This window comes from Benincasa hispida, chromosome 10, assembly GCF_009727055.1.
Source record: "Benincasa hispida cultivar B227 chromosome 10, ASM972705v1, whole genome shotgun sequence".
NCBI lineage: Eukaryota > Viridiplantae > Streptophyta > Magnoliopsida > Cucurbitales > Cucurbitaceae > Benincasa > Benincasa hispida.
This window is the reverse complement of record NC_052358.1, coordinates 6949921-7010868: the sequence shown is the minus strand read 5'-3', so window position 1 is coordinate 7010868 and position 60948 is coordinate 6949921. Positions and strand designations below refer to the sequence as shown.

Sequence of the window (60948 nt, the reverse complement as noted above, 5' to 3'; positions counted from 1 at the left end):
CACTCCGGATTAAGGTCATGTTACCTATGGTCATCCCAGTGAAGTGAAGTCTCTGTCATGAACGATGTTATATAACGAGACATTAACACTTCATGGTCAGGTCTTATACAAACTCTTTGTATATGACGCCCCCGCTCGTATGTCCCTACATGAATGATCAGGATCAGACCATCTGTGATAAGTCACAGCACTTGTAACCATTCCACAAAACAGGCCGCATCTGTAACATTACCAGGATAAGGATTCCCTCCTATATCCATATACTACAAACCATTTTGGTTATCACTTAAGACATGATCTACTTGTATGTCACCACATGCATGCTTAAGTTACATAATGACAATCAGGGATTTTAGTTTATTGGTCTGTGGTAAAGCAAATAAAACATCCAATATGCAAAGTCAAGAAGTGAAGTAAATATCACATATTATACATCACAAACATAGAACACGAGACTTTAGGGCATCATCCCCAACATCCTCTTCTTTTTTGACCTTTTTTTACTTCTTCTTTATCCATCTTTAGAAGTGGTGTGGTGAATTTTTCTTTAAAAAATATGATGTCTCCGATCATCAGATTTTTTTAGCATTCTGAAAATGGTGATTCACCTTTCTTGCGTCGAGAAGGAGGAACATAACTTAGGATAGGAAGGTTTGAGACCTTTTTTATGGGCTAATCTTCTTTTCGTTCTTTAACACCTTAAATTTCATTTCGGTGGTCAGTTCGTCATTTCCTTGGTTTCTAAAAGCATTTACTTCATTCGACTTTGTTGTTGTGATCACTTGTTGTTTGGGCTTATAAGTGTCTTTAGCCATAGGAACCTCTTTCGTTATAACTTCACAATACCATTACTTTTTAGATAAAACTTTGCATCAGCAAAGTGAGATTCAGCCTTTGAAATGGCTTCGAGTCAACGCCATCTTTCTTGATACCTTGTTGATAGAATTTAAAATATTGGTGGAGCGTGGAGGTTACTACTTCATTTTTGTGAATCCAGGGACACCCTAGCAACAATCGGTAGGTGGTTCTTGCATCGATCACGTGAAATATGGTGCTTTCTTGCAAATCCCCTATGGTGATTTCGAGACGAATTGTGCCTATCCCTCTGATTGAAGCCCTGAATCACCTGTTTACTACCCAATAACTCCTCCATCGAAATGCCCAGTTGATTCATGGTTGATTTTGGCAGTTTGTTGATAGCCAAGCCATTATCGATGAGGATTCGACTGAGTTTCTGCTCTCGGATATATCCCAACACAAATAAGGATCTATTATGGAGCTTTGACCCAAGTAGCAAATCTTCGTCGGTGAATGATATCGATATATAACATGAAACACATGTATTTGTTTGGGTTACAAAAGTAGTGGGAATTTTATTACCTTTTAATATTTTGACAAGTGCAACCTTGGTCTCCTGTGGGAATGACAGCAAATCATTTATGCTGAAAGAAGGTAATTTCTCTAGCTTGGTCGTCGCTTCTGCAGAATTTGAAAGGGTGTCGTCATCTTCAGTCATACTAATGACATGGAATGAAACAGTTTCGACTGGAAAGCTTTTTGGAAAGAAGTCTTTCAAGGTTATTGGTTGTCGAGGTCGAGAAATCTCTTTGCTTTCTTCGATAACTAATTGAAGTTTTCTCGTATTCTTCTTTGCTTTTTTTCCTTTGAGACTTACTCTTCCTCTTATAGTTTTGATACACATGAGATTCTTTCTAAACAAATTTTTGTTGGCGCCTCTTCCGACGAGTTACTAATGTCCATCCTTCATTTGCATCTTCCACTTTTTCCTCTCTCTCCCAAAAGTTAACTCTCTGGAAATCGGTCTTTTGTAAGGGCTTCGGTGAAGAATATATAATAATAGGCTCAAGAGATCCAAAGTGATCAAACTCCCTGTCGTAGGTAGTCAAATATCAAGATGAATCATTACTGTGACGTGATTTGTTTGCGCTCGAGGTCCAATTTAGTTTTTTTCTTTTGAACTAACTTCAAAATTAACTCCTTCAGTACAATGTTGGGATTGGTGCCCTAATTCTCCCGGAGTCTCATTGTTTTGTAAAGATACATATTATTAAATGAATAAAATAAGTGTTATTTAACTTTGACATTTACTCATATCCAATAAACAAAGCTCCTTGGTTATCTTATGTGAACTTAAGCATGTATATGTGATATACAAGTGGATCATATCTTAAGTGATAACCTAAATCGGTCTATAGTATAAGGATTAAGGTGTGATACCTGACCTTGGTGACACTACGGATACGACCTGCTTTGTAGAGGTTTGCAAGTGTTGTAAATTGCTACAGATGGTAGATCCTGACCATTCATGTGGAGACGTGGAGTGAGGGTGTCCTATACAAAGAGTTTGTATAAGACCTGGACCACGAGATGACTAGACTTTGTATATAACGTTGTTGATATTAGAGATTTGCATCTCACTTAAACGACCATAGGTGACATGACCTCAATCCTGAGTGTTTTGTGAACTCTTACCTTTGAAGGCGGTCCTTTGATTAGTATAGGTGAGACTGGCCAAATTGCCAACTCAACATGACTACCTTTTTGGGGACTTGTCTGATCTGAAAGCTGGGAACCCAATTCACAATATGGAATTCACTCCTTTCCCGAAGCAGGGATAAGTAGAGAGATTGCTCCCCTAAGGGCTGATTCCGGGACTTGAACATAGTGGTCACAACTTCTCTTTGGAAAAGACACTCAGTCATAGTAGGATTATAACTTATGTTCATTTGAGGGATCAGTGGTACTTAAGGAGACAGATGTAACTACAGGGGCATAACGTTTATTGGCCCAACTATACTTACGAGTAATCTGTGAAGGGTTGTCGCATTGCGTGATTAGTTAAGATGGACACATAATATATATGTAGTGGGGAGAGTTCAGTTGTCAGTCTTTAGTGAAGTGCCTGGTAGTTAACGGATAGTGGATCTCGTGACTAAAGAGTTTAATCAGTTATTCACGTACCATTGGAGCTTCGGATCTACAGGTCCATGAGATCCCCTTAGTAGCTTGGATTTTGTTGAGGATCAGTTATTGATGTTGATTTAAAATGTTCAAATTGACAAGAGGTATTTTGATTATATGTAATATAATCGGTGTGATGTATGAGATACATCTAGTGGATGATTGATGTAAATGAGATTTACATTAAGTACCATGGAATAGAAAAAGAACTAAATGGTTTATATGTTTCATGAGATGAAATATTAAAACTATAGGTTATAAATATAATATGATAAGTTGGTTATCATTTATATTTATAATAATATTAATTATTAGATAATAATATTTTTTCTTTTAAATAACCAAATGTAGTGGGTGGTTATTGGATCGTGGTAACTGTGAGTATAAAGAAAAATGGTTTCCCATTTTTGAAAAAGAAGTTTTTCACAAAATGTTTGAAAAGATTTTGAGTTTTCTTTTCGGCAAAAAGAAACTCACGAAAATCGTCAAGTAAATACAGATTTACTAAACGACGGTTGGGCGAGTTAAACGATCATGCAGTGTTTACTAAACGATCGTATAATTTTGCTAGACGATTGCTAGCCCAAGGTAAATGATCGTGTAGAGTCTGTACGCGACAGATCGGGCTAGATGATAGAGCTAAACGATCACATAGTTTTATCTAACCGATCGGGCATCGACCTATACGATAGGTCTCCGACTTCTCCCACTTGCCGAGTCGTGTACGCGATCGTTGTTTCCTTCGTTCGTCTACCTCACACTAAGTTCGAACAGAGCCCACCCTCTGGATTCTCACACCGAGAATACCAAGGTCGCCTTGTTGGTGGTATCAGACTCAACTCGACACCGTCGAGGTTTTTCGGAGGCCGTTGGTGGTGTTGCGGAGGTCGTTTGTTGTTGCGGAGGAGTTCGTGACCGAGGAGATCATTGAGGACGAGTGTGAAGTTTTCATGCGGTGTTGCGGTCATGTTGATCAAGCGCTCGCGGTTGCTATTGTTCGATCAAAGTGTGCATCGGAGCGTGGAGATGCTTCTGTCATTGTTAGTACAGTTTTTCCCTCTGTACATTTGTTGTTTCATGCTATAATTTCTCTGTAAATTGTATAACTGCTTGTATTGAAGTCGACTGTAAATGATTTGTTGATTTATGATTGTAATTTAGAATGGTCTTGTTCCACTGCTCATGGAAATCTCGATTCCGATTTCCTTCATACAAAACACTTTTCTACTTGATGACTGACAACTCGATGATACTTGCAGTAATTGGGATCATTTATTCTCCCCATTTCTACAGGTCGTTTACACTCGGGAAGTTCAATGAGTTGTTTCTCTAGTAGTTACTCTAATATATCAAGCAAACCGGAGTCTGGAAAAGGGTAAACTTTTTCTTGTCTTTCTTTCAATGTCGGACGTCTTTTCTCACCCCCATTTTGGCCTTTTTCAATCTCTTTCTCCTTGGAAATGAACTTCCAAGGGGTCATATTGACGACCATGGCTTTTTTACTGGCACCCTTCAATACCTTCTGAATGCTCTTCACTTATTTCTTTTCTTTCTTTACTTCTAGGACCAGTAAATTGTTGCTTCCTCTATTAGCAATGCTTAGCTTCATATCATGAGCTCAGGTCACCAAGTCTTTAAAGGTTCGGGGTTTTATCCCTTGTAAGATATACAGAAGTCTCTAGTGAAGGGAACCAATGAAAGTCCCTATGCGAAAGCGGGGACCGTTCCCAATTTTATTGTTCACTGAATTGTAAAATTACATAACATAAACAAAAAAAATATGCACTATCAATCTAAAATTACAACATGCTTTTATAGGAAGAAGAATAGGGGAAGAAGTAACACTTACCCTTGAAGCCAATCTTCTATGTCGTCCCTCGATCCACGATCACAATCTGATTTCCAAACCAGGACACCACCACTTGAGAACCTTCTGTATTATCTTGGGATGAGAAATGGGCAGGAGTGGTAGGCTCTACACAATTTTTGGAAGAGGGAAGAGAGGATGAGAGGGAAGATCTTTTTCTTTTTCTTAGAAATAATTTCTCTGTAATCCAGAATAAGATGGAAAACACTAAAAAAAACCCCACACTGCACGTCTGTTTTGAGAGAAATTAGGAGAAAGGAGTTGTAACTCCCCCTCTTTAATTAAATTAAAAATAAAAATAATTTAACAAAATCAATAATAATAATAACAATAATAACTACCTTATTATATATACACACTATATATTATATCAAATATAACACATAACCTATAGTTTTATATTGTATCAAATACAATATAACCTATAGTTTTATTTTCTCTCAACAATGCATGACATTTAATATAAATCATGTTTATACTAAATTCAATTATATGAATCTCATCCATATAATTAATATTTGAATCATATTCAAATATTTAATTCCTCTAAACTATTTATGGTATTTAGCATAAGTCATATTTATATTAAATTTAATTATATAAATCTCATTTATATAATTAGTATTTGAATCATATTCAAATTCCTCTCAAAATACTTTATATTATAATGTATCTAATATATTATATCAATTATATACATAGAGTTAATTTAAATAATTATATCATATATAATTAATTTTTCTCAATTTATTTGAACAATTCAAATTAATCCAAAATTAATTCTCAATTAAATCCCCGTTCAGCTACAAAGAGGACCTTATGGACCGGTAGATTGAAGCTTCAATGGTACTTGGATAATTAATTAAACTCTTTAATTAAATTACCCAACTTCCATTAATTGTCGGTCATTTCACTAAAGACCGATAGCTGCACTCTTCACACCACATATATATTTATGTGTCCATTGGATCTAACCAGTCAACAGTGCAATGACCCTTCATAAATTGCTTGTAAGGACAGCTGGGCCAAAATTACCATTTTGTCCCTATAATTACATCTATCTCCTTAAGTACCATTGATTCCTCTAATGAACAATAAGTTATAGTCCAACTATGACCAAGTTCCTCTTGGGCCAAGATAGAGTGTGGCCGCTCAAGGTCCGGAATCAACCCTTAAGAGAGCAATTTATCTACTTACCCCGACATCAGGGAATGAGTGAATTCTATCTTGTGTAGCTGTGTTCCCAACTCTCCAATCAGACGAATCCCCAAAATGGTAGACATATTGAGTTAGCAATCTGACCACTCTCACCCATACAAATCAAAGGACCGCCTTCATGAGCAAAAGTTCACAACTCACTCAAGATTAAGGTCACATCACCTATGGTCATCCTGGTGAAATGTAAGTCTCTCTTATTAACGGTGTTATATAATGAAACTAACCATTTCATGGTTCAGCCTTATACAAACTCTTTGTATAGGACATTCCTGCTCACATGTCTCCACATGAATGATTAGGATTAGATCATTTGTAGTACTTTACAACACTTGTAACATTTACAAAGTGGGTCGTATCCGTAGTGTCACCAGGATAAAGTACCTAGCCTTATCCATCTAATACAAACCGTTTAGGTTATTATTTAAACAAGATCTACTTGTATGTCTCTACATACTTGTTTAAATTACATAAAATAACCTAGGATCTTAGTTTATTGGATTGAGTGTATGCTTATAAAAAAAATTATTTTGTTAATAACAATTTGTTTATACAATGTTTACAAACTACGAGAACACAAGAGAGATTTAGGACAAAATCCCAACATCCAGTGCATTCCTCGAGCCACTGCTGACAATTTAGTTAATCGATCTTTGCAATCAAGGCTCAATGCTCTCCAGTGATTGATGTAGTCAATGACCAACTCGTATTTTTCGTTGTTTGGTGGTCGTGAGCTTTATCATGTCAATGATACACCTCATGTTATAAAAGCGGTTAAGGAATTCTCTTTCAAGCTGCTCCCAACTATCAATAGTTTCAGGTTCAAAGTTGGTATACCAGTCGAAGGCATTTCCTTTTAGAATTAAAACGAACTGTTTGACCTTCAAATCTCCTTGCATACCAGCATTCTCACATGTTTCGATGAAATGAGCAACATGTCGCTTTGGGTCGCCCTTCCCATTAAACTATTGGAATTTGGGTGGCTAGTATACACTTGGCATTATTAAATTGTCAATCCTCTTTGTATATGGCTTAGAATATAAGAGGGAAGTCTGAGTAGGTCCACCATACAGAGCCTTGATGGAGTTGGTAATCATCTCTTGTAATTGTTGAACAGACAACAAAGCAATTGACGTTGAATTTTGTGGTTGACCTTTTAACACAATAGTCTTCCCCTTGTCATCATTCCTGGCTATAGGTGTATGACTTGATTTAGCAACGTCACGAATCTCGATGTGATTCTTGAGGGATGTAATTTCATAATCCCTTTCTTCGACAATCTTCATCAGCATGTTAACTTTCTTTTTTAGTCTGGCCATCCTTTCTTGACTTGTTCCCACGTCGGCCATCATGACTGACATTATATTTGGGTTGATGGAATATATTAACATGCAGTGGAGAAAATCAGGATCAATAAGCACTCTAATTATACTTAATTTGAGTTTAAAACATGCTTCAAAGTAACTATTACAACAGAGGGTTTACTGAACACAATACCTTTGATGAAACCTCTTCAACACCAGTTGAGTTCTACGTAAATGTGCTTCAATCTACAAGTAGACCACCAAGAACATCTTCTCTACTATTCTCTTGCTAGGATTGTGTGATGGAAACATTAAATTGATCTGGATTTGATGAAGATATGAAGATGTTTCGAATTATGCAGAGTTCTGGAAAGCTTAAAAAACATATTCAACCCAAAACTTTAATTTATAAAACTTTCATCATGCAAATTCAAAGCATGCATGAATGTCAGCTCCTTTTTCATGGAGAGAGTGGAATTGGATGAATAAGGTGCTTTGCACCATAGTGGAGATTTCCAATTTTTCTTTGAGTTTTCAAAATTGGTTTTAAAAATTGATTTCTAAATAAACAAATTTATTTGTTTTATTAGTTTTATAAAAAAAAATTATTTCAATTAATTAATTTAATAAATAATTAATTAAACCTTTTAATTAATTTTGTTAATTTAATATCTAATATTAAATTAATAAAATACCAATTTCACTATAATGAATTTAATTTCATATAATTAATATTTAAATCATAATTTAAATATTAATTTATTCTCCAATTTCGTTTAGTTTTGATAAAATTAAATATTTTAATTGTATTAAATACAATTAATAGAAACCCTAATTGAATTTGAACATTTCAAATTCTAAACCCTAATTTCAAATCTCATCAAGATTACTCAATTTACTAATCTAAATTACGAGCTAGTAGAGGGACCTTATGGACCTACAAATCATGAGCTCCAATGTTTTGTAATTAATTGGCTAAACTCTTTAAACCGAATTAATCACTATTTGTTAACTACTAAGACATTACACTGTAGCTCGATAGTTGCACTTTCCTCACTGTAGATATATTTTTGTCCATTTTAACCATAATCGGTAAGTCACTCCTTCACAGGTTGTTCGTATTTACAGCTGGGTCAAAGATTACCATTTTACCCATGTAAATACATCTTCCTTAAGCTCCCACTAACCTTGAATAATTTATTTATAGTCCAACTTATAAATTATAACCCTCTCTTCCATGAGAGGTCGGGGGCCCGTTGTTCGAGATAAGGTATCAACGCTTAAGAGAACAACCTATCTGCTAACTCTAAATCGGGTAGGAGTGAATTCCATATTGCAAAGCTATGTCCCCAACTATCTGTATGGTCTTATCCCCAAAATGGGAGGCTTATTAAGCAGTGTTGTTGAACTACTCTCACTTATGCAGATCAAAGAATAATCCCGAATAAATAGGAGTTTCATAGTTAGCTCAGGATTAAGATCGAGTTACCCTAGGTCATTGAGTTTGAGATAGTCAATTTTAACAGTAAGCGGTTGTTATAAAGAAAAGTGATTATTTCAAGGTTTGGTCTTATGCAAACTCATTACACAGGATACCCCCACTCGCATGTCTCTACATGAATGATTTTTGGATCACATCATTTGTATCAATATACAAAATGGGTCGCATCAAATAGTATCACCAGGATAAGGTACCCAACATCATCTGTATACTTACAGATCATTTTGGCTACATACTAAAACTTGATCCATTTTTATGTCACCACATAAAGTTAAAGTATTCATGTTATAACTATGAATTCGTTTATTGGATTTTCATAAAAGGATGCGATACCAATAGTAATTTATTGAATAAAAAACTCAACAACATCTTTATTGATAAATAGAATATGTTAACAACATTTACGAACTGCAAGTTTAGGACATTCCCAACATGGGTGTGATGCTTCTTCACTTGATTGTTCAAAAGGTGGAGTACGCATGTTAACTGCAAAGCTTTCTTTAATGACAATTCCACCTCGCGGTTGTTTTGAAATTTGTTCCCATATATTCCTTGTGATCTCAAAGGGTGGCAACTCTTCAGATTGTTGAATCCTCTTAGAGCGGCTGCAAGTAATTGGTCTGTTGTAGACATTGCTTGAAGTTTTTGGAGCGTTGTTTTTGGATGTCATGACTTCTTTAGGTAGATTGTGTTGTAGGGAAAGAGATGAAAGGTAGAGATGGTTCACTGGGCATGCCGAACTATTCGACAAGTTACCTAGAGAAATTTAATTCATTGAATTCGAACTTTGTATTTGTATTAATTTGTGGTATGTAAAGGTATAATCTCTAATATATATTCATTTGATTCTTTCTATCAAACGTTACAATAAGTTTAAGTCTTCCAGATCTTCTTACAAGTTTAGTTCGGAAGCCTTCAAAAGATTTGAGCCTTAGTCTTCCAAGTCTTCGATCTACAGATCTTTAGGGCTTGGGAGCTTTAGTTTTCAAAGCTTGAGAGCTTAAGAGCTTTGGTATTTTGAGCTTGAGAACTTTGGAGCTTCAATCTTTTGGAGCATGAGAATTTGGGAGCTTCGAATTTGGAACTTGAGAACTTGGGAGCTTGAGATATTTGGAGCTTTAGTCATTTGGAGCTTGAGAACTTAGGAGCTTCAGACGTTAATTCTGCAGAATTTCAATCTTCAGAGCTTCCAATCTATAGAACTTTTTCCTCCCCCCAAATGAGAGGGCAAAACCTCTATTTATAGAAGATTTCTATGGGTTTTAGGTGGGCTTGGGTCCCATTTTCCTTTGGGCTTTTGGGCTTGGGCCCAACTACTTTCTAGGTTTGAACTAAAGTTGGGCTTGACCCGATCTCTTTTCTTCGGCCCAAATTTTTCACTGTGGGCTTGAATTGGGTCGAATTTTGGACCTGAGCAATTTTAAATACTCGGTCCGATCCAATTTATGATTTAAAGCTCAATCGGTCATCCATCCAAATTTATCAATCGTGGTTTAGGTTTTACCACCTTTATAGTTGATAAGCCCATTATTGTGATCAAATGACCAGATGGACAACACATGGAATTTTGTGATTGGCCGAAATTTCTTCTCCAAAGATTACCAAATAATATAAAGCTTATGAATATTTTAAGGTGAAATGATGTGAAAATTATGAAAGTTTTGGATGGTTAAAGTGTTGGGTTTTATGTCATAAAACTTGTGGTGTGTAAACAATAAACTTATTCTGTTAATCAATATAAATGTTATTGAAGTTTGGTTCAATAAAGTTGTTATTGAATGTTTGAATTGCTCATTTTGTTTTTAGAAATAACCTAAATCCAATAAACTAAGATCCATGACTATTTCATGGGTATTTGAACTTTATATGGAGACATAAGAGTGGATCAAGTTCGAGTAAATAGCCAAAATGGTCTATAGTATACGAATAAAGCTAAGTACCTTATTATGAGGACACTATCGGATGCGGTCCATTTTGTAGATGTTACAGTTGTTGTAAAATGCTACAAACGAAGTGATCCTGATTCGTTCATGTGGAGACATGCGAGTGGAGGCGTCCTATGCAAAGAGTTTGTATAAGATTAGACCAAAAAATAAAGTCACTCTTGTTTTATAATACTGTTTATTATTTAAGACTAACTATTTCAAAGCGATAACCTAGGTAACTTGATCTTAATCCTGAGTTAACTATGAACTTCTGTTTATTTAGGATTATCCTTAGATTTGCATGAGTGAGGGTTGACTCAATAGCGCCAGCTCAATAAGCCTCCCATTTCAGAGGTAAGACCGAGTAGATAGCTAGGAGCACAGTGTGCAAGATGGAATTCACTCCTACCCGCTTTTATGGATAGTAGAGAGGTTGTTCCCTTAGTGCTGACTCCAGGTCTTAGTCCCACCCTCTCATTGGCTCGAGGGAGACTCGGTTTAATAATTGGATCACAAACCAATTGTTTATTAGAGGATCAGTGGGAATTAAGGAACAATATGTAATCTCGGGGGGAAAAAAGCTTGACCCAACCATTATTATGAACAATCTGTGAATGTTGACTTACTGATTATAGTTATATCGGGTGGACACAATTATATCTACAGTGAGGGGAGTGCAACTACTGGGCTTTAATAGAGTGACTCGGTAGTTAACGAATGTTGGTTAATTAGGTTAAAGAGTTTAGCCAGTTAATCTCGGATCGTTGAAGCTCATGATCTATAGGTCCATTAGATCCCCTACTAGCTCACAAATAGATTAAACCTTAGAACAAAGTGATGGGTAAATTTGAAGCGTTCAAATTCGAATTGAGGGAATTAGTAATTATATACGATATAATTACACGTTTAGTTAACAAATTAAACGAAATTGGAGAATAAAATAGTATGTAAATATGATTTAAATATTAAAATTACCTGAATGGGGATTCATGTTTGTGAAAGTAGTGGTGTAAATAATTTAATATTGGATATTAAATTATTTTAATTAATTAAATTATTTAAATTATTTATATTTAAAATCAATTATTTGAATTAATTTTATTTAAAATTAGAATTTTGAATTTTATATCAAATTCATTTTTTTGTCTTAATTTAACTGAAATTTCAATTAAATAAAATTGATTTTTTGATATTAAAATTGAAAAATAGGAAATGGGTTTTTCCAACCTTTTCCACTCACAATTCCATGATTGAGCTACTTGGTGTCAATATATTATGCAATTAGATTGCATGAAAGTTTTGGATAAAAAACTAAGTGATTTTTAGCTGAGAAAGTGTGCATTCTGAATTTTTGCTAAAAATCAATTGAAGAAAGGGTTTTTCAATACAACACACCAAACACCAGTTTTTCCCTAAAAATTCCATCAAATTTCAACTCATTTTGAATCCCACAATTCAACCTAAGATCCAGTGGTGGTCTACAAGCTTTTGGAGTCAAGATTGAAGCTGATTTCGTGGATTGAAGAAGGTCTTCAAAGGTAACTTCTCAAAACCCTATTTTTTGTGATGAACATGTTTTCTTAATTACTAAAATTGATGAATTAGAGTGCTTAATGATTTTGTTTACTTCCGTTTATTGCTTGCTAACTCCAACCTAAAGAAAAAATTCATATCAATTTTAGGATGAAATGGTGTCAAAATTTAATGGAAAAAAAAAGTTTAAATGAGTTTAAAAATAAATATATATTATTTTTGTAGTTTTTTCAAATTCAATTTTCTTAGAAATAAAAGTTTTTGATTGAAAATAAAGCTAAAATTTGAGAAAAGTTGAAAATTAGAAAAATTAACACATAAAAAATGTTTAATCATTTTTTAAAATAACATTGGCATGTGAAACTATAGAATTGTATTTAATTAGTATCATAAATTTAAAAAACTTGAACTAAGCTAACTTAATTAATTAAAAAATATCTAAATTCTCTTGAAATAAATTTCTCGAAATCTTCAAAATTTTATCAAAATGAATCATAATATTCTCAAAATTCCTTCGAAATTGAGGAAACAAAAATTTTTCCGGATCAAATTTGGATGGAAATTTCAAACAGGATAAAAACGCGAGTTTTAGAAAATCTCATTAATACCCTTGATAAATGGAAAAAAACAGAAGTTTTAGAAAATCTCATTAATACCCTTGATAAATGGAAAAAAACAAGAGTTTTAAAAAATCTCATTAATACCCTTGATGAATTGAAATGACAGAAGTACCCTAACTTGGTAGAAGAGAGGAACCATGAAAAAGACAAAAAAAAAAAAAAAAAAAAAAGGTTAAAGGTTAAAGGTTTAAAGCAAATTCGAAAAAGCTACGTACTTATCTACTTGGATGCACCTTAAAGGCAAAATTTTAATTCTTTAATAATATATGATATTTAGGTGCACCATAAGATTATAGATAAAATGTGAGGAAATATGTTTCTTAAATAAATGTGAGGAAGTTTATTCCAAGAAAAAATTTGTTGGAATATATTAGGAAAAGAGAACACAATAGCAACTAGAGTCACACTTTAATATTGAGTGTGGAATGGTTATTCAACTATTTGAATTATCTTTAATAGTACTCTAGCTATAAAATATATTTGTGAAGATTGATTTTTTTAGATAAAAAAAGAAACTCTAATAACTTGGAACAAAGTCAAAAGGTTTACAGACATCACCATCTGGATCTAAAATGTTCACTAATCATTTGGGAAAATTTCCCCAAAATATAATTATCCCTTCAAGGTCTTTCAAAATTATATATATATATATATAGATTGGGCTTCCATTGTTTTATTGTTTAACTTAATCACCAATCTTAGTAGTTATAAATTGAGTGGCAATATGAAGCTTCATCGTTACTAATCCCGCAAAGCCTAAAGTTGTCGAATCATAATTTAGTACAACAGAGATCTTGAGGACCATGAGTGATTATAAAATGAGATGTTGTAACCAATAATACATAAACCTTAAGAATGTTCTTCTAGGATAAGTCGGTTTATAGAAGCACTACAAAAAAAAAGTCTTTTGATGACATGAAAAATCGTCGACAGAAACTTAAATCAATGTCGGGAGAAGATCTGTTGACGACCTTCATGCAAGTCGAGAGTTTAGTCAAGAGTACCCTGTTGAGAGAAAACTATACTGTCGGGAGTTAATCACACCGTAGGCGGTTCGTATCTCCTGATGCGTAGTATACTCCGTTTGCGGAGAGGCTTTCTCCCAACTACTTAGTTGATCTATCGGAAAATATCCACAAATACACAAATTTTTGATCTTGTATAATCTCCCAATGTCGCATATGGAGATAATATATCTCCAGACAGTTTTATTGTAATTTTTTTTTTTGAATTATGGTCTTCATAACCTAATATTATTGATTTTATAAAGCAAAAATTTGGAGATAACATTGAAATCGACCATTTAGTTCATAGTAATGTACTTTCATAATATTGTAAGGTGTATCATTTAAGTATTCCATAAATGCATAATTTTTCAAAAAAAAAAAAGAAAGAGATATAAATCATCCTTACAATATATAGCCTAAGTATTCCATAAAAGCATAACATTTCCAAAAAAAGACGTAACATTGGAATCACCCTAACTACTATAGTTACTCCATAAAAATACATAAATAGTTGTTCACTTGAGTCACAAGTTGTGTTCGCATGATTATCGGGTTGAGATTTTAAAAGTACTTAGAATTCTCCAACATTATTTAAAATGACATTAATTTCGACCCTGAATTAGCACTATTATTTATTAAAATTTCTAATAATTATGTTAACAAAACAAATAAAAAAAATTCAACCAACACTCAAAAGTATAATATCAAACAAAACTTAAACAAAGCACGTGACAAATTTTTACCAAAACTATATCTTAAACAAAAATGGAACTTGACAAAAAGTACACAAATAAAGTCAATTTCACAATGTTACCAAAGCCTTATCTTAAACAAAAACGAGCAAATATGTTCTACCTAAACTAAATAAAAAAACTTTGGCAAACACAATCATTATTCATTAATTACATATCCAAAGGTTTAAAGAACCAAACAAAACAATAAAACAACCATTATAACATCATTTTAGACTAAAGTTACCTAAGTGTAAAAATTTCCTGAACACCCCTCCCCCACCCAAATATAAACTAAATTAAGGAAATATCCTTAACCAAAACATAAAAAGGAACTTGACAAAACGTACACAAATAAAGCCAATTTCACAAATGTTACCAAAAACCTATCTTAAACAAAAATGAGCAAATATACTCTACTTAAATTAAATAATAAATCTTGGCAAACACAATCATTATATATCCAATGATTTAAAGAACTTGACAAAGCAATAAAACAACCATCATAACATCACTTTAATCTAAAGTTACCTAACGTGTAACAATTTCCTAAACATCCCCCCTCCCAATATGAACTAAATTAAGGAAATATCCTTAACCAAAACATAAAAAGGAACTTGACAAAAAATACACAAATAAAGTCAACTTCACAAATGTAATCAAAACCCTATCTTAAACAAAAATGAGCAAATATACTCTACTTAAACTAAATAAAACACCTTGGCAAACACAATCATTATACATTTATTGCATATCCAACGGTTTAAAGAACTTGACAAAATAATAAAACAACCATTATAACATCATGTTAATCTAAAGTTACCTAACGTGTAACAATTTCCTAAACACCCATTTGTTAACATAATTACTTTAAATCTATATAGAGTAGATATAATCCTAGAATTATTCATGTTAAATTTTCAAGGATAACATATTGAATTCCATTGCAAAATTGACAACAATTATAAAGTGGCTATTTTCTTCATCAACCAAAATTTTTAATGCCCTAAGTGAGATCTTTTTCTAGATGAGATTAAAGAGAGACTAAGTGCATAATGTTTTGGTATATTGGGGACTATAGCTCTAAGGTCTCTTAGTTCTTATTGTTCTTGGACCTTTCTTATAGTTATCTGCCTTGCCACTCAATCCTCTTTGTAGTCCAAGTAACGTCTTCTCCCATAGCACGTTTCCCTAATCCATGGAATTAAAGTAATTCAGATCCTCTACATCAATTAATAATGTATTGTCAACATTGGCCCTCGTCTTATCCCTCCCCATCATATCCAATTTAGTATTATAGACCAACATCATCTTCACAACATCCATGTCGTTATCAAACTCCATCTCCTTGTACACTGTCTCTGAGGTACCAATGTGAATGTCCCCCACAAAATCATTCTTGAAGTACCTACAACGCAGTGATCCAAGTACTTTACCCCTCCTCACAACTGTTGGTTTAGGTGACTGCTACAATCCCGTCATCAATAGGAAGTATTCTTTGGAGAACGTAACAGCCGTACCATTCAAATCGAAGGTCATTGCATCTTTCCTATCGTCTACAACCTCCCTTAATAGAATGTAGTGGACCAATGGACTATTGAAGATAATGTCCATGCCCACACGAATCGCTCAAATACCGTCTTCTTGAAGAGGGCAAGATGAGTGGGAGTAAGCTTTTCTTTCACAATCTTGTTAGCTGCCCCAATGTGAGAGGATAGGCTGGTTACTTGGCCTAGGAAACGATCATGGGGAGAAATCTTGAATTGTTTAGCCATACTGCACAGAATAACAAAGAACACCAGAAATCAAGCATTCTGTTCAATACTTGATATACGATGTACGATACTCAATGCATGATGCACGATACTCGATACACGATATATGATATATGATACACGATTGCTCGATAGCAGATACATGATACATAGTGTCCCTTACTCGATACATGCTACATAGTGTCCCTTACACAATACATGATATACGATGGCTCAGTTTGATTTTTCACCTTTACGACTTATCCTACTTAAACCCTAAACTCTAGATGGTCTGAAATACCAAAAATGTGAAAATTAAAACCAAAAAATTCGAGCTCTAGCCAAACATGTAAGATATGAAACCGAAATGAAAACAATATCGGTCGAGTATCAAGGAATATGCAAGTGCATGTCGAGGAACATGATGCCAAAATATAACAAATAAAGAGATGAATGATGCTAAAATATAAACAAAGAGAAGAATGTTACCTGATGTAGAGAGAATTGAGAATGTTTTGAGTGTAGAGGTACAGTCATCGAGAGATATAAAATCGGAAGACGAGAGAGAATAGTTTGAGAAACAAGTTGAAGTGGTGAAATAATGGACTTCAAACGAGTTAAGAATTCAAAAAGTTCAAAATGATTGAGTATACATTAATCGAGTATCGAGTATGACGTGGCTATGATCGAGTATATATGTATCGATTGCACACGTATCGAGTGACTGTGCATCGAGGATCATGTGATGAGTAATCGAGGATCGAGTGATGGGTAATCGAGGATCGGGTTCCTTGGTAGGCCTAGACGCGTGGGGTGCATTTTAAGGGTGAAGCGGTAAAATCATACTCAGAAAGTCACTTTCCATTATTTTTTTTACATGTGGCCATTTTTCATTTGTCCTCTAGACGTTGCCATATGTAAAAAAAGAAAAAAAAAAAAAAACTTCCTCGCATACGTCGACCCCGTACACCAGTCGGTCAATTGGTCTTCTCTTTACCTTTAAATCTCTAAGAACAAAAGCGGAAGAATCTTCCTGGGAGCAATCTTCGTCTAAGGTCATTGAGAGGTGGGTCGTGGAGGAGTTAATTTCGTCTACATAGTTTTTTTTCTTGAATTCATTTATTCACTACCTTGGTCCAAGTTACAAATTTAATTTCTTCCAGCAATTCCGAATGGTTAACCTGGTTGTAAGGATAATTTTTCCTATATTCTACGCAAAGGCTATCTAGTTTTTTGGTATTTGGTACAGGTTAGTGAAATCCGGTTTTCCGAGATTCTCAGGATGCACTTTATTTGTGGACTAAGAAAGTGGAGTGCAGTGAAGGAACATGGAGACTGGCTTTTCGTTTAAACTGGTACAATGGTAGTCGTTGATGCCAAATCTGTAACTATTACTTGTTACGATTCGATCAAGTTTAATGAAGTAGTGTTCCAATTCTTACTCGTAAGTCGAATCTCAGTTTTCTTTTCTCTGCAACAACAAAATTCAGGGTTTCTAGGATTTAGAGGTAATGAAAATGGATAGTTCAGGTTTGGGAGGTGGATTTCTGTCAGGAAATGGGGGGTTAATAGATCTGGAGTCTCCTATTCGAAGACCTCAAAAAACCCAATTGGTCAATCCCTCATTGACACACCGCCATCATTTGAACATGATGAGTACTTTTGAAGGCGATCACTGGTCCCTTGGGACTGTGGACACTAAAAGCTTGGGACAGAAGGATTTACTGATGGCGTTCAATAAAGGGAAAGCTATTGCCTCTGGTGGCATCACAAACAACAACTACACGAGTGAAGAAGACGAGCCAAGTTTTACTGAGGATGGTGAGTGCCCTGAGTTTTTGAAGGGCAAAAAGGGCTCTCCATGGCAGAGAATGAAGTGGACAGATGAGATTGTGAGGCTTCTCATAGCAGTGGTTGCTTGTGTGGGTGATGACGGCGAGGCTGGAACGGGTTCGAAGAGAAAATCTGGGATTTTGCAAAAGAAGGGAAAATGGAAAACAATATCAAAGATTATGCTAAGTAAGGGCTGTCATGTTTCTCCACAGCAGTGTGAGGACAAATTTAATGACTTGAACAAACGATACAAGAGATTGAACGATATTATTGGGAAGGGAACCAGTTGTAGAGTTGTGGAGAACCCTGCACTCATGGACTCAATGCCTCACCTCTCAAGTAAAGCCAAGGATGATGTTCGAAAAATATTAAGCTCAAAACACTTGTTTTATAAGGAAATGTGTGCTTACCATAATGGACAAACGATTCCTGGTTGCCAGGATGTTGATTTCCAAGGTAAAATTTTGCCTGTTGCAAATTTCTCCAAAGGAAATAATGAGTCAGACGAGGCTGAGGACAGTGACAGTGACAGTGACAGTGGTGAATCAGATAATGAAGATGATCACTCTCCTGTGGAAAATAGATTATGGCCATCTGAATCTCGTGGCAGGGATAAAGTGAGTGCAGATGATGGTCCTCTTTGGTCAAACTCTGTTGCAAAGAATGAATTTGAAGGTCGAATTGATGTTTTTCTTTCAGATCCGACAAAGTCCCAATGGGAGCGCAGAGATTGGGTTGAAAAACAGATGCTACAACTTCAGGAGCAATGTAACAACTTCCAGGCTCAATCTGTTGAACTTGAGAAACAACGTTTCAAATGGTTAAGATATTGCAGTAAGAAAAATAGGGATTTGGAGAGAGCGAGGCTTGAAAATGAGAGGATGAAACTAGATAATGAGCGGAGAGTATTGCAACTGAAGCAGAAGGAAATGGAACTAGAATTAAAAAGGTGTGACTCATCCTTCGGGCCAACCCTTGGCATTGATAGAATTCAAGGGAGAGAGCAACTTGATTTAGGTAGACATTGAAAGCACACCAATAACTGAGAAAGCCATCTATGTTTCAGATGTCACGTTTGCACAAGATTTTGCTGATCATCGTGGAACAAATCCTTTAAGCCAAGTGCATGTTATCATGCTAAACTTGTAAGCATGTGTATACTCTTATTTTATTGTAGGATGGCCCTTTTCTTCTCTTTGGCCCTTGGAACTTTCTGTTGTAAAGTTCAATGATTAATGTTTAAGTGGCTTAGTTTCCATTTAAGTATTTTGTCTAGAAATTTATCATTTTCTTTTTCAAGGATATAAAATTGTGTCATATGGATGTGTATGTTAACATGCTAGTCTGGTGAATTACTTGTTCTGAGAACAATGTCGAATCTCTTACTCCCTTTCTGGATCATCCTAGATTCTCAGTTTTGGAGTTAATCAATGATAAATGTTAATATAAATTTGTTGTTTTCTCAACTTTCTGCATTTTGGCTTTCCGCGTTTTTGCTTCTGAAATTGGAGAAAGTGAACGTTTCTTGCATCTCTATCTTGATCATCCCATCCTCGATAAAGAAAATGTTTCAAGAACATTATGTCCCTGTTTTCCTGTGCGTGCTGCAAAACAGCATTGATTCAATTCCTCAAGGTTTATAGATTAATTAAATCCCGCTACTTGGATTATATGTTAATTGTATTTGTGGAAGAAGATATGGGGGCTGGCTGTATGTGATTGTCTTCACTATTGTTTCCCTCCCTTGTTGGTTGGGCACATCTTTGTCATCATCTTTAGAATTTCAACCTATCTTTCATTCTTTCGCTGGACACGTTAGTCGTTTTTTGGCATGCATCTCTAGTTCTATATTAGACTAGTGGTACTTGTATTTCCCTTTTGTTTCTCTCTTTGGTGAAGCGTGCTCGCAAAATGCTTAGAACCCAAACTAGAAGTACGGTTTCTAATATGTTCCTCTTTTCTTTGTCATCATATCTGGATTGAAGCTGTAACTCATCGAATCATTCTCATGAATTTGCAGCCTCCCTACTTTTCACCAAAATATTTCTGGACTAATTTGTTTGATTTCTTATTGGCTTGATGTTAGTTTGCCACATATTTACATTGTACTCGGGGGCAGTAACCCAAATGCCTTCCTGTTGTATAGGATGATTACAATTTAGAACTGAGCCATTCTTTTGGTCCTGACCGAGATTGGGTTTAAGACATAACATTGAGCATGAGAATAAGAACACGAAAAAATGGAATGACGAAAGTTGTAACCGTCGTCTTATAATTACATGCTACAGTACTCAATACTCGAAATTTGAAAACAAATTAGATCGACTCATGTTATATGGGTAGGGTGTAGTGCAGTAATCCCAAATCAAGAAGATTTGTTCTGATTAAAACCACGCCTACCAACTTGAAAACATTGACATTTGAATTGAAAATAAAAGTAATATTATGAAACATTGACTATTTACTGCAGAGAGTTGGGTAGGCTATAATGGCTTAACGTGGTGTTTATTGTTGTAACTTTTGCAGACAGATAAGAAGAATGGAGAATATGATTCACAGTTTCTTTCCTTGCACGCCATGTTTTCTAGTTCTATGTTCTCTTACTCATGTTTTGTTACTTTTGGCTATTTTGTGGACAGATCACAGACCTTAATAAAGTTATCAACGAGAGAAGACTCCCTTTTAAAAGTGATTGGACGACAAAATCATGGCCATGGATGAACTCTCCATTCTTCTTACAATGTCAGTAGCTCAGTTTTGCTGAGAAAACCAGTTTCTTCTTGAGTGCTCATCTGCTTTGTTATGAGAGAAAAACTCTCACATTATGAGCTCTTAAGTCTTATTAACTTTTGACCTGAATTTCCGAATATATGCCATTCTAAAAAACACCATTGAGCTGAATTTAATTGGAATTTTCTTAAATTTTGAGGTGAATTGTGATTTTTAAGGGACCCGTTTCATTTATTTGCTGATTTTTATATGAAAGACGCTAACTTTGATGCGCAGCCGAAAAGATTCAAGGCATGTCAGTTTCACACACTCCCTCAACCACTTTCTTTTCAGATTTAAGAGTGGTTTTGGTAGCTAAAACAACCAAATTCCTTGCGAAATTTGTTTACCTTTTGTTCAATAATGATTTTATTGTAATTTATAGATTTTTTTTAATTGAACTTGTTTATCCGTTTTTATTTATTTTTTTTAGTTCAACGAGGATTTCAACTTCAGTCTTGGTTGAAGACATATGTCAAAATTTAAAATTTAAAAATATAAATTTTTTTTTTAGTTAAATTACAAAATTTCCCCTATAATTACGAGAAGGTTAGAATTTAGTCCTTGTGGTTTAAAAGTTAGACTTTAATTCTTATGGTTTTATAAAATCTCATAAATAGTATCAATTGTAGAAACCATTTCAGAGGATTGTATCAAATCATAGGGATTGAATTTTATTTATATATTATAAGGATTAAATTCTAACTTTCTCAAATCTCTACTCTAGGGACCACATTTGAAATTTTGTATTTAAAAGATACAAAAGAAAATTAGAATTTTGTGGCTTTAAAAGCTAGAATTTAGTCGGATGTGTTGATAAAACTTCATAAATAGTTACCAAGGATTGTATCAAATTATAGGGACTAAATTCTAACATTCTCCAACTTATAAAGACCAAAATTTTAATTTAATCATGATTTTTAGACGTTATTTTTGGAATCTACCTATGATTTAATACTATTTGAAAAACAGTATTAAGAGATAAACTTTGTTACAATAATATGGTGGAGGGTCGAACAATCAATATGGTTATAGATGCTTTGTGGCATAGGATTAAAAATTTAAGGTGGCTTAATTGATGGACATTAATATTTCACTTTAAAGTTCATATTTTAAAATATTTTTATAATTAGCTGAAAATTAATCATATATTAAAATGTTAAAATGAGGAAATTGTGGCAATGTGGGTGGTGATGCAGGTGATCCAAAAAGTACCAAACTCCAACATTGCCTTTTGAGCCACGTCATTGCACATGCTCTTGATTAAAGGTTTCGATGACAGACAGCTTGTTAGAGAGAGAGAGAGAGCGTTTTCAGTTATAAGCAGCCAAACTTCTTCCTCATCGCCTTCCATTTTCACTCATAGACAGAACCAGTAACCACAAAGAGGAAAGTAGAACTGTTCAGCCTCTTCGCTAAACCCGCCATTGCCGGTTTCTTTCTTTCTTTCACTGATCTCTTCACACTTTCAATGCATTCTTTCTATATCGTTTTCTTTAATCTCTTTTCTTAATTGTGTTTGATCAGTGATCTGCTCTCACTCTAAATTTGGCTGCGAGATCACGGAAACTTTGTAATCTCCGCCTTGCTAGTGAGAAATGGTGGAGAGATAATGCTTCAATCAGAAAACTAGGTACTACAATGGAATAGTCCTTTTTTGTATTGTTTATTACTCGAGCTTAAATTTATGGATGAAATGAAGAGTAGGAACGAATTGTTTAATTTTACGTGAAAGAACCGGCTGAAGTATGAATACCTAGGCTCAATTTGTTAAATCTGACGTAGATTTATCTAAATTCATGCTTTCTGTGGATCTCTACTTGGAGGCGATGAGTTGTAGCACATTCGATTTTCTCTTTCTCCTGGAGCTAAATGAAATGATGTTATGTATCAAATGTCGACATTGGATGATAATATGCTTCTGGCGAATATGGCTCTTTTTGTGTAACGTAACAGCTTCAGTAATAGTTTCTCATAGATTGGTACCCCAAGAATAAGATCAAAAGATGTATCTCCTCATGCTTATTCCGTATTTACTTGTTTCTGTGGAATATGACATAATGTATCCTTCTCCGTCACCCTCTACATAAGACAGTCCTGTGATTTAATTACCATCTCAATTGCTTTCTTTTTCTTGTTAATATATACAGGAGTGGCTCAAGGGCAGGTACTTTGCTAGGGACTAGGAATAAATTCATTGCTTGAAGTTATGTCAAGAATGGGTCTGCAGAAATTTCAGGACGATTAGGTTTGTTTCTACTGGCAAATTTTCCTTTTGATTTTTTACCTTTGGAATATTACTTGTGCTTGAAGCAAATACTTATTGAAACAGAGTTATCTAAAATGAGCTGGAACTCAAACATCGAGGTTCATTGCATGAATAACGGTTATCCTTACAGTACGGCTTCTTTTATGGAATACTTTGAAGGTTTAACGTACGATCATGTGAATTTCATTTTTTCCGGTGCCTCACATTCTCAGGTACTATACATCTTTTTGATTTTGGATGCCTTCCATGGATCTCTTGTCTGTAAACTAGATTGAAAGAACTCATGGTATTTCGATGCTGCTTTGTTTGTACCTTATATTGAAAATGCATCTATTGTTTCTTTGCTCTGTTGATTGTTCTTTTTGGATAATCTCTCTATCTCTTCCAAACTTGCTTCTTTCATATTTAGATTTGTTGACAATTGTCCCAAGTAGAAAAAGTGAAAGCAAACAACATTTCATCTTCCAAGTACTTTTGGCTTCTGAACTATGGCCTTTTCATTTTGTTTTAACTTCCTGATCCATGATTGATTGGACATTCATTCTCAAGATCAGATGGTCTTTATGCCTGATTCCAAATGCATAAAATGATTTTCCCATCATGGAAGTATAATATCTTCATTTCATTCAGGAGACTATTTATCCATTAACTAATTCAAGTTACTACAAGTTTGGGCATTCTGATTCTTGGAGCACTTCACACTTTGATGCTCAATCATTTGAGATTCAAGGGCATGAATCCACTATTGATGAACACAGGAGGCTGCTCTCGACAGCCCCAAATGAACAGAGTTTAGGAAATAGAGTGTGGGAAGAAAATGCCAATCCTAATATGTCCAGTAACAACATGGAATGTAAGGATCGAAATCTGTTTCATTTCAAGTTTTTGAATGATCACTCTAGTATATTTGTTTGTTAAATAGAAGTTTCCAAGTTAAGGTAATAGAACGGGAATTCAGATATTGAATGTTAACGTTTCTATAAAATTGCATGCTACAAAGAAGATAATTAATGACTCTTTATTTTGATTTTTAGTCTATTATTTTCTCTCAGTTCATGAATTGAGGTATTAGTGAGAAAAAGCAGTTGATGTCTTCAATTTTGGTTAATTGACAAACTTCATCTTTGGGCTGTCTATTATTTTTCTCAGTTCATAAACGATAATGCAATATGGGTGTATGCTACGAGTAGAAAAATTGGCTTTAGGCATATTAATCATGTTGTAAGATGGGTAAACTTATTCAATGTGACAAATCGAATTTAGGGTGATTCAACGGATATTTTGTAAATGAGATACAATCACCCCAGCCTATACACAGATCTTCTGTCGTATCTCAACGTTAACCTGTAATTACTTGGTGCATCTTATCTTTACCAAATACTATCCTGATGCAGTATTAACTATGCTGCTAGGTAGAGTATCAAATATATATGTAAAATCTAACAAAATCATAAAACAGAAAGAAAAACTATTTTATATCATTTTAATATTCATGATTGTTCGCCTCTATGCTTTTTCTGATTCAATTGAAATGTTTATGGAAATTTAAATACCAGTTCGTACACTCAAGTTTTTATTTTTATTTTTATTGCTTTTTCAGGCCCTCGGAGGCATTCAAATTATCATGAGTATCAGGTCTGCTGCTTTTCAATTCATAAAAATTTAATGCCATTACAGTTGTAGTGCTACTGTAAGGTTGTTGCCAATGGAGTACCTCACTTTTGGCTTAGTGTCTCTGTATTTTGTGGGTGTTCATGATTGCAATCAGTCATATGCTTGAGTTAATACGTATAATAAAATTGTTCTTGTAAGATATAACACTGGTTCATCTGAAATTACGGAAAAATGGAAAAGGTAGAGAATATTAGAATACGAATTCATTTCTAACCCAAATGATGACAACTTTGGTGGTGGTTCAACTTCCTTAACACCTATGATTCCATATTTTTTATTCAATGCCAAATAGACCTGGAATTTACTTCCAACGCTCTTCAGAAGACTTCTATATAAATGCATTCCTAATCTGGTTGATTTTGAAATGTGCAGACTATTTGGCAAGATATTGTTGATCCTGATAACATGACTTACGAGGTTAGAGCAGCGGATTTTCTTTCCTATTTACTTTTGCATGTTACTGAACAAAATGTTTCTTCTCCTGTGAATTTATGTGTTCTTATTGAAGCTATGTTTTTTTTCATTGCCAATTTATTATATGAATATTGCTAATTGAACTGTTATGTTACGGCTGGTTACTAAGAAGTCTTGCTGCTGTATAAGATAATGGCAAAACCAGTAGACATTGCAACTACTAAGCTGAAATTTGGCAGTAGGCTAGGTGTTGGACCATTTCTTGCTAATGTAGAAAGGAAAGGAAAGATGACACAGCTTAACCTAATTGTTTATTCTGCATTCTGGTCGCTGGTACACTTCGACCTAGTTTTCTATCCTTGAACTTGCTTCCTTGGAGGGCCTTATATGTATGTGTGTGTATATATATATCAATAGAAAGCTTGCTCCTTTGGAGGGCTATGCCTGTTAACGCTGCTTTTTAAGGAATCAACTGTAAATCCACTCAATACATTCTGAAACCAAGTTATATGTTTAATAAGCGTAAAATTTGTCTTGCTAACTTCTATTATTATTATTATTATTTTAATTTAAGAAACTGTTATGTATAAAGCCAAGTGTATGCCTCCTGAATTACGTCGATTACTCCTTTCAATAGAGTGATGGTTTAAAGAAACTTATTTCAGGAATTAGTAGATTTAGGCGAGACAGTAGGAACTCAAAGTAGAGGCCTCTCGCAAGAACTGATTTCATTGCTTCCAGTATCGAAGTATAAATGTGGATTTTTCTTAAGGAATAAATCACGAAATGAAAGGTAACACTAGATTGATTGATTGTCTTATCTCGTATTGTTTTTTAAACTATTCTTATTTTTCTACTGTTTTTGAGGATTGTTCTAGCTATCAAGATGAATCGGAACTCCAAAATTCTCCCAATTCACTTTTGAAATGTTAAGGTTCTCTAGAAATCTTTGGGCATGCTACAAAGGTTTTTGTTTTTGTTTTTGTTTTTTGGGTTTAGAATCATCGAACTGTTTTAGTGTAGCCGAATCCCCATATCTTATGGATATACGTTGAATAAGGAAATATGCTGCCAGCCTGACTTAGATGTCCTATTTATGCCATCAGCTAACTAAAAGTTCAAGCTGACTGAAATTGGTAAATTATATGTGATCTTACCGAGTCAATTGACTTTTTTTTTTGTTGAGATGGTTACATGTTAGATATTTGTGCCAAACTAGGTGAGATGTTACATGATAGATATTTGTGCCAAACTAAGGGCCATATAAAAATTAAATTACATGTGCCATTTTCTTAGGAAGCTGTCAGCTGTCTACGTAGACGATGGAGAAGAAAGCAATATGTAGTAATACTTACCAATGCCCTTACACCTACTAATCTTTTATATATATATATATATATATGAGTATAACAAGTGAGATAGGAGTGGTGGTTTGAACTCTAACCTCAAGGGAGATAATATATGTTGATTAGTGTTGATGCTCACTTTGACTTATAAATATGGCCAAATAGGTTATAAGCTAGTAATGATGTCCATAAATTCTTATATTTTCATTTTCATTATTAATGTTAAGATTAATCTATAATAATGCCGTACGATCTTTCTCAAAACTATCTCATTAAAGAAAGAAACACTTCACAGTGGTTTGGCCGAGTAGCCCATGTCTCCTATTCGCAACAGACCTTTTATACATTAAGGAGGAAGAAAATGATCATTAGACCCAATTGGCATACAAGCCTTGCTCAAATCACTTTTTTGAGTCATTATCGATTGACAATAATATATTTCTTGCATTGATTTTTTTCCTTTTTAAATTTGTATATACGGAGATACATCTTGATTTGTATATAGGTGTGTGATATGCCAAATGGAATACAAACGTGGAGATCAAAGAATTACTCTACCGTGCAAACATAGGTACCATACCAGTTGCGGGACCAAATGGCTTAGTATCAACAAGGTGATGTTCTGATATCTTTTATCCTTGATCTTCTGCGCATACTTTTAGTAACAAACCATCAATAATTTTATTCAATACATTACACAATCTCTCTGTTCCAGGCATGCCCCATTTGCTACACTGAGGTTTTTGGTGACAGTTCAAAACGATAAAAGAAAGGCTATGATTGCCATGAGAAAGGGAACCCTTAAAAAGGTTTGGAGTCTTCCATTTTGCAGATACTTATTCCATTTCATTTCTCATTTTGTACTTTGTACAATCATACAACGTTAGAAAAATGGGAGAAGTACTTGATTTCCATACAGAGGATGAAGAGCAGAGAGTAGAATTTGATTGATTTCAAGATCGATTTGTTATTTCTTTTTGTCAACTTGGCTCATATTAAACCATGACGACTTGGTTTCTGCCTTTACCAAGTATAAATATTTCTTATTAGTTGGAGGGCATAACTGATGGACAAAGATGGTCAAAATTCAAAATTCAAAAACTCAAATCCAGTTCATTTACCTCATCGTGCATCCTAGTTGAAGCTATGGAACTAGTCCTTTTTTTTCTTTGTTTTCCCCCCTTTAGATAAGCAAGTTGAGTTAGTACCATAGCCTGTGATTACTAATTATATAGAAAATCATCATTTCACACGTTGAAGAAAAAAATTAACAACATATCGATTAAAATGAGATTGAAATGGTTGAAAGAAATTGAACCAATCTTTGCTAGAATCCTGAGAGTTGATTTTTAAATGATCTTGTAGAAACAATATTGATGAATCGATGATGTTTATTTCTCAAAAACCAACCATAGATTTGAAATAAATTTCATAACTACAAATATCCAGAATGTGCCGTGACATTTTTTAAATGCATAGATATAAGATATTCTACAAATATGTAATAGATAGATCTTGGCTTTTGGTCCTCTCAGAATATGCAGCGACATTTCTTTCGAATTTTAATTTTATGTGCAACCAATGAAGCATCTAACGTGTGGTACGTCGGGACCCTTCATAGTTGACTTTATTATTTATTTGGAAGATTAAAATTACAGACTAATAAAGTAATATAGTCTTCATAATTTCGGAAAGATGTGATCAATTAACAAAAATGCGATTGGAATACAATATTCATTTTTTTTTTATTATAATGTAATAATGAGATTTAGAAAATTTGATACAACAATCTTGTAATTCATATCAAGAAGAGGCAGAATATCTCTCAACTTACCGACACAATCTGAGTATTTTCTTTGATTGAACTTTGTGATGGATAAGCAGAAAAAACAATTTAAAAAATTAAAAGAAAGCAATAAATTTGAGATTATGTGAAAACTTCAAATCAAAGAAGATTATGTGAAAAATTATTAAAATTATACCGAAATCTCTCTCCAATAAACTATTATACCATTCACACAATTGAGTTAGTATATCTTACTTAATCATTTGAAACAAAAATTTTAAGATCTTTTATAGTGTTTAGAGTTTGTCACTTAAACTTTTTTTGATTCGATAGAAGAATTGATATTCAACAAATCTATTTATTTGCTTATAGCGATGTTAATTTGCTGTTTTTATGTTTTTCCCTTCGCTAATTTTGAATTGCTTGTTTGATATAACCACTATTTTAGCAAACGATGAATTTTTGACTGACAAAAATAAAATAAAAGTTCCAAACCCGCATTGAAACTTATTTAATAATCTAGTGGGAGAATTGTATTTTTCTTTAATTGTTTATTGTCCATTTATATAAGTTTTGGAATCTGTAAATGGGAATGCAAAACTTTAGGAACGGTGTATTAATCATAATATTGAGAAATTAGATATATTATTAATAGTTTGACTCGAATTTTATTTTGTATTTTGAAACTCATATAACAGAAGAGGAATAAAATATAATGGAAAATATCCTTTGGATTTTTTTTTAAAATTTTTTATTAATATTATTATTGTTATTATTTTAAGAGTAACCACTAGGTCGAATCACCAATATAGCAATCATGTTACTAATTTTTGGGTCCACCATTTTTATAGAATTATGCTATAGAAAAATCCACGTTACTATTCAGCATCACATCATATAATTCAGGATTGATTTTACTATTTTGTATAAATAGTTTTCTTACTTTTCTATTTTTAAAAATTATTCTTAATTTTTAATTGCCAAGCTAACTTCGTTTACTTAGTTTTGTTTATCTTCTTCAATATAACAAAAAGAAGATGCAAAGATTTAAATTTTTAATCTAGATAATACATGTCAATTATCGTTGAACTATGCTCGTTTTAACTATAAATTTGATTACGAAACTTTCATATTTATATTTAATAAGTAATAATAAATTCACGAACTTTCAACTTTTATGTCTAATAGATTCTTAAACTTTAAATATTAAATAGATTTTTAAAATTTGAGATTCTTAGTTTAAAATGTCTACGAAGTTTTTTAAGTTTAAGGAATATTTTATCATAAAATTAATTTTTTTGTTTAATAGGACATGAATTTTTTAATTCTTATACTAAGTTTGTGAGGTTAAAAAATATCAAATAGGTGAATGATTTATTAGATTGAAAATTGAAACCTCTAGAATTTATAAACACGATATAGAATATTTACTGACTTTCACTTCTCAAAATTTAGAAACTTATTAAATGCAAAAGCTTCTTTTTTTTTGAAAGATAAGATATTGACTAGCAGTCTAACCTATTTCATACAAAGTTAAGTTTTTGGATTGAAATTGTAATTTAATCTTAATCATAAATTCAAATGAATAAATGCTAATCACTAAGCAAGATGATTAATTTTATCTCAATTCGAACATAACTGAGTGAATGAAGACATCATTTACAATTCTAAAAGTTAATAGTTTGATCCTCTAGCTCGCAATGGTAAAACTAAAAGAAATGGGGCAGTTAATTTCCTAGTTTTTGGGTCAACTTAAGATGTACATTATAAGAATTATTTTTTTAAGCGTGTTACTATTAAGCATAATGTTACCAATATTATGAGCATAGTTCAACTAACATACACTTGTACTATCAATCTTGAGGTCTGAGGTTCAGTTTTCCTACCCCTCATATTATTAAAAATCATTTTGTTAAATTCTCCTTTAAAAAACACGTAATGTTAAATTTAGTGAATTTAAATTATATCAAATGTGCTTGAATTTTCAACTATACTTTGAAATTTTGAAAGTTTCATCTTAACTCCTAAAATTTAAATTGATTTTGAGACAATTATCCTATCAATTTTTTTGTTAAAATGAAGGGAAAAAACATATAATATGGTAGATAGTTTCCTAATGATATGCATGACTTAGATGATAGGTTTCATTTTGAACTCTTGAATTTTAGGTATGTTTCAATTACACTTTGCTTTGAAACTTCAATTTGAACGATGATGTGTTTTTTAAAAAAATGGACCGCGTTGAGGAAATCATTGAAATTTGACCTTTTGCTTACGTCAACTGCATGTGAAATTACCCAATTGCGCTCGATTGGCCCCTCGACATCCCAACCTCGATTCCCAATCCCATTCCTCGTTCTCTTCCATCGATCCCCGATCCCGATCAACGGTTAAACTCCAGGCTTCCCGATCTCATTCCCAATTTTCGTTCCTGTTCCTGATACTCCTTCTCATCTACGATCCTCGCCAGAAAACCTAACTATTTTAAATGAATTTGAAAAGTGATGGTATATATACCGAAAGTCGTGTCTCTGAAGCTTCTCACTCTTAGCTCATAATCATCCTCACACTATTCTTTTATAATCGTTTCTTTGGACCAACATTCCCACAATCCTTGTGCATCTAACGACTTATAAAATCTCATATTTTGTTCATCACGTCACTCAACTTGAAAGGTAAAATCTCTGTTTATCATTTTCGTTTTCTTATTCCGTTCATTGCCATTTTGCATGCACTACTTTGGATTAGGGTTTTTGTGCATACGCTTCTTTCATTGTTTGTTGTTAGGGTTAGAGTTTAGGTTTAGGAAGAATGTTGCTTGTGGGGATGAATGATATGATAGATGTAGGATTTTTAGGGAGAGGATATTGAGAACCGAGAAGGAAAACCAAGCATGAGAATTGTTTGAGAGAAGCGTTAGTGAAAATCGAATGAGAGAATCGAGCATAAGAATCGTTTGAGAGAAGCTTAGTGAAAAATGAGTGAGAGAATCGAGCAGGAGAATTGTTTGAGAGAATCAAACACTATGATCGAGTATAGAGATCGAGACCGAGTAAGAGAATTGAGAGAGCTAATCGAGAAAATTACATAGAGCTTTCTTTTAGCTGGATGTGTTATTTTATTTTTCTATTATCTAAATCTGTTGTTTACTTGCAGTATTTGATGGCTATGTTCAAGAAAGATGTTGAAGACCGTTTTTCCAACTAAGTTACAAGATTTTCATCTCATATTGGAGTTGTCAACTGAAAAATCAAGGAGAAGTTTACTGATACACAACTTCACTTGTTTAGGAGGATTGTATTTGGAAGGCTTGTGGATATGGATATAGTCTTTAACAGTCTACTAGTCCACCATATTTTACTGATGGAGGTGGATGAGGATATGGGTGATGAGTCCATGAGTTTTAGATTGAATGGACACATTGTTAATTTTTTGAAGGATGAATTCCTATTGGTGACAAGACGTGGTGATCACTTGTGCATGTTGAGGAGAATGTTGAAGTGATGGAGTCATTGTGGATGAAGTATTTCCGCAATCTACAAGTGATGAAGATCTATCTGACCACCTTAAAAAAAGCTCTATAAGGAGATACGATTTTTAAACGGCCTAGATGCAGTGAAGATTGTATATATGTTTGAAATGGGTTTGTCAGGCAAGGAAAAGACAAAAAGTAGCATTGACAAGTACTTGCTCGATAGGGTGCAACACTTGGAACATTTCAATAGTCAGGATTGGGGGACGATTTTATGGGAGAGGACCATTGGTGGCCCTCAGAGAAACTTGAGGGACAAGGATGGTGCATACAAGCATAAGGCACGGTTGAATAAGAATTATATATTCAAGTATAATCTTCCTGACTTTCCTCATGCATTCCCAGGTAACTAAAAAGCTTGTGCTACATACACAACCTATAAGATTGTGTTGACTTATAATGACAACTAACTAAAACTCTTTATTAAGTGTGGGCATATGGGACAATATCCACAATAATTAATGACTTGGATCATGTATTAACAGTCAATCCCCGATCAATGTAGAGGATAAGGTTTCATGGGAACAATTATTTATTTCTATTTTAGCTCGTCTTTTTTTCTTTAAAAGAAAAAAGCGAGGAAGTGAGGGGAGAAATGACAAGAAGATATTGAAACATTAATTTGGAAGAGATGATGGAATCCAAAGTTCATTTTGGTCATGGTACTAGAAAATGGAAACCTAGAATGATACCTTATATCTCTACAAAATGTAAAGGTATTCATATTATAAATCTTACTAAAACAACTTGTTTTTTTTTTACTAGAAAATGGTGATTTAGTTTTTGATGCAGCAAGTAGGGGCAAACAATTCTTAATTGTTGGTACCAAAAATAAAGCAGCGGATTCAGTATCCCAGGCTGCAATAAGGCTCGGTGTCATTATGTTAATAAAAGTGCCTCGATTCTTGCATTGGGCGTGTTCATACTTGCTACCGAACAGAATATGACAAAGAGATGTATTCAACTTTTTTAATAGTGTGTTCTGTTATTCAATTATTTTCATCAATCGAAACCTAAATTTTAAGCAAGATCGATCCTTCACTATCACTACTACCACCATCGACCCTGACAACACTACCACTACCATCAATCTAGACACCATCATCGCCATAAATCCCGACACTACCACCACTACCACTACTACCCCCATCGATTCTGATACCATCACCACCACTACCACTACCACCGCCATCGACCCCAACACCATTATCACCACTACCTTTATCGCCATCGACCTTGACACCACTACCACTACTATCAACCCGGATACCATCATCGCCATCCATCTTGAAACCACCACCACTACCACTACCATCATCGACCCCGACACCACCACCACTATTACTACCACCGTCGATCTATACACCACCACTACCACTACTACCATCAACCTGACACCTCCACCATTATCACTACCACCACCATTGACCCCGACACCACCACTACCATTACCACTACCACCATCGACTCGACTTAGCCACCACCATCACCATCGACCCCGATACTACATCAACCAAGACACTACCGTCACTACTACCACCACCACCACCATCGACCTGTACACCACCATCACTTCCATAGAGCCAACTCTTATTACCATCATCGACCCTAAGGTAGAGACATGTCTGATTGCTCCTACGAAGACGAAGCTGATAATAAAACAAACTGATAATGAAGGACACAAGTGCATGGAGAGAAAAAAAAAAAGAAGCCAAACCATATACACAGGTAGACAGAGTATTGTACGATCCGACACATCCAGTACTAGGTGATGTGTTCAACTCATTTATGGATTGGCTAGCTACTGATGATGTTGAACCACATGTACCGGAGAGATGGCCCTTATTCTGAATGGGTTGCATTGCTCGACAAGTGTTTCGTTAACTAATCACGGATAACAAGTGGGTTGAGTGCAATGTAAGCAATATATAAATTGTTTTCATTTCGTATACTCGTTACCAAATTTTTTGGTATTTTGTACTAAAAATAATGTCGATCGAGATTGCTGGTAATGAATATCGTACTACAGTCCTATACAGGAAGTTCAGATCGTGATCGAGATATGTATACATAGATTCACCATTTTCCTATCTGCATACACCGTACATATAATCTGACTATTGCACGATGTGTTCGTTATGGATACTATTTTTATAATATTTTATCATGCACACAACGTCATCTAAAATTCTACACCAGTAGTAGCTTGTACAAGTCTATATTTAAGAGGAGTTCGGTGGAAGCGGCAGAGGTATGGGCACGTGAAGAGTCGCTGATAAACATTGTGTTAGGTAAAAATGAAGGATAACCTGCATTGACATATGTTAACTTTGTATACACGACACACAATTTTCATGAACGGCTACTGGTGGTGATAGACATGAACATCAGGTGGATTATGACTCACTACCATCATACATATCACATATCGTCCTTATGCCAATGACCCACAAATTGTCATCCCTATGTCAATATTGTAGGCTTTTTAAAAGAAACCTGGTCTACAACTTGGTCCATGGATGTTGTATTGAGCAGACACTGGACACATCCAAGGCAAAAGTATGTAGACTGTGGCATCTTCTATCTGAAGTTCTTTGAGTATTTAGTCACGGGAACCTCGACCAAAGATTCAGTTGTACAATCAAAGATTGCAGATTTTTGGCTCTAGTATGGATGCCAGTTGTGGGCTGATGGATTCTTTTTTCTTTTTTGTCCATTGTATAATTTAATGTGACGTCACAAAAAAGTCAATTTGTGTGTTGGTTCTTTCTCTTATCCTCCTATACACACACAATCATTTAGAATATAGTATCCAAATTTAGACATTAAAAAAAATTATTTAGAAAACGGTATTTAATTTAAAGTTTAAGTAAAATTTTATATATGTAATCAATATATGATATTTAAATTTAGCTTCTATTTATCATAAGCTCTTTTATAATTTTGTCCAATGCATACAACGAGAGTGGATTTAGAGATGTACATGAGTGGTAGTCAATATCGATGCAAATTATTAACATCTACAAAAAAATCCATGATTGGGATCGAGCATCAAAATCTAGAATCAGGAACGAGCACAATCATCGGGGATTGGGAATGAGCACAATCATCTTGGATCGGGAACAAGAAATATCATCGGGGATTGGGAAGGAGTACCTCCATTGAGGATCGAGAACGAGTAAATACCTCGAAGAACAAGAATGAGAAATGTTGGCTCGAGATCGAGAATGTTACAGAAGAAAAATAATTCGTATAACTCACAGTTTTTTCTTCCTTACTAAATAAGGATTCATTGAGTATTTGCTTGCTCCATTACTACAACATGATTCATGATAATCAATGGTTCATTATAAGTTTTTCGGTTATGCCTCGTGACACCATAACGTTCCCTTTTGTTTGATCTTTTTCTTCAAAATCACAAAATCATTAATATTTGATTTTAAACAGACAATATTATTATAATTATATTACGTGTGATTGTGTGTGTATGGGAGGATAAGAGAAAGAACCAATACATAAATTGACATTTAAACTTAGCTTCTATTTATCATAAACTCTATTATAATTTTGTCCAATGCATGCATCGAGAGTGGATTTAGAGATGTACATGATTGATAATCAACATTGATGCAAATTATTAACATCTAAAAAAATCCATGATTGGGATCAAACATCAAAATCTAGAATTGGGAACAAGCTTAATCATCTAGGATTGGAATGAGCACAATCATCTTGGATCGAGAACAAGAAAATGGCATCAAGGATCAGGACTAGTACCTCCATCGAGGATCGAGAATGAGTAACTGCCTTGAAGAACGAGAACGAGAAACATTGGCTTGGGATCGAGAATGTTGCAGAAGCAAAATAATTCACATAACTCGCATATTTTTTTTCCTTACTAAATAACAATTCATTGAGTATTTATCTACTCCATGACTACAAAGCGATTCATGATAATCAATGGTTCATTACAAGTTTTTCGATTATGCCTCGTGCCACCACAATGTTGGCATTTCGTGACTGGATGGTATTCTTCAATAGTTAAAATTCGTTGCATCTGATGACGACCCTCCCTAAAAACCCTTTTTGGTGGAAGAATATTAATCTCTGAATAATATGTCAGTTTCTTCCATTTAGACACGACTAAGCGGAGTTACTGATTCTGCGTATGTAAGTATAAGAGACTTAACGCTATAAAGTCGGCTATAAAGAGTGAATGGATGTTTCGCTCTTTAGCTGCAGCAATAACATGCAAACATGAAATTTTTAGACAATTAAATTGTCTGCAGCTATATTTCAACGTGTTGAGACTAACAATACCATCAAACTCACTGTCCTTCACATGGAACCGACAATAATCAATTGGATTGACCTTATACCGTCTTGCTTTTGCACACTTAAAGGACATTATCTTCTTCACATAATTTGAGTGTGTCGGTGTACTAGCCGACTAACGTTTCCATTAGCTGTAGAACCAATCTTGGATAAATCCTCTAATGAATTCAAACAAAGAAACAATCGACAACTTCATTCCTTTGACAGTAAATGAACTGAAACATTCGTTGACATTGCTAGTCATGTTACCGTATCGACTCTTATATTGATAACACATAATCCATTGTTTAATGCCAGCTTCTTCCAAATATTGTCCAAGGCTATCATCTTTGTAGTCCATTATTTGGTCCTAACATCTTTTGAATTCAGACTCTTGGAATGCTCTGGCCGTTTGATCAAACAAGTTACTCATTGTTGCATCTTTGAAATTTGTATTAACATTCCTCTTGAGATGGAAAGTACACAACCAACCAATATCGTACCTTTATACTTACCCTTTTAATGTATGCCATCTACAACTATTACTTGACGACAATTCTTAAATCCTCATAAGCATGGTTGATAGTAGCTTTTCTTGGTGTCGTTTAATTCTAAAAAACCACAAATCAAAAGAAATTTATAATACTGAATTACTCTTATCACTACAAAGACGTAGCAACAGTGCTAAGTCCGAGTCAATCTGCAGGGAAGTGCGATTTGTTTTGTTAAGCCAATTAACTAGTTATAGTGGTAAAAGGGGGGGTTTAGTGTGGATAAGAATAAAGTATGAAAAATAAAGTGCACGGGAAAATGTAATCTAAGATAGAATAATCTAATCTTGGGAACAAGTGGGTTTCTATGTAACCTCTATCACTAAAGTATCTCAATCGAACAACTATTTGATTATGCATGCACAACGACCTAATCAATGCAAATTAACTAGCTTCAACAAAGACCAACAACTAATTAAAACCAAATCGATTAATCATCCTAATTATCAATTAAAGCTTAAGCTTAAATTGAACTACATGCTTTTAAATTCTAAGAGATACAAACATGCACATTACGATTAAGAATTCCGTTGTATGATTAACTAACTAGGAAGCCCAATTAATTAACTAATTATAATTTCAACCTAGTTAAAGCATGCAATATAAGATTCAAGTCCAACCTATAAATCCTAGTATACATATTCAACTAACTGCCACTAATGATGATTATAGCTAGATGAAGAAGAAGACAACGTGCAAGCTACAAATCGATTAGCAAAAACATATACTGATGAAATGAGCCCTAATCTAAGCATAAACATATATTTAGAAGTTAAAATAGATTCAAAGAAGCATAAATCTAAATACGTTCAGTTCAATCAAAATAAAGTCTAAGAAATATACATAGGCTTGCCCCCAAGAGCTAGAAAAATTACTTACCTCAACATCCCATAGACAAGAGGAAGAGGAAGAACATCCAATCTTTGATTACAACCCAAAACGAACCTAAGCTAAGATGCAAGAAATACAAAGGAGAGGAAGAAATTTGGGAGAGACTTTCGCCTCCATTGAAATCCTACATCATAAACCCTAGAAAAATGAAGAGATGCATTTGTAGACGCGAGGGAGCGCAGCTGCACTCTGGTTTTTTGTCCAAGCGTGCGCACTGCACACACTTTCCGTCAAAGTTTAGAGCTCCTTGGAATCCCCTATTTTTCTGCTTTCGACCTTTGAGCACCAAGCGTAGCGCATAGCAAATGCCACTACGCTCGGATGCAAAGACAATTCCATAATTTTTCTCCTTTAAAGCCCCAGATGCCCAATTTCAATTCCAATAGCTCGAAACAACCCCAAATGGCACGTACACTTTAAAACGGATGATTTGCTTGAATTCCTACAATATTAGATATTAAACCATTGAAAACATAACAATCAAGTTAGATTAAAAGACATAAAAATAGCTCTTTTCGAGCTATCAATGGTCCTAATGCCATAAACATGTACTTGAAGTACTGGCCATCTTCAAGCTCAATTTCAAAAATGGTCCCAAAATTTTCTATCCTTAACACTTCCACATAAGCATGCAGCAAAGTGTACGATTCCTCAGAAATCCCACTCGCAAGACCGAAAGCAGTTTTTCCCGCACACCACACCTTATCGTAGCTTATATTCACCCCATATTTTTGTCGTGTGTCCTCAATTATATCGCACAATTTCTCGATACGACCAACCCCAAACTTTTCCTTAATTAATTGGCCTACAACAAATGCACTGGCTTGTCAAATGGTCATGATTCAAAACTTTAATGGAACACGTATGCACAACCATAACTTTTGTAATCTTGAATATGTCACATCCCTCCATGTTCATTACACGGACTGTCCACTTACATGTATCATGGATACACCACACATAATATAATTTTTATTTGATTTTCGAACATGCATCTCAAAATTTTCCTTGATGGCTAGTATTAACATTCGCATCTTCACATCATTCTTAGAGAAGAATATTTGCCCTACATCTACATTCAAACCAGACAAAGACTTTAGCTACATGACCAAGTCACTCCGAACATTGCTCTCAGATGGTCTACCTGTTGAAGAGCCACACTCAGTTGCTGTATCAAGCTTTCACGGCATATTGCCACACAATGATCAAAATCATTACGAAGGATTGGAGTTTCTTGTCGTGTATCGAAATTAGCATGCTGGCTTGGAGTTCGATGAAGTTCACTTGTCGCATTGTTCCCATACTGATCAACAATATTTCCGATCCCAATGTCATTCCCAAAATCCCCAACAATGTCATGATAATCATTTTCCACAACTATGTCAAACACATCATTATGAACTCAGTTTTTACTAGTATACTGGTATGTCGTTTGTGAATCCCATGGGTTGATGTCGTCTTTTTCCATAGATATAATAGATGAAAATATTTCAGGCTCAAACAAAGGTTCATGTTCTATCTCAACATCATATGCATTTCTGTCTTTGTATATTTTCTCAACACTGAATATTTGAGGTCTATTACGATCTAGCTCAAGAAGCAGACACTTACTTCGTCACTGTCCATTAGACATACTATAGGACCATCTAAGTCCAACTTATACGAACCCTCGTTACAATGTTGAACTCTGAAGAATTAACTATTGCAATTTCATAAACTCGATCCCTTCATTCAGCATGCCTTAATACCTTCGATGCCACGATGCCCTTCAAATGACTTAACCTTGTTTACTGTCATTCCATTTTCACTGTGTCAAATGAATAATTGCTTCTCATAAATCCTTTGAAATAATACAAAAAATAGACCATTTAAATCAAATCTCGCTCCCGTTCCTCGTTTCTGCCCCCATCTCGTTCCTCGTTTCTATTTCTTGATCCTGTTCCCTGTTTCCATCACTTGATCCCAGCCCCCATTCCTATCCCTCCTCTGTTCCTCACCTGTTACCATATTTCATCTTGTTAGTGGTCGTCTATCTTGTTACATATCTCGACACTCACTCATTTTCATTAATAGCAGGTCACATACATCGTTTACGTCTTATAAAATGTGATATATCTTATAAATTAAAAAAAAAAATCAACTACAAAACAAAGCATATGAAGTTCTGCATTTACTTACTTGTGTGCAACAACTTATATTTGGTGATTCAATATAATGTTGATTCTCTATTTGTTGGGGATGCTAGTTGCAGCTTGGTTGGACGTATGGGTTATTCACAAAATTTGGAGAAAATGCTTCTTTGTTAAAAATGTATAAAAAAAATATTTTGTGTTCTCCGAACTTCGAACGACGCTTCTTAAACAAGTTTAACTAAGTAATTGGGAACGAGAATCGAGATCGTGATTAAGAAAGAGGATCGAGAATGGAGGGAGTATCGGGAACAGGAATCAAGATCGATTTTAATGAACTGACATGTAGTCTGACGTGAATCGGGATTGGGGAATGGGAATCAAGAACGAAAAACAGGATTTGGAAGCGTGGAGTTGGACTGCTAATCGAGATCAAAGATCGATAGAAGAGAATAGGAAACATGATCGAGAATCGAGGCTAGGACGTTGGGGGGCCAATCGAGCACATCTTCGAGGGCAGTTGGGTAATTTCACATGTGACTTATTTAAGCAAAAGACCAAATTCTAGTCATTTCCTCAATGCGGGCCATTTTTCAGTTGGATACCCCAAAATTTAAGTTGATGAACTTTTGATAGTTCAAGAGTAAAAATGGAACTTTTGAAATTGATGAACTCAAGTGAAATCCACCAAAATTTAAGGGTTTTTTTCTTTTTTTTAAAAAAAACAATTTCACTCAACATTTTGAGAAAGATCAAATTCTAAATCCAAGTGAAGTAAGTTATTAAATAATACATGGTCAATTAAATATAGAAGAAAAGTTATTTTTTTTCATCTTTAGGTTGGACCTAATTTCAATTTGGTCCATAACTCAAAAAAGTTTCAATTTGAAGTTTGAATTTAATTTTCATTTGATCTTTAAGTTTCAAGATCTACACTTTAATCTCGGTGTTAAATGTTCATTTATTAATCTAAAAAAATAAATTAATTATAAATAATTTATTCTTCTTAAAAAATAGAAACAAAAATTAATTTTTCCCAAAATATTATTAGATTTTAAATAGTAAATAAATAAATACACAAAAATCATTCCAAGAAACTCATTCTTACCACTATATACCATCAATATTTATTTAGAGAACAAAAGTGTTGGCTTCATGCAAGAAAAATCCATATATTACTGACAAATATTAAAACTACGTTCACATAATTTTATCAAGAGTTCATCAAAAAAAAAAAAAAAAAAAAAAAAAAAAAAAAAAAAAAGGGTAATTATTTCAAATAGTAAAATTGCTAAAATATTTTTAAATATAGCAAAATGTCACTGTCTATTAATGATAGACATGCATCGATCGATAGACACCGGTAGATATCTATCCACGTTTATCACTAATACTGATAAATGTCTATCAGAGTCTATAATTGTCTATCACTAATAGACAATGATATTTTATTATATTGTAAATAAGCTGTATCATTTTTTTATATTTGAAAATCGCTCTAAAAGAAATAGATAAGTCCTTTTGAGTTAATATATTTTCATTAAAAGATAACAAATGTGTTGGTATATGAACAAACAAAATAAACCGCGTAAGTTGAAGGAATAGAAGAACAATATAGTTTAAAAGAACAAACAAAACAAAACCAAAGCATAAGTTAAGACAGGAATGCTACAAGAGACAATGCCTCAAAATAAAAAATCTTAATTTTTCTTTAAAAAAAAATATTATTAAGTCAACGATTTTTTTTTTTAAAAAAAATATGTGGAATAAATATAATGTAATTAAGATAAAAGAATTACCAAAAGTCAAGAGAGACCAATTTAATTAAAAAAACATAATTATATCACCGACATCTGAAAAATTAAAGCAAAATTTCATTTATGGTTTATGTAAATTTTTTTGCACCGATGACATTGTCTTTCATAACCCTCAATCTACTAAAGAACAAAGATAAGCTTAGAACGTGCATTATTTATTCTCTTAAATTAAGGCTTAAAATACATTTGTCCAGCCGATTGCATCTCCATCTTTTTAGTAGTTGATAACCATAAAGTTTCAAACTCAATATTCAATTAAAATTTGCAAAAAGTCAGATCTTCAATGAAGCAAAACTGAATTAAAAACTCTTCTTTGAAAATGGGTTGTGGTAGATCAAAAGAACTTGATAATTTCAGTCTCATAAAGTTTTCACATTTGGATCATCAAAGTATTGATTCGATGCACAATATTACTAGAATTAGTTACGTAGTAATTAAAGAGCTTCTCTTTCGAAATGAATACAACTTCTACATTTTGTTCTAAAATCGAAACAAACAATTCTGGACCAAACTCTTGCTTTTAGAATATAAAAGCTTTTAAAGCTAGCATTAATAAAATTAAGTTGAACATTTAATTTATATGTGTGTGAAGAAAACTTTTTCAAAACTAAAAATATATAAAAATACTAATTTGAAGGAGTCAGATGTGATACTCTTCTCTATGTGGAATAAATTATGATAATGTTTGTCAATCAAGAAGGCATTGATGTAGTATATAAAGGATTGGAAGTGTACCTTAAAATGCAATGAAACTCGACAACAATCAAGTGTTGTATTAGAAAAAATAGCTTTCCCATTGCTGGAAGATGGGGACTATGAAACCTTTGAGGCATTGGCCTAAGTTGCTCTCGGTGGTGGTAATGTGCCTCATTGCCACCACTGTTGTTGCTGCTCAACTCGACGATGCTTTGCTGCCTATCAAAAAGCCTGAACTTGGTGATGATTTACCAAAACATCAACATCAGAGAACTTTTTCACCAAGGAATAATCATCACGCATCCCCACCGTTGCTAAAATATCACCACCACCACAAGCCGCCGCCACCGAAGTATAAGCACCATAAGCCGCCACCACCACCAAAATATAAGCACCATAAATCTCCACCACCATCATATGTTTACAAGTCTCCACCACCACCATCTCCTTATATCTATAAATCTCCACCGCCACCTCCTTACGTCTACAAGTCACCGCCACCACCATCTCCATCGCCACCCTCACCTTACGTCTACAGCTCTCCTCCACCACCATCTCCATCCCCACCCCCACCTTACATCTACACCTCTCCTCCACCACCATCTCCATCACCACCACCTCCCTATATTTACAAATCACCTCCTCCACCATCCCTCCCCACCACCTCCCTATGTCTATAAATCACCACCACCTCCATCACCATCACCACCTCCCCCTTATGCCTATAAGTCTCCTCCACCACCATCGCCTTCCACCACCTCCCTATGTTTACAAGTCCCCCCACCACCATCTCCATCACCACCACCTCCTATGTTTACAAATCACCTCCTCCACCATCCCCTCTCCACCGCCTCCTTATGTCTATAAATCACCACCACCTCCATCACCATCACCACCTCCACCTTATGTATACATGTCTCCTCCACCACCATCTCCATCGCCACCGCCCTCCCTACGTTTATAGATCTCCTCCACCACCATCTCCATCTCCACCTCCTCCTTAGTCTACAAGTCTCCTCCTCCACCATCCCCCTCTCCACCACCTCCCTATGTCTATAAATCACCCACCTCCATCACCATCACCACCTCACCTTATGTCTATAAGTCTCCTCCACCACCATCTCCCTCTCCACCACCTCCTTATGTCTACAAGTCTCCTCCACCACCATCTCCATCTCCACCTCCTCCTTACGTCTACAAGTCTCCTCCTCCACCATCCCCCTCTCCACCGTCTCCCTATGTCTATAAATCACCCACCACCTCCATCACCATACACCTCCACCTTATGTCTATAAGTCTCCTCCACACCACTCCATCGCCACCCCTCCCTACGTCTTATAGATCTCCTCCACCACCATCTCCATTCCAACCTCCTCCTTACGTCTACAAGTCTCCTCCTCCACCATCCCCCTCTCCACCACCTCTCATATGTCTATAAATCACCACCACTCCATCACCATCACAACCTCCACCTTATGTCTATAAGTCTCCTCCACCACCATCTCCATCGCCACGCCTCCTACGTCTATAGATCTCCTCCACCACCATCTCCATCTCCACCTCCTCCTTACGTCTACAAGTCTCCTCCTCCACCATCCCCCTCTCCCCACCTCCCTATGTCTATAAATCACCACACCTCCATCACCATCACCACCTCCACCTTATGTCTATAAATCTCCTCCACCACCATCTCCCTCTCCACCACCTCCTTATGTCTACAAGTCTCCCCCACCACCATTCCCATCGCCACCACCTCCCTATGTTTACAAATCACCTCCTCCACCATCCCCCTCTCCACCACCTCCATATGTCTATAAATCACCACCACCTCCGTCACCATCACCACCTCCACCTTATGTCTATAAGTCTCCTCCACCACCATCTCCCTCTCCACCGCCTTCTTATGTCTACAAGTCTCCTCCCACCACCATCTCCATCGCCACCACCTCCCTATGTTTAACAATCACCTCCTCCACCATCCTCCTCTCCACCACCTCCCTATGTCTAAAATCACCACCACCTCCGTCACCATCACCACCTCCACCTTATGTCTATAAGTCTCCTCCTCCACCATCTCCCTCTCCACCGCCTCCTTATGTCTACAAGTCTCCCCCACCACCATCTCCATCGCCACCCCTCCCTATTGTTTACAAATCACCTCCTCCACCATCCCCCTCTCCACACACCTCCCTATGTCTATAGATCACCACCACCTCGTCACCATCACCACCTCCACTTATGTTTATAAGTCTCCTCCACCACCATCTCCCTCTCCACCACCTCCTTATGTCTACAAGTCTCCCCACCACCATCTCCATCGCCACCGCCTCCCTATGTTTACAAATCACCTCCTCCACCATCCCCTTCTCCGCCACCCCCTATGTCTATAAATCACCACCACCCCCATCACCATCCACACCTCCACCTTATGTCTATAAATCTCCTCCACCACCATCTCCCTCTCCACCGCCTCCTTATGTCTACAAGTCTCCCCCACCACCATCTCCATCGCCACCGCCTCCCTATGTTTACAAATCACCTCCTCCACCATTCCCCTCTCCACTACCTCCCTATGTCTATAAATCACCACCACCCCTCACCATCACCACACTCCACCTTATGTTTATAAGTCTCTCCACCACCATCTCCCTCCCACCACCTCCCTATGTTTACAAGTCTCCACCACCGCCATCTCCATCACCACCACCTCCCTACATCTATAAATCACCACCACCTCCATCACCATCACCACCTCCACCTTATGTTTACAAGTCTCCCCCCCACCATCTCTATCACCACCGCCTCCCTATGTCTACAAATCACCTCCTCCACCATCCCCATCTCCACCACTCCTTATGTCTAAAATCACCACCACCTCCATCACCGTCACCACCTCCACCTTATGTCTATAAGTCACCTCCACCACCATCTCCCTCTCCACCACCTCCCTATGTTTACAAGTCCCCTCCACCACCATCTCCATCACCACCACCTCCATACATCTATAAATCACCACCACCTCCATCACCATCACACCACTCCTTATCTTTACATGTCTCCCCCACCGCCATCTCCATCACCACCACCTCCATATATTTATAAATCACCTCCTCCACCATCTCTCTCTCCACACCTCCTTATGTCTATAAATCACCACCACCTCCATCACCATCACCACCTCCACCTTAGTGTCTATAAGTCACCTCCACCGCATCTCCCTCTCCACCACCTCCTTACGTCTATAAGTCTCCCCCACCACCCGTCTCCATCACCACCACCTCCCTATGTTTACAAAATCACCTCCTCACCGTCCCCCTCTCCACCACCTCCCTATGTCTATAAATCACCACCACCTCCATCCCCGTCTCCTCCCCCTCCTTATATCTATAAATCACCACCTCCACCATCTCTATCACCACCTACTCCATATATTTACAAATCTCCACCTCCACCATCTCCATCACCTCCTCCACTTTATTATTATAAGTCACCTCCACCCCCCTTACGGTCACCACCACCTCCTTACTATTACAGGTCCCCTCCACCTCCATTGAAATCTCCACCACCACCATATTATTATAAATCTCCACCACCACCATCTCCATTACCACCAACTACCTATTACTACAAATCACCACCTCCACCATACAAACATCATCCACACTAGTTCATCTCGCCCCCACCTCAAAAGTCCACTAAGTGATGGCATTTAAATTATATAAAATTGCACAAATAATATTAGCCAACTTCCCATACATAAGGTGAAGTTCGAGTTGATCAAGTTATTTAATGATTTGATTGTTACTAGATCTCTTTCGAACAAATCATTTCGAAAGAGTTGTATTATTTTTTGGCCTCCAAGATCCGGATGCTAAAGATTTGAATTTATCCATTGTTGTATTTTATTTATGCATTGATGCCTTATTTATGATGATGAGATTGTAATATTTATGAAAATGATGTATTTTAATGTTGAAGTTTCGAAATAGATTTGTAAGCTTTCTCCCATAATTCCAAATGCTAAACTTACTGTTAGTTTTTGTCAGTGAGCTAGAAGGAAATTCAAATCAACAAAAGTGTGCTAAATAAAGAAAAATATGAAAAGAAAATGCATTTGAAAGGAGAAATGACCTTATAATATATATTTAAGAAAACTATTGATAAAAATTAAATACATTACAAACCTATCCTTTTGAGTCTCTTAGGAAGTGTTAGGACCAAGAAGTTCTAGGAGTAGGGGTTAGAAGTGTGGAATTGTAAACTCCACTCCTTGTTTGGGTCTTTGGCCAAGGAATTCATTGGCAATTTTATTTCTTATTAACTTCTTACACTATGCGTCCCAAAGATTCACCTCCCCAAATTTCATAGATCTTGAACTCCACTCCTTATCTTAGACACTCTCTTTAGTGATTTAATATGGTATCTTGATGAAAGACTATGATTATAGAACTTTTACAATATTATTTCCAACTATCTTCATTATACTTTAGTTGTGGAAGTGTTTAGTCCTAACCTATCCACTTAAAGTGATTTAATAGTACCATGATATTATCAATCTAATGCTCGAATCATCAAAGACATGATTAAAGACTGGTTAGAAGTATACGTTTATCTATTATCTATAATAGCGATGTCTCTCATATGATAACGTCGTGAATGCAATTCTTCATGTGCAATAAACTTGGCAGAGAAAAGTAAAAGGTTCTATGTAGTTTATTGAAAAAAAATTTGTCTCAAATTGCAGAATTTGATGCTCAATATAATTTTTTTGGCCATTCAGATAATCCACTTCTAAAAATCAAATCTATTTTAATAGAAAATTTGAATTTATATATAACAAGTTAAGGTACAATTTTGGCCTTCGAACATTTGGCTTTGTCCTATTTTAGGTGCCTAATGTCAGTGCCTTTTATGTTTCATCTACGAAATAAATTATTCATTAATACAAAGGTCACGTACTGTTGCAGTTGGGAGATTTATATCATACGCTAAGTTTTCTTTACTTTTGAAAATCTAACCAGAGATCAGAAAGTTGTTACGTGATGATTTTTCTTTTTCTATGAATTTTTAATTTGAAAGGAGATTGAAGAGTTAAAATTAATAATCTATTAAAGTTGATGATGGAAGGAACTAATACTTACCGCTGCTTATAGTAACTTCTCAAAGAAGGTGTTTTGTTTTGAATTGGTAACGTCTTGTACATCTAATCAAAGATTGGACATAAAGTCGTTCATATTTGGTTCGATATACCATTTGCAGAAAAATTGACGACTTGTTCATCTAATAGGATGTTCTTGAAACAAATAAATAAAGATGGCAAAGAGGATTGAACTTTTACAGTTGGGATCCTACTAGCTGGAGATAAGGTGGTGACCCAAATAACATTTAACTATTTAAGGGAGTAATGGTAACTGACAAGAATTAAGATGGGTTTGTCCTCATTGAAATTTAATACATTTTGTTATTACAAAAGTAATATTTGTTTTATTTGTACGGTAGAATGAGGATCTGAAGAGAAGCTAAGGGAGGCGTCTTCTAGTGATTAAGACTTTTTCAGGCCCAAACCAGTGAGTATTAACTGAAAATAGTGTCTAAGCAGCTGAAGCTTGTGATTGTTCCAGGGAAGATATCTGAACCAGAAATCCACCAAGAAGCTCCTTTTCATAATTGCCTTTTCATGACTAAAGGTGTTGAATGAGAATTTTCCATGGTATCTGCCAATCCCACTTTCACCAACCCCTCCAAGTAGGAGTGTCTCCACTGCATACTGAATTGACAACAAAAATGACAATAATCCTTTTTGAAGCAGCAGCAGCTCAAAATGGATAGTTTTACTTTTGATTTTGACCCCACTTGTAACAGCAAGTTTCTATGTCGTTTTCTCCAAATGAGACTATGGCCTCAAGTTATGAGGGTCAACCTTAAATTTGCTATTCGTTTGTATTCGTTAATTTTGATATATGAATTTTCTACCTAATCCTACCCACTTGTTAAAAAAAAAAAAAAAAAAGAAGAAAAAGAAAAAAAAGCTTCTAAACTTCTTAAAGAATACATACTTTAACCGATCATAAACTTGCAAACCAAATCATGTGAGGTAAATGCAAGTTTTTTAAAAGGTGAATTATGCTACATAATCTAAACATGGACCATATAAATTCAGATTCAAATTACTAATTAAGCTCAGACTAAGAGGGAAAGTGATGAAGTCCGGACCTGAATAATTGCATCATTAAATGTTAAGCTGCCGAACGTAGTTTCTGAGACGAGTCTTCTCTGGAGAGCTTTGTCTTCTGTGAAGGCATAAATGGCAAGAAGCTTAGGCCTTGAATTGACAAAATCTATACTGTCTTCAATCTTGTCAAGCTACCAAGAAAGAAAGTGAATAATGAATATAAGATCCATCCACTTTTTATAATCGACCAAAATGAAGGCACACAAGTATTATTGCTATAAATGAGGAAGGTAAATCTCACTCCAATTATGGAAAGGATTGGTCCAAAGATTTCATCTCTCATAATTTCTGCATTGTTTGGCGGATTCAACACAATAGTCGGCTCAACAAACCTGCGTAAAGATTGACGTTATATATATATATATATATATAATTTTTTTTTTCTTTTTTTTGACATTATTCACTCCAAGTTGTTTATGCACATGTTCAACTACTTAACTATAAACAACATTGTGAAATTGAGGAACGGAATACGGATATGGAAAAAATATAATATAATAATATATTTATATAATAATAATAAATAAATAAAATATAATTTAAAAAAAAATATCTAAAATCATAAAATAACTAAACTTATAAAATTGGATAATAGAAAATTTAGTAGAATTTGAAGTAGATTTCTTACCAATGAGTGTATGATTTTAAGATCCACCAAATGCCACTATAGGTAACATGAATACTAAACACGAATAACTACAAGACACATAGACAATATGAAGGGTGACATATGGTTTTTGGGATACTAAACAATGGAAATTTTTATTATTATAATATTCGTGATATTCTCTCTTAGATGCTCATATATATATATATTAAATATGCATTGTTAAAACCTTACTAGGAAAAACCCAATGGGAAAAAACCCTAGCAAAGGAAAAAGAGTACATATGAACATGTAATATATACTCCTAAAAGAATACAATATATTTACTCCCCTCATGAAAACATTACTTAAGATTTCCGAGTCGCCACATTCCAATGTTGTGCACCAATTTTTCAAAAGTTTCGATTGGTAATGTCTTTGTAAATAAGTCTACTAGGTTATCCTTCAAACATGTTGTACAGTGATGTCGCCATTTTCTTCAAAATCATGAGCGTAGAAAAGTTTAAGTGAAATATGATTTGTTCTATCTCCTTTAATATATCATCCTTTGATTTGGGTTATGCAAGTTGTGTTGTCTTCGTATAATATTGTTGGAAGATTTTTATTAGAAGACAAGCGACACATTTCCCGAATGTGTTGAGTCATTGACCTTAACCATACACATTCTCGACTAGTCTCGTGAATTGCAAGAATTTCAACATGATTTGAGGAAGTGGCCGTTATGGTCTGTTTTACTGATCACCATGATATAGCAGTTCCTCCACATGCGAACAGATAACCTGTTTGAGATCTAGCTTTGTGTGGATCAGATAAATATCCAGAATCTACATAACCAACTAGATCAAAATTTGATTTATTTGAATAAAACAAACTCATATCGATTGTTCCTTGGAGATAACGAAGTACATGCTTAATTTCGTTCCAATGTCTTTTTGTAGGAGAAAACTATATCTAGTTAATAAATTTACTGAAAATGTAATATATGGTCTTGTATTATTAACAAGATACTAAGTATACCAATTGCACTAAGATATGGTACTTCAGGACCAATAAGTTCTTCATTATCTTCTTATTGTCAAAATATATCTTTCTTTATATCCAATGAACAAACTTCCATTGGAATATTTAATGGATGTGATATGTCAAAATATTTTCAAAATTTTTCCTGTATAAGTTGACTGATGAATAAATATTCCATATGCTAAATGCTCAATTTGCAAACCAAGAAAAAATTTTATCTTTTCGAAATCTTTCATCTCAAATTCTTTTTAAAGATATTCTATTGTCTTTGAAAGCTGGAGTTTCAATTATATTCAAGTCATCAACATATATAGTTATAATAATAAATCCTGATTGTGATTTTTTTATAATGGACATATTGAATTATTTTGATTTCCTTCTTTCAATAAATATCAACTCAGGCGATTGTACCACATCTATCCTAATTGTTTCAATCCATATAGTGACCTCTATAACTTTATTAAATACTATTCCTGGGAATTTGATATATATATGTTTTAGGTACCTTAAATCCTTCTGGGATTTTCATATAAATATCATTATCAAGAGATCTATATAAATATACTGTGACTACATCCATAAGATGCATATCCAGACTTTTATACACAGTCAAACCAATTAAATATCTTAGTGTAATTGCATCCACCACTGGAGAATATGTCTCCTCATAATTAATACCAGGTCTTTGTGAAAACCTTTGTGCAACTAGTTTTGCTTGATATCTTGTGACCTCATCATTTTCATTTCTTTTTCTCATAAATACTCATTTGTATCCCACAGGTTTAACACCTTCTGGTGTTCGGACTATTGGTCCAAAAACCTGACGTTTTGAAAGCGAGTTTAATTCTGCCTCAATTGCTTCTTTCCACTGACAATATTTTCTATGTCGACATTCTTCAACATATCTTGGTTCAGGATCCTTATTTTTAGATATAATATTAAGAGCAATATTATACGTAAATATGTTGTCAATAATTACATTAGTACGATTCTATCTTTTTCCTAACATGACCTAGTTTATTGAAATCGCATTATTATCTTTAGGTATTTCACCTTCCTCACTAGTCTTGTCGATGATTTCTTCATGGTTATTTACATCTTCAACCAAATCTTTTTCACTATTAATTATTTTTCGTTTTCGAGGATTTTATCTTTGAATTCCACTGGTCTACCATGTTTCTAACATGTTCTAGACTCATTAGTGACAACTTGTTGTATTAGGATATCAATTTTTGATGCAACATTTGCAGCTGGTATATGTGACTTAGTTACTTTCTTTATATCTATAAATGCATCTGGTAATTGATTTGCTATATTTTATAAATGAATTATTTTCTAAACTTTAAGTTCACATTGATCTGTACGAGGATCTAAATGAGACAATAACGATGCATTCCATGTAATTTCTTTTTCCAACTTCTTAATTTCTCCCCCTAATATTGGAAAATTTGTCTCATTAAAATGACAATCAACAAATCATGCAGTAAATACATTATCCGTTAGAGTTCAAGATAATAATTTATGGGAAATTATATCCAACATATATTCTTAACCTCTCTTGAGGACTCATCTTAGTGGGAGCAATTGGAACATATACTACACATCCGAAAATTCTCAGATGGGAAATATTTGGCTCATGACCAGAATATAATTGTAATGACGAGTACTTATGATACTGACCTAATGTGTACAAGTGACGCTGCATGCAAAATAGCATGTCCCCATACAGATGAAGGAAGCTTAGCTCTCATAAGTAATGATCTTGCAATTATAAATGATTATGCTAAATCATTTTGTGTATGAACATGAGCTACATGATGTTCAACACTTATCCCAATTGACATACAATAATTATCAAAAGATTAGGATGTAAATTCACCAGCATTATCAAGATGAATGGTTTTAATTATATAATAAAGAAATTGTGTGACCATCTACTGGATGCATCTATTAATACCATAAAATATTTAAATGGTCTACTTGGTGGGTTAATAGATCCACATATATCACCGTGACTTCGTTCTAAAAATGTAGGTGATCATGGAGTCCCCACTTCCTTTGCTATATTTAGTAGAGTAAGGCACAAAAATTAATTTGGTGTGATATGACCTAGCATTTACCATAGCTGTCTATACATTTTGATAGAAGGTTACTCGGAATTGTGAGGAGTCATTCACGGAAGGTACAGAACATGAGTTAATATCTGTGCTTTTATATTTCTATGGATTAAATGGATTAACTTGAAATGAACTACTAATCTGCACTGATTGGAGACAAAAAGACGGGAGGCAAATGGCAATGGCAAATGGAAAAAGTCAATATTTGAAAAGGAAATCCCAACCCTATTAGACCTCCAATACAATATAAAACCAGTATTATAGGATTAAAAGGAATGGTCACCACATTTCGTTGGAGAGACCAACTAGGTGACTTGCTTCATATTGTACAGATACCGCCCAATGATGCAAAGAAATATATCTCATGAGGGATATCGGTTCCACATTCAAACAAGCCTGTATTTATGAAAACCTAAATCTGGTGCAATTTGCATTTTGATTGTTCAATAAAACACGTTATAGATCAGATACCCTTACTTCTATATCCTATATTTCATGATTTATGGCTTTGTATAACCTAAAAATAAAATGGTAGGTTCCACAAGCTTAGGTTTAGTAGCCCATGGGATAAGTAACGTTATAGCCAGTGTTGCGCAAACTTGCACATGAAACAACAGTCAAGTTCGAAAGGTCAAGTTTTTTTTTTAATTAGAAAAAAATAACTCAAACTTTCCTGGTTACTCAAAGATTTTTAACCTGTATGTCATCCGAATTTTCCAAATTCTGGACCTTGTAATTTGTCTAAACAAAATTTTGTTGCCAAAAGAAATTCTTTAGTGATTCCACACATAAGTTATCAAGACCCATGTGCTTAAACATTGCTGCAAGAGCACGAAGCCAAGTTGTTCATAAATACTTCTCACTAATATGCAATGCAAACCCATGCTCCCTTTCTATGCGTACAACAGACCTGAAACCATCCAGAAAATGCAAATCATCAAAGGAAGGTAATTTCAAAACCAGCGACTGGAAAAGACTCGAAAGCACTTTAGCCGAGCCATCCCATTCCCCCACAATCCTGCACAAAAGGCTTGTGAAATAGGGTGGTCGATAATTTAAAAGAAAATTAATGAGGAAAACTGATAATAAAAGAGTAAACAAATTTGCATATATAACTCTGGACTACTAAAATTTATATGCACCTTTTGTGGGGTAGTAGTCACTACTGATGAACATATATCATCAAGTTTAAAGAAACACCTGTTAGCTATGTCTTTCTTCAAGAGTAGAATATCAAGAACAGAGCTTAATAATGAGAATGAGTTCTTTTCTTTACAAATCATAACATAGGGCGAGCTAGATGTATGGTACTCGATAGACTTCTTTTTTTTCTTCATATCTGCCACACTGCCAACAAAATCTTCACATTTCAACATGTACGCCAGCACCCGGCTGATGGTGGAGGAGGCAATCTACAATATTGAATTAGATACAATATTAGGTTCTCTATAGTGTAGTATCACGATGTTGCATCTGAAGTATATGTCTAAAAAATACTATAAGATTGATAAATCAGAAAAAACATATGATAAGCAAATGTATTAGCTTCTCATATCGTTTGCCTAGATGCACAACTTGTAAAATGCAAATTTTTGAAGTACATGATTCCATACATCTCGTACGGTCTTACCTTGACTCCTTAATATTTGAAGTATGAATAAAAACAAATATTCAGTACCACCACAAATTATAACAAAATGTTGGAAGAAGTAACATCGACATTTTTTTAATGAAAAAACTTGACTTTCATCAAGAGAAAAATGAAAAAAATACATAGGTTTACAAAAAATGATGATCCCACAAAATGGAGCCATATTACAATGGACTCCAGTCAAAGAAATGCAACTAATAAAAACTAGGTTCTTTTCCTTTATCTCTCTATTTTTGTTTCTAACAGATTGAGAAATGAAATGATAATAAAATGCAGGAAGAAACAGACAACTGAAATCACTAACTGATGAAAATTTTATAGTCCAACAAACAATAAAATAAAATACAATCTTACTTTTGATAAGTATGATTTTTTTTTTTTTTAAATATCAAATACAACTTTCTTTTAAAAAATATGACTTAGTTTTTTCTTTTTTTTTCCCTTCTTTTTCATAAAAGGAAACCAGCCTCTTCATAATGATGCTCTAAGTATAAAATATAGATACAATGAGCAAGAAAGAAGCTTGAGGATCAAGAGATGCATCCAGGAATCTCAACTAGGATGACACTTCCTTAACATCCTCATCAAATCCATACAAAAAAATGAAAACAACAAAAAAAATCTTCCAACATCCGAGGAAAACAAAAAGAAAACAAGCTGTCCAAACGATAACAATACAATGCAAATACAAAACTTAGGCTGGGAAAATAAAAGCATGAAGAAGCATTCCAAGAAGCCTTGGCTTTTCTAATCAGCAAAATGTTACCGAATTAATCTATCATGTAATTTTAATTCAAATCAACTATGTATAATGGGTAATGAGCATACTGTCTAGAAGGGGAAAATAATAATTTAAGTTGCAACAATGGAGTTTAAGGATAAGGTCATGGCATCATTCATATTGTCATCACCAAAAGACAACAACAAATTAAAATATAAGTATGCCATTACCATACTAGTTTCATGGTCCAGGTTAGTACTATTAATGCTAAGTCCAGGCTAACAATCTTTGAAATCCTTCCAGAAGAATTCTCTCTCAACAAACAAAAACTTCCTTTATAATATGATTCTATAAAATTAAAAACATTAAAAAAAAATAATGCTATCAGGAAGATACAAAGGCCAGGAGGCAAGGACAAATGTCTCGACTCTTGTCACATCTCCTGTCCAAGGGACAATATTCTTTTTATTTACGATTGTTTCGTTCTTATTTTTATGCTGAAAAGGAGATTGATTATTGTTGTAATACAGAACTTTTTCTATATTTCTTGTGATGATTTTACCAGAGGGAGCATCCCTTATATATACAACTATGATGGCTAATTAAGGAAAAACTTATAACAGTAAAAAAATATACATATGGAAAGAATAAAAGTAAACCCAAATTACAGGGAATAAAATCATATGTATAAGGTAAGAGGTGATTTTCCATATTCAACACTCCCCCTCAAGCTGGGCAATATATGTTGATTAAGTCCAGCTTGATTTTTAAGTCTTCAAACATATTCTTGGAAAGGGCCTTTGTTAGTATGTCAGCAATTTGCCTCTTGGTAGGTATGTAGTTGAGTGAGATGTTTTTGTTTTCAATTTTTCTTTAATAAAGTGTCGATCAATGTCCACATGTTTTATGCGATCATGGTGGACTGGATCTTTGGCGATACTGATAGTAGCTTGATTATCACAGTGTACCTCCATTGGTTCTTCTGATTTGATTTTAAGTTCAGATAGAATGCTTTTGAGCCACATTCCTTCACATATTCCTCGAGCTAGAACTCTTAGTTCTGCTTCGGCACTGCTTCTGGATACTACAGATTGTTTCTTGCTTCGCTAGGTGACTAAATTTCCCCAAACAAAGGTGCAATATCCAGAAGTTGACCTTCTGTTTATTTTTGAGCTTGCCCAATCGACAGCTGTGAAGATTTCGATGTTTCTTCTCTTAGATTTCTTGAAGTATAATCCCTCTCCTGGAGTTCCTTTCAAGTACCTGAGTATTCTATATACAGCTTGCATATTGTCTTCTGTTGGACTGTTCATAAATAGACTTACAAAGCTAACTGCAAAACAGATATCAGGTCTTGTGTGAGTTAGGTAAATCAATTCCAACTAGCCTTTGATACTGATATTTGTTAACCAGTTTGTGATTGTTTTCTTTGATTATGTGATTGTTTGTGTCAATGGGAGTATTAGTAGGCTTGCATCCAAGCATTCCAGTTTCCTTTAACAGGTCAAGGACATATTTTTTTTGAGAAATGCTCAAGCCTATTTTTGAGTGGACCATTTCCATTCCTAGGAAGTATTTAACGTTGCCTAAGTCCTTTACTTCGAATTCCTTGGCTAAGAGAAGTTTTAGATTTCTTATTTCTTCTTCATGGTCTCCAGTAAGGATAATGTCATCTATATAGACAATGATAATTGCTATTTTACTTGTGCCAGATAGCTGTCTCTTATACACATCTAGATGTGTATAAGAGACAGGCAATAGGAAGATCAATGTCTTCAGTAAGTGTTTCAACTGTGGAGTTGGAGACATGATTTTCCTGTATTTCGGTTGGGTTTTGATTGAGTATTGGTGCATGTTCAAGGGTGTTCTTCTTTCTAGTATAGACTATAAGATCTTTCCTACTTTCTGGTGGGCCTTGATTGGGAATATCTATTTCATGTATATAAGGAACATATGGAGCACTCTCTTCAAAGAGATCTAGTTTTTGGGTTCCTTCGCTTTCCAGAAGTTTTTCGTTTTCTATGAGGGTGGAAGGTTCAATGGTGTCTTGCTTTTTGAAGTAAGGTTGGGTTTCAAAGAAGGTTACATCCATGGATGTATAGAACCTTTTTGTAGTTGGTGAGTAGCATTTGTATCCTTTTTGGCTTGGAGCATAACCGAGAAAGATGCATTTTATTGCCTTAGGATCTAACTTACTCCTATTGGGTCTATGATCTTGGACAAAGACTGTGCAACTAAATATTTTTAAAGGGACTTGAGAAAATAATCTATCATGTGGAAATACTTCCTTAAGTTTTTGTAAGAGAGTTTTGAAGCCTAATATTCGAGAGGGAATTCTATTAATAAGGTAGGTGGTTGTTAGGACCACTTCTCCCCAAAAAAGGTGGGGGTGTTAGCGTGACACGTTAAAGCTCTAAAAACTTCTAGGAGGTGTCTGTTTTTTCTCTCCACAATTCCATTTTGCTGAGGAGTGTTAGGACATGTACTCAGGTGGGCAATACCTTTTTCGTTTAAAATTTTTTTCAAGAAAGTGTTAAAATAATCCTTAGCATTGTCAATGTGAAGAATTTGGATTTGGTGCTAAAGAGATTGAGAATTATGGCAAACAGATTCTGGAATATGGAAGTAACTTCATATTTTTCTTTCATTAAAAACACCCAAGTAAGTCTAGTGTGATCATCGATAAATTAAACAAACCATTTAGCTCCTGTTACATTCTGAACTCTACTAGGTCCCTAAACATCACTATGCATCATCGAAAAGGGATAAGAGGGTTTATATGCGCTTACCAGATATGAGGATTGAGCCAATTTTGCCATTTCACAAAACTCACATACACCTGAGAACTTTTATTGAAAATATCTGGAAACATTCGTTTTAAATATAGAAAATTGGGATGTCCTAAAGATTATGCCATAACATTATTGTACTATCATAATTGTCTTTAGAAGCAACAAAAGTAGATGTACTAATATAATCATCTTTAGAGATAATAAAATTAGATGAACTAGATGTACTATCGTAATAGTCTTTAGAAATAAAACGAGATTTTCTAAGACCTAACTTCTTGACTTGTGGCTTAAGAGCATTTAGTATGTAGAGACCCGAGGTTTCCTTAGCATTGCCAATCATCTTCCCCGAATTCAAATCCTGAAATATGCAATTATGTGAATAGAAAGTTGCACTGCAGTTTTTCATAAACGTTAGTTTGCTTATGGAAAGAAGATTGCATTTAAGATTTGGGACATGCAACACATTTTCTAATACTAGATCTTTAGATACAAACACATTGCCAGTTCCCATTACTTTAGAATAGGTATCATTGGCAATTTTTATAGTAATTTGACTGTTACAGTGTGTGTAGTTAGTTAAAAGTGAGATGTCACCTGTCATGTGATCTGATGCATCGAGTCAATAATTCAAGTACTACAATTTTCTTTGGTTGCATTAAGGGCCCAAAGAAAGTTACCTGATTGTACAATTGTTACTACGCTGGTTTCTGATGTTTTTTTAGTAGGTTTCGATTGGCCTAATAGTTTTTGGAGAAGATCCAACTGCTCCTTAGTAAACACATTATATTCAGGGTTGACGTTACCTTCTAATGATGTACTTGCTTGATAGGCCTTTTCACGTCTGTCTTCTGTACCTTTGTTGGGCTTCAAATCTGGAGGTTTTCCATGAATATCCCAACATACTTCTTTAGTATGTCCTGGTTATAGTGTTCGCACCATGGTCTTGGTTTTCGTTGCTGATTCTCAGTTCATGTGTAGTTCTGGTTTCGATTGTAACGGTTATCATGAGTATTTGTACGTACCTCATTACCAAGGTTTCGAGCAAGTAAGGTTGATCCTTCAGATTCTGAACTGGCAGTCACTCCTAACATTAGTTTCTACCTACTTTCTTCTCTTCTCACTTCTGCAAAAACTTCTCTGATGTTAGGTAATGGTTTAATAGCTAAGATTCTACCACGAGTTCTTTATTAAGGCCAAGCAGAAATTTGAACACTCGTTTCTTCTCAACTATCTTTTTGAATGTAGCTTCATCTGCAACGCATTCTCACTTATGGCTTTCAAATACGTTCAGTTGCTGCCAAAGTCGAGATAATTGAGTAAAATAGTGAGTGACTTGCATATCCCCTTGCCATAGCTCATGAATTTTGCCTTCAATTTCAAATGACTCTACAGTATTTTCTTGGTCAGAATAAGTTTCACAAGCTGCTTCCTAGATTTTGCTTGCAGTTGAGAAGAGTAAAAAATCTTCACCAATCTTTGTCGTCATGGAGTTGATTAGCCATGACATAACCATATTATTTTCCGCTTTCTATATCTTGTATCTTTGATCAGCTTGGTCTGGGATAGGATTTTTGCTTGACAGGTAATCTTCCTTTCCTTTTCCACATATGAACATCATAACTGATTGTGACCAATGTAGGTAATTCCTTCCATTTAATTTTTTATTAGTAATTTGAAGTATGGTCCCTTCAGTATTGTTAGAATTTATGGATGCCATAAAAAATTGTTGATTGGAAAAATAATTAATTAAGTAGGAAATAGGAAAAATGGGAAAAAAAAAGATAAAAAACTGATAAAAAATTGTCCAGACCCGATTCCAGATTCAGCTCACGGTCCAGACCCGTGATTTCACCCGATCCGACTCAGAAGACTCAGACCCGGTTTGACTCGACTTCGTTCACGTGACCCGTGCAGTTTTTAACCCGTTCATTGGCAGTTTCGTCAACCCGATCTGACCTAGAAGACTGACTCGGTTTTTACTCGACTTCGTTCGCGTGACCCAACACAACTTAACCTGTTCCCTCGAGGTTTCGTCGATGATTATGGCTACCGCGATTTCATTTTCCACCCACGGTCTGTGAATCTTCACGACCGGAGATGATATTTTGGGAATCGGCATCCAAGTATTCTTGGTCGTCGGTCGATAACTTCCAGTTGAAGAACGTGTTCTTGGTCGTTGGTCGAAGACTGTGTTTCAACTGTGTTTCATCGGTCAAAGACTTTGTTCTTCAGATTTTCAGATTGTTGGTTGGGTTTGATGCGTTTTTCTTCGGACGTGAAGCTTCATGCAAGGAATTGATGGTGGTTTCTTCTGGTGCACTGATTCTAGCTACTAGGTATGTTTGAGGTTTTCTGATTTCTTTTCTAGGGTTTCGGACGTGAAACCTATAGAAAAGATTCATAGAGTTGGCTCTGATACCATGTTGTAACACAAAACTTTTTCTATATTTCTTGTAATGATTTTACAAGAGGGAGCATCCCTTATATATACAACTATGATAGCTAATTAAGGAAAAACTTATAACAATAAAAAAAATGTACATATGGAAAGAATAAAAGTAAACCCAAATTACAGGGAATAAAATCATATGTATAAGGTAAGAGGTGATTTTCCATATTCAACAATTATTATACTAAAGGCCATAGTTGGTTTAAAGAAAGAGTATGGGTCTGATGATTTTACCATCAATCTCAAATTGGATTTTTTTAATCATGAGAGATCTTGAGATGAAATGCTCAGTTACTAAGTTTGTACATATTTTATGAGTGCATCCTCAAATCTGATGCCTAGAACAAAATCAAACAGCACCTGCATATAAAAGATTTTATAAAGATGTAACGTCATGATCCAAAATAAAATATAGAAAAATACAACTTAACATGATTAAATGTCAGTTGAACTTGAAGAAGTTCAAAAAGAAAACACCATAGTCTAAATTACCAAAACCTAATATTGCAAATCACAGAAACATCAACTTGAGAAGCCCATACTTATGCAATCAAATAAAATAAAGTTGATTTTTTTAATAGAAATAATGAATTTGAGGAAAAAAAAATACAAAGGCATAAAAAAAAAAAAAATAGACAGAAAAACCCCTAGAGAAGTGGTTTCCAACTAAGTAAGATGTTGCCTAGAGAATAATTATAAAAGTCTTCGAAATTGAAGCCCAAACAGAAACATGGAACCTTATCAAGGACCAAACCTTACTAAGGTCCCTATCCACACCCTTAAACATTCTATTTTCATTTCCTCTAAAGATCCACAAAAAAAACGGCTGATGCGAGCCACAAAAAAAAAAACTTCTCGTTGTGACACTGCCTTGCCTCGAACGCACGTCCACCTTCATG

General features: G+C 34.7%; 5 protein-coding genes across 5 annotated transcripts; all 5 read left to right on the top strand.

The window, feature by feature from the left end:
- The first annotated feature begins 17374 nt into the window (after window positions 1-17374).
- Window positions 17375-19643, top strand: LOC120088355. The gene is made up of 2 exons (XM_039045580.1): window positions 17375-17505; window positions 17689-19643. Exon 2 carries the CDS (start codon window positions 17951-17953, stop codon window positions 19298-19300), a length of 1350 nt encoding a protein of 449 aa, XP_038901508.1. The 5' UTR covers window positions 17375-17505; window positions 17689-17950; the 3' UTR covers window positions 19301-19643.
- LOC120088356 (E3 ubiquitin-protein ligase BIG BROTHER-like) lies at window positions 19401-27728 on the top strand. Its single transcript, XM_039045582.1, has 12 exons — window positions 19401-19417; window positions 20912-21014; window positions 22241-22474; window positions 22569-22674; window positions 23192-23289; window positions 23374-23522; window positions 23941-24163; window positions 24911-24945; window positions 25357-25401; window positions 26064-26191; window positions 27250-27358; window positions 27460-27728. The coding sequence occupies exons 6-12, from the start codon at window positions 23385-23387 to the stop codon at window positions 27508-27510; spliced, it is 729 nt and encodes a 242-aa protein (XP_038901510.1). The 5' UTR covers window positions 19401-19417; window positions 20912-21014; window positions 22241-22474; window positions 22569-22674; window positions 23192-23289; window positions 23374-23384; the 3' UTR covers window positions 27511-27728.
- Window positions 27729-42170: 14442 nt separating this feature from the next.
- Window positions 42171-43449, top strand: LOC120089190 (extensin-2-like). Its single transcript, XM_039046602.1, has one exon. The coding sequence runs from the start codon at window positions 42571-42573 to the stop codon at window positions 43138-43140; it is 570 nt and encodes a 189-aa protein (XP_038902530.1). The 5' UTR covers window positions 42171-42570; the 3' UTR covers window positions 43141-43449.
- Window positions 43450-44746: 1297 nt separating this feature from the next.
- On the top strand, window positions 44747-45562 carry LOC120088903 (extensin-2-like). The gene has a single exon (XM_039046341.1). It carries the CDS (start codon window positions 44747-44749, stop codon window positions 45560-45562), a length of 816 nt encoding a protein of 271 aa, XP_038902269.1.
- A 37-nt stretch (window positions 45563-45599) lies between these two features.
- LOC120088902 (extensin-like) lies at window positions 45600-46127 on the top strand. Its single transcript, XM_039046340.1, has one exon. The coding sequence runs from the start codon at window positions 45600-45602 to the stop codon at window positions 46125-46127; it is 528 nt and encodes a 175-aa protein (XP_038902268.1).
- Window positions 46128-60948: the final 14821 nt, after the last annotated feature.

Excerpts from the sequence above, each read along its gene's own strand:
- LOC120088902 (XM_039046340.1), top strand. The coding sequence starts at position 45,600 with ATGTCTATAAATCACCACCACCTCCATCACCATCACCACCTCCACCTT.
- LOC120088356 (XM_039045582.1), top strand. The coding sequence starts at position 23,385 with ATGAGCTGGAACTCAAACATCGAGGTTCATTGCATGAATAACGGTTAT. Across the intron at positions 23,523-23,940 it reads CCGGTGCCTCACATTCTCAG|GAGACTATTTATCCATTAAC; the intron begins GTACTATACATC and ends CATTTCATTCAG. Across the intron at positions 26,192-27,249 it reads AATAAATCACGAAATGAAAG|GTGTGTGATATGCCAAATGG; the intron begins GTAACACTAGAT and ends ATTTGTATATAG.
- LOC120089190 (XM_039046602.1), top strand. The coding sequence starts at position 42,571 with ATGGGGACTATGAAACCTTTGAGGCATTGGCCTAAGTTGCTCTCGGTG.
- LOC120088355 (XM_039045580.1), top strand. The coding sequence starts at position 17,951 with ATGAAAATGGATAGTTCAGGTTTGGGAGGTGGATTTCTGTCAGGAAAT.
- LOC120088903 (XM_039046341.1), top strand. The coding sequence starts at position 44,747 with ATGTCTACAAGTCTCCCCACCACCATCTCCATCGCCACCGCCTCCCTA.